The sequence below is a fragment of the Solanum stenotomum genome, chromosome 7, assembly GCF_019186545.1.
Source record: "Solanum stenotomum isolate F172 chromosome 7, ASM1918654v1, whole genome shotgun sequence".
NCBI classification, from domain to species: domain Eukaryota; kingdom Viridiplantae; phylum Streptophyta; class Magnoliopsida; order Solanales; family Solanaceae; genus Solanum; species Solanum stenotomum.
The window spans coordinates 44,752,478-44,813,665 of record NC_064288.1 but is presented as its reverse complement, the minus strand read 5'-3'; the positions used below and the strand labels follow the sequence as shown (position 1 = coordinate 44,813,665).

Here is a 61,188-nt window from a genome sequence, read left to right as displayed (position 1 = left end):
TCGGGTGTCACATTCTGACACATATATTGGACCAGGTGTCATGTTCCGACATATGCATATTGGATCGGGTGTCACGCTCCGACACACTAACACTTTGGATGTGGGTCCCATGAGAGAACCACTTCTGATTGTTACATTTGTATTTACCTGTCATGGTTATTGGGAAATTGTACGTTGCTCCTAAAATGATGATTGAATTGTGCATTATGTATATGTGTGCTTACTGTGTTGTTTTTTTCTGTATATTGTGCTTATAAGAGTAGCCGCGTGATCCTATCAATACACCGTGGTTTCGTGTACTGATACTGCACTTGCTCTACTTTGTTAAGTACAGGGCATCTTCAAGCAGTTACTGACAGACCTCAGTTAGAAGATTATTGATCATGACCAGATTCAAGGGTGAACCAGTTATTTCAAGCTTTCGTGGATCCTTCTTTTGTGTAGTCCACTCTTTTCAGACTTAGGTTGTTATGCTTAGTTTTCGGGGTTAATGCACCCTTTTTCTTAGACTTGTTAGTTAAACAGAGTTTTGGTACAATGACTATTAGTTCTAGAGGTTGAATTTCTGCAATAGTTGTTTTGTTAGACTAAACTCCGTATTTTATTTAGTTATTTAAACCTACTTCTGTATCTTTAAATGTTTAGTTTTCGTTAAATTGCTTAGTTGGGTTATAGTAATGGTTCTCCCACCGGACGGTTAGTGTGGGTACCAATCACAACGGTCTGGATCGTGACAAAGTTGGCGTAACTAGAAATTTAATGAAGGGGGTCCAAAAATCCTATTGGTAATAAAAATAATTAAACAAATAAGTGCACGAAAATTTTGTAAATCAAACTTCGTAACATTAATGATAAATTTTTTTAATTAAAAAATATACTAAAAAATTTAAAATCAAACTACATAATATCTAGCTTTAATGTGCATGTTTATTTAATAGGTAGTGAATGGAAAAAGAAAAAAAAAAGGGAGAAAATTCAGTTTAGAATGAAATCACTTTTATGCTTCAAGATTGCATGAACCTCTGATAACTAACAACGACACGTGAAAAATAAAGAGTAAAATCAAACGAATTATATTAAAAAATATTTGAATGGAGCCTTTTCACTTTTAATAGCTTTATAGAAAAAAAAAGGATTTTTATTAACTTTAAATTAAATGATTACTTTTATATTTTATATAATTTTTTAATAAAAAAAAAGTGATTAAAAATTCAATTGGCTTCTGGGATTTTTATCCCCCTAAATCTTTAAGTTAATTTTTTTGAATTATTTTTGAAAATAATATATTTATTAACTACAATTAAGAAATTAATTAGGAACTCTTTTGAAAATGTTAAACAAAAAAAGGCAGCCAAAGGGAATCGAATCATAGCGCAACATGTAGCGCATTGACTTCAAGTTAATGCTTGAAACCACTAGGCTAAGAAAATTTATTGTTTCAAGGGTGTCCACAACTTTTGATTTAAGCATTTAACGTATTATTTACTTATGTATACGGTGTAATTTTCCGACGAAGTGGACACCCTCAACCTAGCGTGGCTACGCCCCTTAGAGAAACCCCTCTAGTTTCAAAATCTGGTTGGTTCTGGCCTTATTCTACGTAGATCTGGTGCTCATGTATATATGCCCATAAAGTGGAGTGAGCATGATGACTTGGTTTTAGTATACAATCTATTCTCTAGTAAATAATGTAGTGAGGAATTGCGAGATCTTTTCTTGTGTGGGTTTTTTTCCATCTGGTACTGCAATAGTTTCAGATTATTTTCTAGATTTTCTAATGCTAACAACGGCATTGAATTTTTTTAGGAAAATAAAAGGATAATAACTTTAGTTGTAGTAGATCGCTAATAACTATTTGTTTTCGAGTAGTGATGAAGATTTTGGATTCATGATTTGTTAGTGAAGGTGAAAATACCAATATTCAAATCAACATTTTCTATATTTTGAATATTAAATTAAAAATACTATTTATGAAGTTATTTTTTCTGCATTTTTCAAATATGAAGTCCTTCCAACATTTTATAATCTAGAGAATATAATTTTCTAAATATTATTTTGAGCTATATATATTAATTATAACTTTCCATGCTACATTTTTTCTTTACATTTTCTTTTGTCTTATATTTTACTTCACATCCTCATCAAAAAAAGTTCTAAATTTCTAACTATAATGGTACTTTCTTGAATAGATAGAAATTTACATTTGACTTAATCTTAATATCTAGAAGATATTTCAGAATTAGGTAACTTTGATTTTCTGACCAAGAGAACGCAAGTAAACAAGGAGAAAAAAATTAGTGATGAAGATTTTGATTCATGATTTTTTGGTGAAGGTGCAAATACCAATATTTAAATCACCATTTTCTAGTTTTTGAATATTAAATTAGAAATACTATTTATGAAATTACTTTTTTCCTCCTTTTTAAAATATGAAGTCCTTCCAACATTTTATGATTTGGAGAAAATAATTTTAAAAATATTATTTTGGGCTATATTCATTAATTATAACTTTCCTTGCTAAAATTTTTCTTTATATTTTCTTTTGTCTTGTATTTTAAATCACATCATGATCGAGAAAAGTTTAAATTTATAACTTTAATGGTACTTTCTTGAATAGATGGGAATTTACATTTGACATGGTCTTAATATCTACCATATATTTTAGATTTAGTTAACTTTGATTTTCTGACCAAAATAAGAAAAAAAAAATTAGTGATGAAGATTTTGATTCATGATTTTTTGGTGAAGGTGCAAATACCAATATTTAAATCAACATTTTCTATTTTTTTGAATATTAAATTAAAAATATTATTCATGAAGTTATTTTTTTCCTCCTTTTTTAAAATATGAAGTCCTTATTTTTTATTTACCTTATCTTTTTCAATTAACATACCAGACAAAGAAGTTATAAGTAATAAGTGGATGATTAAGTGTAATGACATATTCCCGTCGTTTTGGAAAGCCAATGGAGAAAGAATTTGTGCTAGAAAACTTCTGATTAGTAACATGGAAATCTCTAGCCTACGCACGTAGACGAAATATGAGTCATGTGAGGTTTAGAGAAATTTGGTAATGAATGGGAGATTTAATTGTGAATTTGATCATATGAGTGTATAGCCAAGACATTAAGGAGCATGTACGACTTTACGGAATCGAATTCGGGCCAGTAGAACTCCCAAAACTGATCTTGGCATGAAAGGGTAGTTTTAGAACGTCCCGGTTTGAAGGTGTGTTGTGAATGGGAGCTTGGAACTCAAATTTCGAGGTTCTGTTTTCGTGCAAGCCGCTAGGGCCGGATTAATTCCGCCAGGGTGGGGCCACTATGGAAGGATGGGGTCCGCCGTGGCGGGCCAGTCGGGAGTTAAGTTTGGGAAAAACCCCAATGTCATTATTTTTTGTAAAACTTCGTTCTTAAGAGCTAAGGGACGACCCAGGGTGATTCTTGACAGTTTTCCACAATTTCTAGCGCTAAAGGTAAGATAATTACTCCCCCAATCCGTATTTCGATNGTTTTCGTGCAAGCCTCTAGGGCCGGATTAATTCCGCCAGGGTGGGGCCACTATGGAAGGATGGGGTCCGCCGTGGCGGGCCAGTCGCGAGTTAAGTTTGGGAAAAACCCCAATTTCGTTATTTTTTGTAAAACTTCGTTCTTAAGAGCTAAGGGACGACCCAGGGCTATTCTTGACAGTTTTCCACAATTTCTAGCGCTAAAGGTAAGATAATTACTCCCCCAATCCGTATTTCGATTCCCAGAACTTATAATCTTGGGTAATTATCGTTGGGGGACGGTTTTGGCCTGAAGTTGATGGTGGGAAAAGCCCTAGTTGAGTATTAGGATATTGGGTTTGGCCTTAGATTGATAGTTTGATTATTATCCGGGTAAATGAGGCCTTCTTTATTAATCTTTGTGTTAATTACTTGTTTATAGACCAAGAAAAAGCTAAAGGACATTAGAAAGGGAAGACTCAAGTGTCTTAGGAGTAATCAAGCTTGGTTTCGACGTAGATGATGTTTTGATTTCCCGATGTGTGATATATGCTAGTTAGTTGCTTCATTGTATGTGTGCATATATGTGAATAGGGAAATGTGAATCAAATCTAATGAAATGATTCTGTGTGGACAATACATGCCATGAACCTATTACTTGATTGTATGGCTATGATATTGTTCATTATGGGTGTGATTGTGACTGTGGTTGTGCTGACCGGATCGGGTGTCACGTTCCGACACATATATTAGATCGGGTGTCACGTTCTGGCACATATATTGGACCAGGTGTCATGTTCCAACACATGTATATTGGATCGGGTGTCACGCTTCGACACACTACCCCTTTGGATGTGGGTTCCATGAGAGAACCACTTGTGATTGTTACATTTGTATTTATCAGTCATGGTTATTAGGAAATTGTACTTTGCTCCTAAAATGATGATTGAATTGTGCATTATGTGTATGTGTTCTTTTTGTGTTGCAATTTCTTATGTATATTGTGCTTACAGGAGTAGCTGCGTGATCCTATTAGTACAACTTGGTTTCGTGTACTGATATTGCACTTGCTCTACTTTTTTAAATACAGGGCATCTTTAGGTGGTTACTGACAGGCCTCAGTTAGAAGATTATTGATCGTGACCGGATTCAAGGGTGAGCCAGTTCTTTCAGGCCGTCGTGGATCCTTCTTTGGTGTAGTCCACTATTTTCAGACTTAGGCTGTTATGCTTAGTTTTCGTGGTTGCACCCCTTTTTCTTAGACTTGTTGGTTAAATAGAGTTTTGGTACAATGACTTTCAGTTCTAGGGGTTGAATTTTCGCAATAGTTATTTTGTTAGACTAAACTCTGTATTTTATGTAGTTATTTAAACCTACTTCCATATATTTAAATGATTAGTTTTTGTTAAATTGCTTAGTTGGGTTGTAGTAATGGTTCTCCCACCGGACGGTTAGCGTGGGTACCAATCACGACGGTCTGAATCGTGACAAAGTTGGTATCAGAGCCCTNTTGTTAGACTAAACTTCATATTTTATTTAGTTATTTAAACCTACTTTCGTACATTTAAATGATTAGTTTTTGTTAAATTGCTTAGTTGGGTTGTAGTAATGGTTCTCCCACCGGACGGTTAGCGTGGGTACCAATCACGACGGTCTGAATCGTGACAAAGTTGGTATCAGAGCCCTAGGTTCGTTGATCTCATTGTTCCAAAACGAATCTTGTAGAGTCTTGTGGAACAGTACAAAGACGTCTATATTTTTCTTCGAGAGGCTACATTTCTTTGGGAAATCTCTCTGTCTTTTTATCCTTTCGTGTTATTACTTGATTTCAATTGGTATCTGGTGATTCAAATTGGTATATTTCCTCCTTCACTCTATGGTTAGAACTAGAGCAACAAAAATGGTAACACCAACCCTAGCAAGAAAGGATGTGTCCTTCCAAATAAACATGTTTCCCCTATTCAATGTGGGCATGTAAAGACTAGTGACCAACATGATCTTTTTATTAAGTTCTTAAAGTTGAGATCCCCATTATTCGTGGGTACTGAATCAGAAAATGCTTATGATTTTCGTGTTGATTGTCATGATTTATTTCATAAGATGGATATGGTAGAGCGATTTGGTGTTGAATTTATGATATACCAGTTCAAGGGAGATACCAAAATGTGGTGGTTATCTCATGTTGAGTGCCGACTAGTAAATGCACTACTCATGACTTGGGAAATATTTTATAGTTTCTTTATGGAAAAGTATATACCCTGAACTTTGAGAGATAGGAAGAGAGATGAGTTCCTGAATATAGAGCAATGGTACCCCACTTTGCTTTAGTCTTAAAGAGCAAATTCGTCGCTTTGTGAAAGGATTAAGGTCAGATTTGCAAATTCAAGCTTATAGGTGGTTCCTTCAACAACATCTTTTCAGGAAGTAGTTGATTTTGTGATGGAGGTAGAAGGGGGTGAAGTCAGAAGACTTTTCCAAGGTGACAACATTCAAGAAGTTTTGTACCCCACTTTGCTTTAGTCTAAAAGAGCAAATATGTCGCTTTGTGAAGGGATTAAGGTCAGATTTGCAGATTCAAGCTTATAGGTGGTTGCTTCAGCAAAATCTTTTTAGGAAGTGGTTGATTTTGTGATAGAGGTAGAAGGGGGTGAAGTCAGAAGACTTTTCCAAGGTGACAACATTCAAGAAGTTTTGTAAGGGATGACTAGATAACGAACATCATTACTTTGAAAAAAAGCATTTAGTATTGTTTTCATAACATGTATGGGTTGCTTAGTAAATGATGAAATTATGTTGTGACAATTGAGGTTAGAATCTCTACTACGATTTCCTAGATTGAGTGTATATCAAAGAGGATCATGATACGACTACTACAATAGTAGCGATGCTTACTTGGTTAAGTTATTAAGTGTGTTACAATTGTGGAGAACCTAGGAATATGAGGAGAGATTGTCCACATCCACGCATATCTAACCCCGTACAACAGCAGACTAGAGCAGTGGTACCAGCGGACAACGGTAGTAATGGTAGAGGACGTCCACAAGGTGGGCGAGGAGGAAATCAGCAAGGTCGTGAAGGCCGGGGAAATGGTACTACAGGTAGAGGAGCAGTGAAGCCAGACAATGAGGTCGCCTGTCAAGATGATAGGGCTCAGTCTTACACCTTTTCGGGCAAGACTGAGGCTGAGGTGTCTGATGCAGTGAACACAGGTACTATTCTTGTCTGTGACCGGATGACAATTGTTTTGTTTGATCCGGGCTCTACTTATTCATATGTTTCAGTTCAGTTTGCCTTGGGATTTGATATGGTTTGTGATGTACTTGATGCCCCCATCCAAGTTTCTACCCAAGTTGAAGAGTTTGTCATAGTCACCCATGTGTATCGTGCTTGTCCTGTTTTGTTTATGGGTTTTCAGACTTGGGCTGACTTGATGATTCTAGATATGACTGACTTTGATATAATCTTAGGCATGGCTTGGTTGTCCCCCTATTATGTTGGGCTTAACTGTAATGCTAAGTCTGTGACTTTAGAGACCCCGAGTAAGGAAAAGTTAGAGTGGGAAGGGGTGTACACGTCTAAGTCAGCTAAGGTCATATCTTTCGTTCGGGAAAGGAAACTGGTGGGGCAGGGGTGTTTAGCATATTTGGGTCATATTCGGGATATTGATGATGAGTCTCCATCTATTGAGTCTATTCCCGTAGTGTCTGAGTTCAAAGAACTGTTTCCTACCTATTTGCCTGGTATGCCTCCTGATAGAGATATAGATTTCTGCATTGACTTGAAATTGGGCAGTCACCCCATCTCCATTCCTCTTTATCACATGGCTCCGGCAGAATTAAGGGAGATCAAAGCTTAAATCCAGGAGCTTCTTGAAAAAGGTTTCATCTGTCCTAGTGCTTCCCTGTGGGGAGATGGTACTATGAAGATGTGAATAGACTACCGGTAGTTGAATAGGGTCTCCATTCGAAATAAATATCTGTTACCTAAGATAGATGATCTTTTTGACCAATTTTAGGGTGCGTCAGTTTTCTCTAAGATTGATCTAAGGTCTGGTTACCATCAGTTAAAGATTAGGCTTGAGGATGTACCCAAAACAACATACAGGACCCGCTATGGGAACTATGAGTTCTTAGTAATGTCATTTGGGTTGACCAATACGCCTACAACCTTCGTGAGTTTGATGAATGGCGTGTTCAAACCGTTCCTGGATTCTTTTGGTATTGTCTTAATTGATGACATTTTGGTTTATTCGAAGAGTAAGGAAGAGCATGCCGAAAATCTTCGTATTGTTTTGGGTGTCCTTGGAAAACAAAAGTTGTATGCAAAAATTTTCAAGTGTGAGTTCTGGTTGGCTTCAGTTTCCTTTTTGGGGCATGTGGTTTCAAAATAAGGGGTAATGGTAGATCCCCAAAAGATCGAAATATTCAAGAACTGGGTCAGGCCTAGCTCTGTGACTGAAGTTAGGAGTTCCGTGGGGATCGCCAGCTACTATCATAGGTTTGTGAAAAACTTTGCTTCTATCGCCACACATTTGACAAGGCTGACTAAGAAGGAGGTGCCTTTCGAGTGGGCTTACAAGTGTGAAGAGAGCTTCCAAAAGCTTAAGACCCTTCTGACAACAACACTTATTCTTGCACTGCCAGTGGAAGGTAAATATTTCATTGTTTATTGTGATGTTTCACATTCGGGTTTGGGTGTTGTGTTGATGTAGGATAAGAATGTTATAGCTTATGCATCGTGGCAGCTGAAAGTGCATGATAGGAGTTACCCGACACATGACTTGGAGTTAGCAGCGGTAGTGTTTACCCTCAAGATCTAGTGACATTACCTTTATGGTGTCAAGTGTGAGATGTTTACTGACTATCGTAGTCTACAACATGTATTCACTTAGAAGGACCTGAATTTGAGACAGCGAAGATGGGTGGAGTTACTCAAGGATTATGATGTTACCATCTAGTATCATCCGGGTAAGGCTAACGTGGTGGCAGACGCATTAAGCCGGAAGGCGGTGAGTATGGGTAGTCTAGCTTGCTTGGGTGTGTCCAAGCGACCTTTGGTCAAGGAGATTCAAACCTTGGAGTCTAAGTTCTTGCAGTTGGGCATCTCAGAAAAAGGTGGGATGTTAGCCAGCATTGAGGTTAGACCTACTTTCATTGAGGAGATCAACGCCAAACAATTTAAGGATGAGGGTTTAAATGAGCTCAGAAAGAAACAATGTCTGGAAAGGCACAAGATGTGACTCTTGATGCGGGTGGTGTTACCAGTTTTAAGGGAAGAATTTGTGTTCCCCGAGTGGATGACTTGATTCAGAAAATGTTGACCAAATCTCATGGTTCACGATATTCCATTCATCCAGGTGTGACCAAGATGTACCGAGATTTGAAATGTCTTTATTGGTGGCCTGGCATGAAGAAAGAGATAGCTGATTTTGTGGCTAAATGACAAAGATGTCAACAGGTAAAGTATGAGCACCAAAGTCCTGCAGGGTTGCTTCAGCGAATGCCAATTCCGGAATGGAAATGAGAAATGATGTCTATGGATTTCGTGGTTGGTCTTTCCAAGACCTTGGGAAAGTTTGACTCCATTTGAGTGGTGGTTGAAAGACTGAGCCCACTTCATTCCAGTCAAAGTAGACTATAATGCTCAGCAGTTGTCTAAGGTTTATGTGAAAGAGATAGTGAGGCTGCATGGGGTTCCCCTTTATATCATCTCGGAACGTGGTACGCAATTCACATCCAAGTTTTAGGGAAAATTACACGAGGAGTTGGGTACTAAACTCACTTTTAGCACAACTTTCCATCCACAGACGGACGGGTAGTTAGAAAGGACTATTCAAGTGTTAGAGGACATGTTGAGGGCATGTGTGATTGACTTTGGAATGCATTGGGATAAGTTCTTACCTTTGTGTGAGTTTTCCTATAATAGCAGTTACCACTCCAGCATTGACATGGCACCGTTCGAGGAACTTTATGGGAGGGGATGTAGATCACCCATAGGGTAGTTTGAGGCTAGAGATGTGAAACCTTTGGGGGTTAATTTGGTGAAGGATGCTCAGGATAAAGTAAGAAGCATTCAAACTAAGCTTCTAACAGCTCAAAGTCGACAGAAAAAGTATGCAGACCGTAAGGTAAGGGACATGACATTTCAGGCTGGTGAGCAAGTTCTTCTAAAAGTTTCACCGATAAAAGGGGTGATGAGATTCGACAAGAAGGGCAAGCTTAGTCCTCGATACATCAGGTCATTTGAGATTCTTGACTGTGTAAGGCCAGTGGCTTATAGGTTGGATTTACCGCCTAGCCTATCTGGACTTCATCCAGTGTTTCATGTGTCAATGAAGAAGTATCAAGGGGATGTAGATTACATCATAAAGTGGGACTTAGATTTGATAGACAAAGACCTTCAGTATGAGGAAGAACCATTTCCAATTCTTGATCGTGATATCCAGAAGCTAAGGACCAGGGAGATAAAGTCCGTAAAAGTTTAGTGGAAGCATCGTCCGGTTGAGGAAGCTACCTAGGAAACCAAGAAGTACATGTGAGACAAGTAACCCCAATTATTCGACGATTTAGGTACTACTCTACTCTTGCCTTAGCCCTTTTTCTCCAAGTTTGTCACTCAGAAATGAGTGACGGGTAAATTGGTATCTATTGTAACGACCTATTCCCGTCGTTATGGAAAAGCCAATGGGGAAAGAATTTGGGCCAAAAAACTTATGAGTAGTAACTTGGAAATTTCTAGCATAGGCCAGACTTAGATGAAATCTGAGTCAAGTGAGGTCTAGAGAAATCTGGTAATGAATAGGAGATTTAATTGTGAATTTGATCACATGAGTGGATATCCAAGACGTTAATGAGCCTGTAAGTTTTTACAGAATCGAATTCGGGCGAGTAGAATTCCCGAAGCTGATCTTGGCGTGAAAGGGTAGTTTTAGAACGTTTTGGTTTGAAGGGGTGTTGTGAAATGGGAGCTTGGAACTCAAATTACGAGGTTCATTCTCCATGCAAGCCGCTGGGGTAAGATTAGTTCTGTCAGGGCGGGACCGCTGTGGTGGGATGGGGTCTTCCATGGCGGGTAAGTCGCGAGTTAAGTCGGGGAAAAACTACAATTTCGTTATTTTCTACAAAACTTCGTTCTTAAGAGCTAAGGGACAACCCAGGCCGATTCTTGACAGTTTTCCACAATTTCTAGCGCCAAAGGTAAGTTAATTACTCCCCCAATCCGTATTTCAATTCCTAGAACTTAAAATCTTGGGTAATTCTCATTAGAGAAGGGTTTTCGCCTAAAGTAGATGGTGAGAAAAGCCCTAGTTGAGTATTGGGATCTTGGGTTTGGCCTTGAATTGATATTTTGATTATTATCCGAGGAAATTAGGCCTTGTTTATTGATCCTTGCATTAATTAATTATTTATAGACCAAGAACAAGCTAAAGGACTTTCGAAAGGGAAGACTCAAGTGTCTTAGAAGTAATCAAGCTTGATTTCGAGGTAGGTGATGGTTTGATTTCCTGTTGTGTGATATATGCTGGTTAATTGCTTCATTATATGTGTGCATGTATGTGAACAGGGAAATGTGAATCAAATCTAATGAAATGATTATGTGTACACAATACATGTCATGAACCTATTACTTGATTGTATGACTATGAGTATTGTTCATTATGAGTGTGATTGTGAATGTGGTTGTGTTGACAAGATCGGGTGTCACGTTCCGACACATTTATTGGATCGGGTGTCACGTTCCGATACATATATTGGATCGGGTGTGACATTCTGACACATGTATATTGGTTCGTGTGTCACGTTCCGACACACTAACCGTTTGGATGTCGGTTCCATGAGAGAACCACTTGTGATTGTTACATTTGTATTTACCTGTCATGATTATTGGGAAATTGTACGTTGCTCCTAAAATGATGATTAAATTGTGCATTATGTATATGTGTGCTTATTGTGTTGTAGTTTCTTGTGTATATTGTGCTTACGGGAGTAGCCACGTGATCCTACTAGTACACCGTGGTTTCATGTACTAATATTACACTTGCTCTTCTTTGTTTAGTACATGGCATCTTCAGGCAGCTACTGACAGACCTCAGTTAGAAGATTATTGATCGCGATCGAATTCAAGGGTGAGTCAGTTCTTTCAGGCTGTCGCGGATCCTTTTTTTGTTTAGTCCACTCTTTTCGGACTCGGACTATCTGTTTAGGCTGTTATGTTTAGTTTTCGGGGTTGCACCCCCTTTTCTTAGACTTGTTGGTTAAACAGAGTTTTGGTACAACGACTTTCAGTTCTAGGGGTTGAATTTCCGCAAGAGTTGTTTTGTTAGACCCTCGGAGTTTATGGGAACTCCGTATTTTATTTAGTCATTTAAACCTGCTTCTGTATCTTTAAATGCTTAGTTTTCGTGAAATTGCTTAGTTGGGTTGTAATAATGGTTCTCCCACCGGAGAGTTAGTGTGCGTTCCAATCACGGCGGTCGGAATTGTGATATTAAGAGTCTGGAATAAAGTTTATTCACATGTATGTTTTAGCCATATTTTGATACTGAACAGATAGTTGGGTTATATATATTCACTATAGTTTTCCTTTCTAATTTTTCTTCCTTATATTTTCTTGGATCTTTTAAATCAAATTCTGAAAAAAATTAGAATTTGTGTCTATGAAATTGTACTTCCTNGTAATAATGATTCTCCCACCGGAGAGTTAGTGTGGGTTCCAATCACGGCAGTCGGAATCGTGATATTAAGAGTCTGGAATAAAGTTTATTCACGTGTATGTTTTAGCCATATTTTGATACTGAACAGATAGTTGGGTTATATATATTCACTATAGTTTTCCTTTCTAATTTTTCTTCCTTATATTTTCTTGGATCTTTTAAATCAAATTCTGAAAAAAATTAGAATTTATGTCTACGAAATTGTACTTCCTTGAATATATATGAATTCACATTTAGCTTCACTATAATATCTAAACATATTTCAGATTAAGTTAACATTGACTTTCTTACTGAAGAAAAAAAAAGTAATTAAGGAAGAAAAATTAGTGTTGAAGATTTTGATTCATGATTTTTGGGTGTAGATGCAAATACCAATATTCAGATCATGAACTACTAACCTCCTTTTTTATTATTTTAATTTCAAATTGAAACTACTATTTGTGAGGTTTTTTGTTTTTCTCATACTTTGAGAATGAAATTTTTTTAGTTTTCATTTACCTTAACTTTTTCAACTAACATTGTGACAATGAAGTTAGCACTGATTTAATGATAAAGAATCATGTATAAAGTTTTAATGATGGATATGTGATTTTAATCATAGTTTGTGATACAAGGGTGGTTTTTCACTCAAACACCACCGCATGAAAGTTTACCACGCTTGCAAACTTCAGCCTATCAAATACTCTCAAATTTGTCTGACCCTTAGACTGTTCCTTTCAGTGGCGGATCCAGGATTTAAAGGTTGTGGGTGCTCACTTACTTTAACATAAACTTGTTAACAATCACATAGTGTAAACGTATACTAACTCAAACTCCTTAATAAAAAAAAAGTAAAAAGATTAAAACAACGATTAATATTATCATCAACAAAAATAACCTTTAGTTATAAGTCACAATGACCTACTAGTAATATTATCATTACAAAAAGAGACTTCTAGTCTTAAAGTCATAATTGTGCTCGACGACTTTTCATATGTTGAAAACAATAAATAATAGCATCATTGCTTATATTTGAAAATATCTTACTCTCTACATAGCAAACTAAACAACCATTCAAAAATTCATCACCAATACTATTACGAAGTTCATTTTTAATGTACTTCATGGATAAGAAAGCTCGTTCCACAGAAACAATAGCAACGGAAAGAATGAGAGTCAACTTGATAAGCAAATAAACAAGTGGTCAAGTTTGATGCAGATCTGACTTGACCAATACTTTAGCAAGATCACTAATTTTCTTCAAGTTGAAGAACCTCTTGTCATAACCACAAGCATAAACTATAAAGCTATCAAGCTGAAAACTAAGATACCGAAGCTTGTTGCTGTCAAACTCATTCATATAATATTCAGTCAACCTCATTATCTTGCCCTTATCAAAACTACCAAATGAATTAACTGGATTCAAACTAGCCATATCGAGAAGTAAGTCAGTACTCACAACATCAAAACGATTATTAAGCTCTTGAAGATGCAAATCAATAACAATATAAAATATTTCAACACGCAAATGATGAGAATATGTAACATCAAGAGCTTTACATTTTGACTTCCTAGGAAAGTAGCTAGCATCCATCTCCGGAATGACTATATCATGTTTATCACAAGAAGAAGAGACATCATCCATTAATGATTCGAATTCATTATCCCTCATATTTTGTAATCTTTGCTTTGTAAGAGCAAGAAATCTCATAGCATTGACAATATCTTGATCCATCCTTTGTAATGAGGAGCTCAATTCATTTGTCATTATAAGAACTTTCTATATCAAGTGCAGCATAAAGGCAAAATCAAATTTCTTAATCGTATCCACAAGAGTTTTAGCAAGAAGTCTATCAGTATAGTTTGGACACTCGCATCTAGTAAATTCAAGCACATGAAAAACTGATGGAAATAGAACAATAAGATTATCTAATGTTCTATAATAAGAACCCCAACGAGTATCACCTGGTCGCTGAAGCCCACGTTCTTGATTTAATCGTCGCCCAGTATGCACTTCCCCTGATATGAGCAACTCCTCTAACTGTTCAGCTTGGTGTTTCCGAAGTAAATCCCTGCGCTTAAAAGATGCTCCAACAATATTTAACACATTAGTAACTAAGCAAAAAAAATCATCTACATTTGAATCCTTCTTTGCAAAAGCCACTACTAGTGTTAACTTCAATTGATGGGCAAAACAATGAATGCAATATGCTGATGGAGTCTTATTCAAAATCAAAGTTTTAAGACCATTTAGATGTCCTTTCATATTGCTAGCTCCATCATAAACTTTTCCACGTATTTGGGATGGACTTAATGAGTGATCTGAAAGAAAATAGTAAATTGCTTCATTTAATGAACAAGCAGATGTATCACTAACATGAATAATACCAACAAATCGCTCTATCACTTCTCCTTCTTTGTTAACATATCTCAAAACAAGTGTCATTTGCTCCTTGTGTGATACATCCTTTGATTCATCGACTAGTATCCCAAAATAATCCCCATCTAAATCTTCAAGAATAGATTTGATTGTTTCCTTAGCACAAGAATCAACAATATCCTTTTGAATACTTGGAGAACACATCATTTCATTTTTTGGAGCTTTTTCTAAAATAATGCTTCCAACATCTTCATTAATATTTCCATACCATTGCAAAAGTTCAAGAAAAATACCTCTATTTGAAGAAGATCGACTCTCATCATGTCCACAGAATGATAATCCTAATTTCAAGAGAAATCTTGTCACATCAACTAAAGCACTCAAGCGACGCCGAGACTCACTTTTTTCTTTCTCGGACTTATTATCAAAGGAAGTGCGTATTGACTGTGATTAATTCATCAAATCAAGCATCTTGTTGAAACACTTGTTGTGGATGCTATTTATATCTCCAACATGGGCTCTAAATCTTTCAGTAGCTTTGTTCCAAGCTCTAAAGACGGTCTTTGTGAAAGCAGCATCAACCACATCTCCACGACTTCCACATTCATTTTTAAACAAGTAGCAACACAAACAAAACGCTACATATTTTGTTATGCTATATTCCAACCACTTACGATCATTAAACCAATCAGGAAAAAGCTGGCACATTTCCTTCCCAATCTTAGTTTTAGGAAATTTATTATCCTTAGGTTGGCAAGGCTTTTAAGAATATAATATCTCCTAATATCATCACGTATATTAGGATTATATTCTGCAATGACCTTTCTAATTCCCGTATCAGCTTCAAGAGATTCTAAATCAACATCTGAAATAAATGTTTTCCTTTGAATTTTCGTAGCTATGGTTGAAGCGGTAGATGGATGAGTAGAGCTAGAACTTGGATGCCCAATTTTTGATCTTGTGACATACTTATCCATCTCAATTTACAAAGATAAATACCTGCAAAAAAATCAATTTTATCATAGAAGTAATTCACATAATTCAATTAATTTTTATTGAAATCTAATAAAATTATGTGAATTAATTCTATGATAAAATTGATTTTTTTGCAAGAATTTATCTTTGTAAATTGAGATGGATAAGTATGTCACAAGATCAAAAATTAGGCATCCAAGTTTTAGCTCTACTCATCCATCTACCGCTTCAACCATAGCTACGAAAATTCAAAGGAAAACATTTATTTCAGATGTTGATTTAGAATCTCTTGAAGCTGATACGGGAATTAGAAAGGTCATTGCAGAATATAATCCTAATATACGTGATGATATTAGGAGATATTATATTCTTAAAAGCCTTGCCAACCTAAGGATAATAAATTTCCTAAAACTAAGATTGGGAAGGAAATGTGCCAGCTTTTTCCTGATTGGTTTAATGATCGTAAGTGGTTGGAATATAGCATAACAAAATATGTAGCGTTTTGTTTGTGTTGCTACTTGTTTAAAAATGAATGTGGAAGTCGTGGAGATGTGGTTGATGCTGCTTTCACAAAGACCGTCTTTAGAGCTTGGAACAAAGCTACTGAAAGATTTAGAGCCCATGTTGGAGATATAAATAGCATCCACAACAAGTGTTTCAACAAGATGCTTGATTTGATGAATTAATCACAGTCAATACGCACTTCCTTTGATAATAAGTCCGAGAAAGAAAAAAGTGAGTCTCGGCGTCGCTTGAGTGCTTTAGTTGATGTGACAAGATTTCTCTTGAAATTAGGATTATCATTCTGTGGACATAATGAGAGTCGATCTTCTTCAAATAGAGGTATTTTTCTTGAACTTTTGCAATGGTATGGAAATATTAATGAAGATGTTGGAAGAATTATTTTAGAAAAAGCTCCAAAAAATGAAATGATGTGTTCTCCAAGTATTCAAAAGGATATTGTTGATTCTTGTGCTAAGAAAACAATCAAATCTATTCTTGAAGATTTAGATGGGGATTATTTTGGGATACTAGTCGATGAATCAAAGGATGTATCACACAAGGAGCAAATGGCACTTGTTTTGAGATATGTTAACAAAGAAGGAGAAGTGATAGAGCGATTTGTTGGTATCATTCATGTTAGTGATACATCTGTTTGTTCATTAAATGAAGCAATCTACTAATTTCTTTCAGATCACTCATTAAGTCCATCCCAAATACGTGGAAAAGTTTATGATGGAGCTAGCATTATGAAAGGACATCTAAATGGTCTTAAAACTTTGATTTTGAATAAGACTCCATCGGCATATTGCATTCATTGTTTTGCCCATCAATTGAAGTTAACACTAGTAGTGGCTTTTGCAAAGAAGGATTCAAATGTAGATGATTTTTTTTGCTTAGTTACTAATGTGTTAAATATTGTTGGAGCATCTTTTAAGCGCAGGGATTTACTTCGGAAACACCAAGCTGAACAGTTAGAGGAGTTGCTCATATCAGGGGAAGTGCATACTGGGCGACGATTAAATCAAGAACGTGGGCTTCAGCGACCAGGTGATACTCGTTGGGGTTCTCATTATAGAACATTAGATAATCTTATTGTTCTATTTCCATCAGTTATTCATGTGCTTGAATTTACTAGATGCGAGTGTCCAAACTATACTGATAGACTTCTTGCTAAAACTCTTGTGGATACGATTAAGAAATTTGATTTTGCCTTTATGCTGCACTTGATATAGAAAGTTCTTATGATGACAAATGAATTGAGCTCCTCATTACAAAGGATGGATCAAGATATTGTCAATGCTATGAGATTTCTTGCTCTTACAAAGCAAAGATTACAAAATATGAGGGATAATGAATTCGAATCATTAATGGATGATGTCTCTTCTTCTTGTGATAAACATGATATAGTCATTCCGGAGATGGATGCTAGTTACTTTCCTGGGAAGTCAAAATGTAAAGCTCTTGATGTTACATATTCTCATCATTTGCGTGTTGAAATATTTTATATTGTTATTGATTTGCATCTTCAAGAGCTTAATAATCGTTTTGATGTTGTGAGTACTGACTTACTTCTCGATATGGCTAGTTTGAATCCAGTTAATTCATTTGGTAGTTTTGATAAGGGCAAGATAATGAGGTTGACTGAATATTATATGAATGAGTTTGACAGCAACAAGCTTCGGTATCTTAGTTTTCAGCTTGATAGCTTTATAGTTTATGCTTGTGGTTATGACAAGAGGTTCTTCAACTTGAAGAAAATTAGTGATCTTGCTAAAGTATTGGTCAAGTCAGATCTGCATCAAACTTGACCACTTGTTTATTTGCTTATCAAGTTGACTCTCATTCTTTCCGTTGCTATTGTTTCTGTGGAACGAGCTTTCTTATCCATGAAGTACATTAAAAATGAACTTCGTAATAGTATTGGTGATGAATTTTGAATGGTTGTTTAGTTTGCTATGTAGAGAGTAAGATATTTGCAAATATAAGCAATGATGCTATTATTTATCGTTTTCAACATATGAAAAGTCGTCGAGCACAATTATGACTTTAAGACTAGAAGTCTCTTTTTGTAATGATAATATTACTAGTAGGTCATTGTGACTTATAACTAAAGGTTGTTTTTGATGATGATAATATTAATCGTTGTTTTAATCTTTCTACTTTTTTTTTATTAAAGAGTTTGAGTTAGTATACGTTTACTTTTTTATTAAAGAGTTTGAGTTAGTATACGTTTACACTATGTGATTGCTAACAAGTTTATGTTAAAGGAAGTGAGCACCCACAACCTTTAAATCCTGGATCCGCCACTGCACATGCCTTATTAGAAATTTAATCTAAAACAAACTAATTTACGACAGTCATATTCTAAAAGTCATATACAATTTCGAATTCAAATGCCCAGCCCATGTTCCCCGCACATGCCAATCATTTGCCTTAGCCGAAATTGCCCTTGCCAATACTAAGATATTTTTTGCCTATTGCCAGCCTTAGCTTTGTTTCCTCATTTCAGCCAACTCGTGCCCACACTGATCTGACCTTGTCTTGCCATAGTCAAGTCTATACATCCTTGCCTTGTCAAGCTCGTACGCTGCCTTGTATTGCCTTAGTCTAGTCCCCATAGACTTTCCTTGTCAATCCAACACGCTGGCTTGCCTAGTCGATGCCACTATTTGCCTGTATGCCCCAAATGTGCCATACTCATGTCGATTTCATTGTGCTCAAGTCTGCCTTGCCAACACTCCAGCATCATTGCTCCTAAGTCTGCCTTTCAAACACTCCAGAATCCTTAGTCATTGTACATATATCCAAGCTTCTTAGCCAACACTCCAGCATCTTGAACACATTGTTGCACACCAACACTTGCCGCACAGTTGCATTGTTTCCACATACACATGCCAAGTCCAATGCACAAGTGCTTGACATGCTAGCACTGATGTCGCTTAGCTAGTCTACGGGTCTAATAGTTTGCTACTACTGAACAGAAAGTCGGGCAATATACATTAATTGTATTTTCTTGGCTAAAATTTTCTTTCTTATATTTTTTCGGTCTTTTAAATCACATCTTGAGAATTTTTTTGAATTTCAGACTATAATCATACTTCCTTGAATAGATAGAAAATTATATTTGACTTCATCATAATACATAAATATATTTCAGATTTAGTAAACTTTTACTCTCTTACTAAAAGAACACAAGTAAATAAGAAAAAAAAATTAGTGTTCAACATTTTGATTCTTTGTTTTTTAGTAAAGGTGCAAATACTAATATTTCGAACTCCATATATTAATTTTCTTTTCTATTTTTTGAATATCAAATTAAAAATACTATTTATGCAATTTTTCTTTCTCCTCCTTTTTTTCAAAATTAAAGTCCTTAGTTTACATTCATCGTAACCCTTTCAATCGACCTATTAACAAAGAACCTAGAACTGAGTTGATGATTAAGAATTTGGTGTAAAATTTTAATGACTGATATATGATTAACACATGTTGTTGCTACTGTGGAACAAAGTGTTGTATTCTTGTCACGACCCGATTCTTTGAGTCATGATGACAGTTACTATAACACACCAATAGGTAAGCTAACTCGTAACTCAGAATGATAAGTTATGAGTGTAGGGGTAGAAGTAAACAAGAACAATACGATAGCAACAAAACAAGATAGAAGCAGAAGCAAACCAAAACAATATACAAAGGATCCCTCACAGAACCTAGAAGTTACAAGTACAGAGTTGTTTAGAATGAGAGTACAAGTCCCAAAAGTGGACCAAAAGAAAAGTTGTCTCAAAAAGCAAAAGATTGGCTTCACGATGTATTGAAGGAGACCAGCAAGTCCAGGACGCCATGTGCTCACCCTCTTCATTGATCCCTGCTCCCAAAAAGTTGTAGATGACATGAGCAATCATTGTTGGTAGTTGGTACTAGGACCTGCATCATGAAACAGATGCAGAGTGTAGCATGAGTACCCAAATAAAGGTACTCAATAGGCATCATAGGCCAATTGAGTAAGAAAGGTAAAGACAATCTGAAAAATAGAATCTAGATACAAACGGAGGTCAAAGTGGATATGAAAAAGAGCACACTACCAAAAGTAAATCTAAGTACAATTAAACTAAACCTAACTAGACCCCATAAGCCCAGAAGGTACACTCGTCCCCAAGTTTACATAATACTTGAACAGACCCGATAAGCATGACAAGTACACACAATAGCTTGGTCTAAAAGAGGGAAGAGTATCAAGATCCGAACTTGAGAAGTGAAAGCCAGGTTCCCAGCCCAAGTTATCGCAAATACCAAATAATCCAGTCAACTCCCAACCCAGCTAGCAAGAGTGACAAATCAATCTAGGCCGCCCAGCCATCCAGTCAACTCCCATCCTAGCTAGCAAGAGTGACCCAGGGGCATATCGACTCTAAAGAGGATCTTAAATATCAAGGTCGCCCGGCCAGCCAATCCACTCCTAGGGGAATACACCGCCCAGCTAATAAGAGTGACCCGAGGGGATGTCGAATCTGAAAAGGATCTCAACAATCAATACCAATCCACCTTGGAACGACGTCCACTCAAAAGAAATCACAAGAAGGCTTCAAGCCTAAATCACCTCAATCCCAAGTTGCTCGAGAAAGCAAAAGACTTCCACTAACGCATCGGAGCCACATAAGTAAAGAGAGAAAACAGAGGATCAGTAAAGCTGTGAAAATGCCTAAACTAAGGCTCATGCTATCAGACTCAAGTCTACTACTCTGGTCTACATAGATCTAATTTGTTTGAAATTACATTAGAGAAGAGATACGGCTAACAGGCCACAATGATAGCAAGTCTAAGGAAACACTCGTCTAACTAGACTAAGGTCGAACATGCTCAACTATAACAAGTACAACAATAAAATCAAGTCACAACAACATGGAACAATACACACAATCCCCAACNAGCTAATAAGAGTGACCCGGGGGGATGTCGAATCTGAAAAGGATCTCAACAATCAATACCAATCCACTTTGGAACGGCGTCCACTCAAAAGGAATCACAAGAAGGCTTCAAGCCTAAATCACCTCAATCCCAAGTCGCTCGAGAAAGCAAAAGACTTCTACTAACGCATCGGAGCCACATAAGTAAAGAGAGATAACAGAGGATCAGTAAAGCTGTGAAAATGCTTAAACTAAGGCTCATGCTATCAGACTCAAGTCTGCTACTCTGGTCTACATAGATCTAATTTGTTTGAAATTACATTAGAGAAGAGATACAGCTAACAGGCCACAATGATAGCAAGTCTAAGGAAACACTCGTCTAACTAGACTAAGGTCGAACATGCTCAACTATAACAAGTACAACAATAAAATCAAGTCACAACAACATGGAACAATACACACAATCCCCAACTATCATGGTACTACACCCAAAAATTGAGCCAATCAAGCCTAAGCATGGTATCTAAGAAAAGGAAAATAATAACAACTAGGCACCCTCCCCCAATTCATTCCAATCAACATACATTTACGCATTCAAGCTCAATCTAATAGAAAGGAAAGTTGTACCCAACCTATAGGCCGACCGCGCGCGCTCCAAATCACAATGTTGGAGCTTTCCACTTTCGAATGGCCTCGAAATGCTACCACGCTATCAAAAATAGGATCACAACGTTAATGTGGTCATTTTGACACCAAAAATACATAAAATGGAAATGGACCAATTTTAGAGTCAAACTGGAATTATGGGACCCACATCGAAATTTTCAGAATTGACTCTATCAAAAGATCCTAACAAGTACCCCGAACTTGTGTTAAAAATGGAACACAATTCGGGGCTCGAAATAGACAACAACAACTATCATGCAAAATTCATGAAAAGATTTGAATTAAAGAATTACAACAGTCCCAAAAACATGGAATTTACCACAAACGAGAGTTTCCCAACACCTTCTAATCACCCACGCACGTAGCCTCACAGGATGCGCTGGACTTCAAATCACTCAATTTCATGCCACAGTGAGGGAACAATCACTTTTGAAAGTTTCATACCAAGGCTGAAATGAGATTGGTCTTTAAATAAAGACTAGTTTGTTCCTTTTTTCACGAACGTGGTGGCGCCCCGTGAACGCTGCAAAGGCCTCGCGATCACGTCCAAGAGGGAGTTAGAACCCTATGAATGCGGTAGGGGACCTCGAAAATATGTGCACGGTGAATGCGGCTGGCCCACACGAATGCGGCCACTAGGATGCCTGGGCTCCACGAACGCGTCCCAAGGTCTGTGAACGTGAAGGCCATTTTTTCCTGCACTAGCTGATGCATATCATCTGGTTTTTGGTAAGTCCAAATCTCCGATGAGGTATTTCGAATTCATTAAGAATCTTATGCATGCAACGGAAATATGCTACCCTACCAAATATTCTGGACTCAATGGAGCAGTAGAAATTCCTATACAAGGTCATCTCAACAAAAAGTGAGTCCCACACCTGAACTCTATTTTAAGTCAAAATCCATTAAGGGACTCAGAATTAGCTCGAAAGCCTCGGATCTGAACGAAGGGTCGTTTCAGACCAAACTCAACATTCTGGAGCTAACCATACTGACGGAATTCTCATTTAAGCTGTTTACCCAGAATATTGACTAAAGTCAAACTTAGCCCTTAACTTGAAAGTTAAAATGCCTAATCGCACAAAATCGCATTGAAAGCCTCAAGAGTCGTGTTGACCATTCTACTAGCCTAAAATGACCCTTCTAAAGCTGATGTCATCATCCTAATATAATTCTACAGTCATCTTCCTGAACTTTTGATTTCAAATGACCGTTCAAGGTTCGAAAGCTCCAAAATATAGAAACTCGAATAAAAACCAAGCGAACGACCACGTGACCGAACTGTCTGTCCTAGCAAGTCATAAATGACTTGGGGTTGCTATAGGAATGCTCTAAATGACTAATAAAAGGCATAGACACAGAAATGACTTTGAGGGTCATTACAATTACTCAATGCTGCTGCACCAAATATTAAATATCTAAGCCTTCAATTCTGCCGAAAACAACATGAACTCTAATTTGTGTAACTGATTAACGTAAGATGGAAGGAACATAGTTTTGTATTAGAGTGAAAATCACTTCACTTTTTCACTCTGATATTATCCAAAATATGGAAGTTGGACTCAAAACTATAAGTTACAACTTGTTGTTTTAATCTGATCCTTTCTCATGTGTGTGATCACATGACTAACAAAATATTGTCTTTTGCAAAACCTCCTACGCTACTTAATGTTAAAGCTACTATCTCCTTTCATTCACTAAGAAATGAAACAAGCATACAAGACTTGTAAGAAAGAGAAGTAAGAAACGATTTCTCCTTTTCTTTAAGATTTTAATGATGTATCACAAATGGTGGTCATGAAATATGATCAAGAACTACATAGATGATTGTAGAGATAGAAAATGGGTGGTTTGTGTCAAATTCGGACATATCAAACGGGTCAAAGTAATTATTGGCTCAAGAGTCAATCCGCCCCAAGTTTGTTTGGGTCAAACAATGGGTCATAACTCAATTTTGTCCTCTTTTTAAACATACTCCCTCTGTTTAAAAAAGAATGAACTCCTTTCCTTTTTAGTCTGTTTAAAAAAGAATGATCTCTTTCTTTTTTTTTGTAACATTTTAATTTCAGTTTTCCACGTGGCATGTTTAAAACCACAAGATTGAAGGGCAATTTAGTACATTTGACATAATTTGACATAACTTTAATTTAGAACCACAAGATTCAAAAGTTTTCTTTATTTTCTAAAATTTCGTGCCAAGTCAAACCAGGTCACTCTTTTTGAAACGTAAGGAGTATCATAATTATAAAAATGGGAAAACTCATTAATATTTTGCGTTTATGAAACTGGTAAAATGAATTAGAGTGCATCAATATATTATGGTTTGGTTAGCTTCAAGACATCGAGGCTTCCAGACTCATTTAGACCTAACCTTCTGAATTTTAGTTAAAATAGAGCTTGGTATAAGACCCACTTTTCATTGAGAAAACCTCCATTGAAAGTTTTGACAGTTTCACTGAGTCTACAATGTCATTTCTAGTTGGGTAGAATTTTTGGTTTACGTTGCTGGGACTCCAAAATAATTCTGAAGGTCCAATTAACACTTAGATTTTAATCCTACGAGTTGAAGCACTAGTTGCTGGTGTAGTTTCTCCTGTAGAGAAAGGCTTACTCCGGTGGAGCCACTCTTGTAGGAGTTGGCCGCTCCTATAGAGCTGGCCACCTTAGCTTACCTCGCTCCTGGAGGACTTGGTCACTTTGGTGACCTCGAGCCTACAAATTTGGATTTTCTCATGCAAAGTCGGTCAACCATGTAGACCTCCGGACCGATAGAGTTTTTTCCACTCCATCGATGTTCGTTGCTCCTATGAAATCGGGTCCACCAAAGCGGCATTAGTAGTGATTAAAATTCCAGCACCCTTCGTCATTTTTCATTTTCAAGAGAGGAGTGTTGAGAGCAATTTCTTGGGTTGTTCTTGTGGGAAATCCTTGAATTTAGCTGGGAGTTTCTTAGGGACATCGTAGGGTTGACAGTCTCATTCCTAAACTTGTAAGTCTGCATTTACTTCTTCATTTTTTGCTTGTGTTGGGTCTTGTGAAGAGTACTTCTTGATGGATTGTTTTGAGGCATTTGGAGCTCGAATTATGCCCATTTTTGGAACACAAGTTCTTTGAGCTAGTAGAGATCTATTGATGGAGTCAAATTTTATAATTCCTCGCATGGGTCCCACATTGCCATTTTGACCAATTTTTTATCCAAACTGGATTGTTGCAACTTTGGTGTCAAAATGATTGTATTGACGTTGGAATCACTATTTTGATAGTGTAGCATTATTTGAGGGCTTCTCAGAAAGGAAAAAGTCAGTATTGAGATTAGGAGTGTGTGTGTTCGGCTACGACTTACTACTTTTAGACCTTTCTTGTTGATCATTTCTAACATAATGATTTTCTAAGTGTTGGGCTGGTATTTAGCATGATTCTTTGTTGTTATTATTATTGAATTGATTTTTCCTTATATCGGTTATTTCGGGTAAGGTTCAGATTGAACATGATTACTGCAGTGTTATGTTTGTTCCCTTGGGTTGTGAATAGGCTAGGATGGCTTTAGTTTTGAGGTTGTTGAGCCTTAGCCTCGGATTGACTAGTATTTTCCTTAGATATTGGCTTTTGTGGCCTGTGGAGCCGTATTTTGGAATGAAATTGGGTTTAGATACAAACCTTCAGGCTAGTTGTGACCTTTGAGTAGCCCTATAATTATGTGTGATTGGTTGGCGGTAGCGAGATGATTATCTAGACTCGTTCAGGACTCTACTCTCAGGGATATAGCTGACCCAAGGTGAGATTCCGGAAGAGGCTAGATAGTGGTATTTCTATTTCAATGTAATATTTTAGGATATGCCTCAATTCTCTGCAAAACTATCCGCTAATTGAACTCAAATTTCCTATGGATAGGTTGTTGGACAGATTGTGAGTTCATTCTCTGACAGATTTGCGAGTTAAAAGGAGTCTAAGTGACATGTGATGCAACTACATCGTGAACCTGATCAGTAATATATTTTTCAGCGCGCACTACAATTCCTTGTTGCCTTCCCATATTGCTCATTTGTATCACCTCTGTTTTGAGTTGTTTGTTGCCCCAATTTGACATTTGACGCGTCAATCAAAGTAGTTGCATTACTATGAACTTCAACTGTAGCATTTTATACCTCCACGTTCTTTTACATTCTCAGTAATTTACCTAGGAATAAGAAGTAGACAGTGCATGTAGGGTACATTCACCCTACATTATTTAGATTAAGTATTTGCACTAAGAAGGGGGGTGGGTTACATAGGTCCTAATATTATTATCCGCAATCGGAGTCCAGGAAAGTGTGAAGATAACATAACTTTGAGTCATATGAAAGATTAAGATTTTTTGTTATTGAATGTTTCTTGCTTGTAATTATTCAGATTAGTCACACTACTTGCAATGTTTTTATACGTTACATTATTTCATGTCACACAAACTGAAGGTTGCAAATTTCACATGTGAGAGATTCCAATATAAAGAAGAGTTGTGAATATTATTAGAAGACAATATTCGATAGGATTAGTCATATTAGTACGAACAATATAAGTTTATTTATAAAGTTGTCACATTTATATTTTGGATTAGTACTTTCTTTTATATATTTATCTAGGTTTCGTGAGATATATTCTGCTTTTTTCAATTAATAGTAATATACTTTTAGCATTTGTCGAACTTTGTCGTTACCGTGGAGCTCTCTTTTGCCAACAAGTTTATTGGTTTTCTATCTATATATTCTTTCGATGAATGTAGTAGTTATTATTAATGGTAACTAAACAATTGTTGTTAAAGGTTATTATATTTAGCATCAATTGAATTAAATTTATCGGCAATAAAATGGTTGCTAAGAGGGACAGTAAGAAGTTTTCATGAGGAATATTGTAGCCTTTAGTATTGCCTTCAAAATTGTCATTAAAGATGTCAACTTTTACCGGCAATTTAATTGAATTTACCTACCATAAAAATGGACGCTAAAAAGGCAAACTAAGATATTTTTTTGAAAGGAAATTATTGCCATTAATTGCCACAAGAGGGGGTGAGCAATTCACTATATAAATATGAGAGTACACAATATCGATAGAAGCAACCTCACACAATTCATTCGGAATAAAAAGAGGTTCACAAAAGTGATAATGTATCACTTGTGTCTCACTGTTTCTCCCCCCTACACAGAACTCTCAAAGCCCCTAGGACTATATTGTGAATACTACTATGTAAGAAGGAATGAATCTTTAGTCATAAACTTTTTCCTACAAGAAAAGGACTAGCCAAATATAGAATTACATGTTTTCCTTTTCCTAAAATAAAAAAAAACTACCTATGGTAAGAAACACATAGCAAATACCCAACAAATCTTCCCCTTGACCTGAATTTCTGAAAAATAAATTTGCTCCACCTTTTTCACATAATCTTCAACAACTTGCATCTCCTCTTCATAATCTCCCCTGCAAAATATGTCTTGATACACAGAACCTCTCTGAAGAAATTTCTCCAACAAAAGTCTTCATTATTGTCAAATAGGTTGTGGCTAGAGCTGAACCCACCAAGATGAACACTTGTTTCTAACCTGGCTCGGTCATTGGACCATTGAACCTGACTCTGATACCACTTGTTTGAGGCGAAAATAATTAGGTATCATGTGGAAGCTAACAAAGTAAACCTCGAAAAACCATGAGTAAGAACACAAATGAGAAATATACCAATAGACACAAAAAGTTAATGTGGTTCGATTTATCGATCTACGTCCACGAGAGGAAATGAGCAATTCGCTATATAAATATGAGAGTACACAATATCGAGAGAAGTAACTTTACACAATTCACTCGGAATAAAAAGAGGTTCACATAAGTGATAACGTATCACTTGTGTCTCACCATTTCTCCCCCTACACAAAATTCTCAATACCCCTAGGACTACATTGTGAATGTTATTATGTTAAAGGGAATGAACCTCTATTTATAGAGTCATAAACATTTGCCTACAAGAAAAGGACTAGCCAAATATGGAGATTACATGTTTTCCTTTTCCAAAAAGGAAAACCCAATTATGGTAAGAAACTCAAGGCAAATACTCAACACACCTAAACATATTTTACCTATTTAGATGAATGCCACTCTAAATACCTTTTGGTCGTTGAGTGTTTGAATCTTAACTCTTACCTTGATAACCTCAAATATCCGTTGTTAATCTCCTTTCATATTCTATAACTCTTTTATCAAGCAAGTTTTAAATTAAGGCTAGTTCTGATGTTTGCAACCATTACAAAGCAATTAATACAAAAAGAGAAAATAATACATGCATGAACATCATTAAAGAATCGTTTTTTAGTTAACTAATTACTTCATTAATTCATGATAGTTTCCACAACCATAGTTATGGAATTTAGCTACTCATGTTTGCAAAAACAGAACTAAAATTTATGATTGACAATATAATTATGAACTTACAAGATGAACAATTAAAATCTGGAATCTTAAATTATTAAAATATAATCAATAATCAAGAATCAAAGTGATGTATTGCTCAAAAACCAACAAGAGTATGTTTACAAGAAATAACTAAAAATGTATATATTCTGTCTCAAAAGTGCGTAGATTGTAAGAAAAAAACTAGGAAAAATATTTATAGACAACACGAATCGCCTATCCTAATCGAACTAGGGGAAAGCAAGCACATCAGCAACGTACGATTCGTGGTCAGTAAAGTGTTCTCGTAGTCTGCCGCAGTCAACACTTCTCCTTCAGTTCCTATGCCTAATCATATGGTCCATATTCAGTGACTACGACTCGTAGTATGAGTCATGGTCTTGAGATTTAATTTTACACTAGAAGATCACCCTATAGCTCATACATTGAAAGTACTACTCATGCCTTGACTCGTCCTGTCTGAGTTCAGTTAGCCAGTCTCTGAATCTAACCATGGCTCAGAGTATGACTCGTACTATGTTGTCATTAGTCGTAAGTAGAGCTCTAATTTGCATAGTCTCTGAAGTTTTTCACGACCCTCAATACGACTCATACATTGAGCCTACAAGTAGTACCCAGGGCTTTCCAAGGGATACTTGGCTCTTTTCCGACGAATTTCACTCATTTGCTTCTGAATCCTGTTTTTCAATACAAAAACACATCATATCTACAGAAACATACTCAGGAACATACAAATTTTCTATGTTTTAAGCGTTGAAAGTGTTGTGAAATCCCAGTACATAAAGTATCTTGTAAGATCTATATAGACTTAAAATATAAGGCAGGCAAATAATAAAACTTGAGTTGGTTTAGGATTATGACTTCACTCTCTTTTATATTTAAGGTACAGTAGTGGATGCCTTGAGTAAAATATCGTCTAGTATGGTAGCTTGGCGCCTGCATTTCAGTTAAGAAGCGTCTTTTTGCATAGAGAATCATGATTTGGCTAATTGTTTATGGTTATTATGGATACTTTTGATCTGGACAAGGTACTTTCTTATGCAGTTGCAAAATCTTCCTCATTTGAGTAAAAAGATTAAGGCTTAGTATTACCAGAATCCACATTTGGATGCCCTTAAAGACATAGCAAAACAAGGTGATGCTTCTAAGGTTTTCATTGGAGATGCTGGAGTTCTGTAATTAGATAGTCAAATTTGTGTGCCTAATGTGGGTGATATGAGGATGATACTTGAGGATATGCACATATTTTGGTATTCTATCCATTTTGGGGATGCAAAGATGTACCAAGATTTGAATCAATACTATTAGTGAACGAATATGAAGAAAGACATAGTTGGACATGCTTGATGGTGCCTAAATTGTCAATATGTCAAGTATGAACATCAAAAGTTGAATGGTTTGATGAAAAATGTGGTTATACTGGTCTGAAAATGAGAAAGAATCACTATGGATTTTGTGATTAGCGCGCTTAATAAGTGCATTGAGGTAGTTTGAAGCAACTGGGGTCATTGTGGATAGGTTGACTAAGTCCGTGCATGTTCTACCAGTTCAAAAGACCTACAATTCTGAAAAGCTTGCACAGAATTACATTGGGGAGATAGTTTAATTACATGGGATATTTATTTCTATAATTTCAAATCGAGAAACATAGTTCATGGCTCACTTATCGCAGTTTGTGGCTTTGTGCAGTGGGGTTTGAGTACTCATGTATATCTTAGCGCAACTTTTCACCCACAGACTAACATTTTGTTCAAGTAGACTTTTCAAATCGTGGAGTATATAGGGGAGCATGTGTTATTAACTTGGTCAATGGGACGAGTACTTTCCTTTAGTGGTGTTTCCTTACAAACAACTACTAGTCTAGTATCCAGATGACCCTATGTGAAGCTTTACATGCTAGCTAGGCTGTGTCAATCTCTAGTAGGCTAGTTTGATTTTGATTATAAGAAGCTATTTGGTCTAGATTTGGTACAACAAGCCTTGGAAAAGGTCAAGGTGATGCACAATATATCGACTTAGGATGACCCAAAGTAGGTAAAAGAGTTTAGCGGCACTCAATGCGTTTAAAAATGAGGCATCCGCCTTAGGCGTCAAATTTGAACTACCCAATTTTTTTTAGTAATAATAAAATCATTATAAGTTTTTTGTAACAAAAAAATTGTACTATATCTTTTAATTTATTTATTTTTAGTTTGTTTCGAAACATTAAACAACATTTCTTTCTTTTTTGTCAATTTTTAAACTCCACATGATATGTTTAATACCACGAGATTAAAAAATATTTTGATATATATATATAGAGAGAGACAGAGAGACCGAAAGTTTAAGACCATAGAAAAAAAAATTATTAAAAAGAAAGCAATAATTTTTCATTTCAGAAATAAAAAATAAAATAATAATTAAAAGTTAGGTCTTCAATTTGTTTTTGGCTTTACGCCACTTATTAGCTTGAGTCGTCGCTGAAAGAATTATGCAGACTAAAAAGTTCTTGATTTGAAGTTTAGGATAGATGAGAAACACATTATATATGAGACTAGGAAAGTAGGGAAAGTTGATTGTGAGGTTTATCACCCCATTTAAGGTTTTGAAAAGACTCGAGAGAGTGCTTATAAATTTGCCTAGCCTAGAAATGGTGATACACCATGTACTCCATGTATCCAGGTTATGAAACGGTAGGAGGCTAGGAGAAGTGGTAGGGGGCTGGGAGTTGGACACTAACCATGCCTAGAAGTATTTGTCGTTTTTTATAGCTTAAAAAATGTACTAAATGTCTACGAGTATCTGTCACTTTTTATTGCTTAAAAAATATTATCTAAAAATTTTGAGATATACAAATTAGAATTCAAAATATACAAATCTTTCCTATTAACCCCTGTTCCATAATCCTCAAGTCCTGGAATATTGATGTAGGACTTATTGAGCTTGGATTCAATCTCCTTATTTACAAATCTATCTGAATGAACTGCACCATTTGTTTGAGAGTTCAGTAGATTCATTTGTTGGTTGTAGTTGTAATGATCAGACTGCTCCTCATTCTTCAACTTGTTTACATCAGATATTTCATTTAAGAAAGACTGAAACATGTAACTTTCATCGATATTCTCATTGAAATAAAATGTATCCAATATATTTGTTGTTCCATATGTGTTGTTGTCTTCCATTAAAAACTGATCCACGAATTCTAGATAACTACACACATCTGCACTCAGATTTCCAGATGACCTGAAATATGATGGTTGTTCTCGCAATGTATTTGCTGAGCAATCGTAGTCCTGTGGCATAATGGCAGGACAAGGCAGCAATACTTGATCAACAAAGTCATATTTCTCATTCGGTCTCAAAACATCCTTGTGAAACATGTTGTCATTTGACTTCACTTCTGTTTTCTCTTGGTGTAATATGCACAAACTATTTGACCCTTCATTCGTGTCATCTAGGCGTTTCAATCCTTTATGTTGCATGACTTCATTCTCTGAGGGCGTGTCACAACTTTAACATAAGAACCATGTTGCTTGACTTCATTCTCCGAGGATGTCTCAACTTTAACATAAGAACTATGTTGCATGACTTCATTCTCCGATGGTGTCTCAACTTTAACATAAGGCTCGAGAATTGGCTTTGAATCAATTGTCGTGCTGCAATTAAAACCTCTTATATTATCGTCTATAGAATTGGGGCATTCATGATGTGCCTTTGAATCTTCATCAGCATTCAGCTCTAACAAAACATAAATTCCTTTTGCCAAGATATCGATCCTCCACAAAACTCTTTTCATCTTTTTGTAAATCAGGTTCAATTATTGCATCTTCAACAGATGACTCACTCCATTCCAATGAAGTAGTTCGCCTCAACGAGCCATTAGTCAATCGAGCATTCTGTACACAATAATCAGGAAAGTTAAGTATAGCATCGCGGCCATACATAGCTTTAACAGCCTCGTCATAGGCACGAGCAGCTTCAGCATCTGTAGAAAAAGTACCAAGCCAAAGTTTCTTGCCATTACTTAGATGTCCATAACAGGTTCTTTAATTTCAGCTTTGCCTAACACCTTTGTATTTACAATTTAAATTGTCAGGTCCGCCTTTACCTTTCATACAACCTCTATTATACCCTTTGGCGGGAACTCTCTTTTTTCTTTTCCTCAATACACCATCTAGAGTTGCATTACGCTCGTGCTTATGATTCATTTCTTCTACATCGACAAAATGTCCTTTACAGAAGCTGATCCATTGCGCCTTCTTCTTATTTTCTTGTTTCCACAGGAAGTCGTTGTCATTATATATACATAAAACAAGTAAAAGATTACAAAAAGGTTCTTCCTTCTTTGCATCTATAAGTTACTACCACAAGAACCATCCTACATTGTATGGCTTTTATAATATGTTATGACCTTGTATCATCCAAAATTGGACGAGGGAACCAATTCCTAATTGAAAAGAGTTACCAAAAGCTAATGGCTTTTGTAGTAGTTTCTTACATGGTTTCCTATAAAGATTTGAACTTTAGGCCAAATTGGATTCCTAATAAAACTTTGACAACATGAAGATCAATAAGCTTTAAAGAAAATTCACCTTTGAAAATTGTGACAAGACATTACGTGTCAAAGCCAATTGATAAAAGTTTGGGTTTTGCATTGTCGTTCAGAAAGTTCATCTTCTTTTATTATTATATATATTTGATCTTCTAGTTATAAAATAGCGATATTAAATCAAGGCAAACTCTAAATATCTCTAACAATCAATATGACTTCAAGATAATATATATTCTTATCCATTTTCGGTATAATATTAAAGCGGTAATTTTGTTTGGTTGATGAAGTAGATAATTACGTGGCACAGTTCCGATTCTGTGACAATAGAGGTTCTCAAATTTCTAACCTATTTATTTTTTCTTTTTTCCCCTCTAAAATGCTTGTTCAACTAGTTTAATGTTCTTTTTTCTAGGCAAGAAAGTAAATAAAGCCATCGTCAAGCAATTAATCACACAGAATCGTTCCTTTGTTCGAAATATGATGGATAATAAGACCTGCACTTATATGCTTCTTCACTTCACTTAAATACCAGGCTTTCCTTTGCAACAAAATTCGAACTTGACAGTATGTCTAACCATATGATCATTTTTTCAACACCAGAATCTCCATCAGGAACCAACATTCCCTTGCTATTTCTGATTGCTCTAGGAGCCATAAAGGCAAAAACAATGCTCTTAATAGAACAAGTACAAATGTATATAAACCAAGTCCAAGACATTTGTCTTGGAGATCCAATCCAAAACTAAGCGGAAATTTTAACTGATTGGAGAATATGAACAACGATTGGCTGTCTTTTCATAGAGACAAGGCTAAACTTACATAGCTAGAAATACATTGGGAATGGCATAAAAAGTAGCGAAGATCTTCAACTCAGTTCATCAAAAATGCACACCTACAAGCACCAATTCTGTTATTTAAAGGCTTCATCAGTACCCACCCTAACCAGCAGCTGATCTGCGATTAAGACAAAAAAAAAAGAGTATCTCAGATAAAAGATAAACAGGGTTCTTCCTTCCCTTCAAACAGGCCATGAAAGCAAGGAAACATTATGCTTCTCATAATTCATTAACCTAAATATATGTAGGTTCACATGCAGAGTGCATAGCTATTAGGGTACTCTAGACTTCATAATGCGACTAGAGAAATGGACAACATGCATTTCTCCGCAAGAAAAGATGGCAAACCTTTCAATTTTATACCCTACATATCTTTTTCTTCCTGATTTGAGGTCCCCAACACTCTATTTGGTCGATTGGCTTATTAAGGTATTTCCTCCTTTTTGGTCCTCATCATTAACAAATTACAGAGTTCATTCACATCTTTAGTACGGGGATCATCCATTTCTACTAGTTCAAGGAAGCCCGTAGTGGACATCTGTCTGCAACATCTTGTACCCTAGAGTATAAAGAACTATGCTCCAGTTCCCTATTTAGGCATCACAAAGTTAATGCCTTAATGGGGGCACCAAATAGACAACTATGACAATGAGCAGAGGCAAAGAGGATGACAGAATGTCCATTGCAATTTATCAAGACAGCAATAACTGCATAGCATATAATACTGAATGTTCCACTACAACAAAAAGCTTCGAACACATAGTTACAGACGTGCCCATTTCCTTAGAGAAGAGAATGCAATGAGTTACACTATGATGAGTCCATGAGAAACCTGTTTCCTTTTAAACGTTAAATGAGTCTTTGAGAAGCTTTATGAGAGACAATTAATGGAGTAACCAGAGAATGTTTTCTTAATAGTTCTTTACATTCATTGCAAGTCTTCTGTTGGATGTATTCCTTTCCAGCATTTTCTTAGTGCTCTTTACATTTATAAAATCCTAACGTTACTGATATAAAAAATAAAAATAAATAAAAAAGTAATCAAAGAAGGGGAATTTCATTAATTTTTTTTTGTTTTGAGGGTTGAGTGGATGGGTGGTAAGTGATTTCTTTTTATTCTATGCTATTTGCTACCTATGAACACTGTTTTGTGCTGGAGCTCGTCTTGTTTATGCACTGCTGATGTTTACTCCCTAGCAATTATCCAACCAATGAAGCAATACTACTTGGATGAAAAACTTGACATCATGATATATCAAAGATAAAATGAGCCTCTCATTTCCTTCATCACTCCACTGAGCTAGTGATAACTCTCGACCCATGATGATGCAAAGATAACTCTCAACCCATGAAGATGCAAAGAACGGGTTATGAATTTAACTAAACCCCAAGAACACTAAGAAGATCGAATGAAAAACATGTAAAGGGATATGTGGAATAGGGATAAGGGTTAGAAGTATCGAGCACAACAAGCCCAGTGTAATCCACAAGTGCTCGGAAGCACCAAGCACATAACTATGAAGTAAGTTGGACAACTTGATAATACAACAATAATCACTACCCAAGATAGCTAGCGAAGAAGGGACAAATCAAGTAATTAGAATGCAATCAATTCACATCAATAACATTTAAAAGATAACTAAGCACCAACTAGATTAACATTCAAATTAAGAAACAATCCAAGAAAAGAAAATAGAACTCATACAAGAATTACCTAACTATGATGATAATTCAATGAGGTTGCAGAAGAGAACCAAGCTAACCCTAATCTAAGCTAACAAGAGCGTGCAACACTCAAATGGACATCAGTCATCAAAGCCTAAACCTTCGGAAGGAAGAAACATGGATATTTATACTAGGTCTATGAAATCATAAACAAGGTCCAAAATAGCCTCAAAGGGTCCCTAAAACACAATTAGACCGAAATAGTGAACACCTAAATATGTGCCCTTGATTAGCAATCATGGTACTTCTACTTTGGTCATGTTTACTATTTTTGTTGTTAGTACTTCTCTTTCGTCAATATTTTAGGCATAGCTTTTTCTTTTTAAAAGAATAAAGTTTTCTTGAGTAGAGGTCTATCGAAAACAGCCTCTCTACCCCCACAAAGGTAGGGTAAGGTCTGCGTACACCCACCACCCTCCCCAGACTCCCTAGTGGGACCAGGGTAGGTATGTTGTTGTTAATTAGCAATCGTGGAGCCCTTTGTCCACTTAGCTGCAACCAACTAATATTCTTCTACGACGGGAGATGGATTGGAATCCTTAAGATTTAAGGAATGCTTAATTTATAAGGAAGAGTATTTGAAAGACACCAGCTTAAAAAAATTTCTATAAAAGATAGAGAGAGTTTGGGTATGACGGAGAAGACAAAGGGGGGTGGGTTTGATTCTGCTGGAGAAGACGGTCGGGGACGAGGGGTTGGGGTGGGTATTCTGCAAAATAGATTTTTTAAAAGTGGTTAAATCCCCTTTTTGTAATTATTTGGGAAAATATGCTACTCGTCACCGAATCATTGGCTACTTTTTATTTTACTCAATATTCATTGTTCAAGAATTATTTTGGGGATAAATGACAAATGTCCTCATTTAAATTTTAATTCGACGTTTTACACATCATTCGCGAGTGTAACACATACATTATATATTGTTGCTGATTGTAGAAAAATGTCAAAATGGCATAGCGGGACCCTACTTGAGGTGTTTAAAATGAACAACACCTACTTGAGATGTTTAAGTGAAAGTTGGTGTCAACTTCAAGAACTATCGATGGGTTCCATCTACATAATTTGCAAATATAGTGTTAGGTAACCCAAATCCTTATATTGAATTACTGACGGAAACCACTAAAAGCTGACCGTGTGGACAGGTAAGATTGCAACTGCAGGCTAAGGGATCAACCATCACTACCAAAGGCATAAGAAAACACAATGAAACAAAGAATATCGCAATGCATAAATGCTCTGCGCACAAGACAAGGGAATTTGCGCACATGGGACCATCACAATATTTATTAACATGGCAAAATCATATATGTGCGTGAGGAGGACAGATCTTTACCTTACAAAAGGAGAAATTCCGCCTGAATTATCAAAATTCATTCCAAGCCTGCAATTTTGTACCTTAATTTCATGTTATGTTTTTCCTGCCAGAATTTCAAATCAGTATGAATATATAGTTCAGCCCATCAATATCCAACTATGCTACCCAAGCTAGTTGTAGTCCACAAAATCTATACAACAACATACCCAGAGTAATCCTACACAGTCTGGGATGGTTCACAAAATCTATAGAGAACAACAGATTGAAATGTAAATACTCCTGCCTTATCGAATCATACCTGTTCAAGAACCTTAGCAGAGCTCGTTTCCACCGATCTAGCCAAACTGTCAAGCTTAAGAAGCATTTTATCATATAAATGCTCCAATTCAGCAGTATAATTTGATGAATCTGAGCCCATCAACTTGCTCAATCTCCCAATTTCAAAACCCTCAGCACATAAATCCAATTCCTTCTGATCCTTCAAACCCCTCTTAATACCCACCAAGGTTTCGGCCTTTTCATCCTCTGCCATTGCATTAGGTCCCCTCAAGTCACATGTCATTGAAGGAAATGGTGAAATAGGACTGAAAGAACCATAATGGGATCGAAACGAAGGACCAATATTGATAACATCTAAGCTTTTGGGGTCAAATGAATCAGTCGAAATACGGTATTGGAAAGCTTTGTACTCATGGGTATGAATCAGTTGTTCCTGAAACGGCGTCGATAACAGAAGGAACAAAGATGGCGGCAGCGAAAGTGGATACGGAGAATTTTGAGGGGTAAAAGAGTGAGAAGCAGAGGAAGAGATAGAAATGGTAGTAGTAGAATCCTTCAAAGAGGGTCTCAAAGGGGTTTTCCGGCGACCGGAAAACCACCCTAGAAGGACGGAGGAAGGTTCCTCACGGTGCTTATGCTGTAAGGGGAGGGGAAAGTGAGAAGGGATGGAGAGGAAATCGGTGATGGTGGCGGTAAGAGTTGGTCCATCAGCGCCGGAAGATGAGGTGGAGTTCATGGCGGTTACTGAGGAGAAATTGGACGTGGGGTCATCGGAGAGAGAGATGGTGGTGGAAAATGACACGTGGCCGAAGAGTAAACCGTGGATGTCACCGGTAGATGAGAAGAAACGGTGGAGAACAGAGGCTAGAGTAGTACCGGAGATTTGAATCTTGTGTATAGGGTGATCGTCCATGATTTCCGATGATACCGAGGATTGGTTATCTGAGGATCGCCAGCGCCGGCGTACTTGCTAATTGCGGCGGTACCAAATCCAAATTGAAACCCTTTAATTGCAAAGAAAAATTATATCCGGTTTTGAGACGGAAAATGCTTTTTTATCGATACGCAACCTATAATATGTATGTTGTCGGATTTCATCCGTCCCATTTATATACTCGCTCTGTTCTATTTATATAAAACTTACTTTCCTTTTTACTCCTTCCGTCTCATTTTATATGTCATCTATTTTTATAAATAGTTGATCCATAATATTTGTCATTTCATGAAATCAATGCATAAATTATCATATTGTTTCTTTTTTACCCTTGTGAGTTATAGCGTTGAAAATATAATTTGACTAATTTAGAAAAACTAAGTAAATAATTCATGTTCATAGGCTAAATTAATTAATCAAAATAAATTAATTCATATTCATTGATTGAAAATTTGAGTTCCAAAAAAATTAAATAAGGGTAAAAGGGTAAAGTTACATCATTTCTTAATGCAAGTGCAAAGTAAAAATGTGACATATAAACTGAAACTGAGGGAGTAATATTTAGTGTCGGAAAAAAAATGACATGTTTTTATATTTAGTAACAATTTAATTTTAAATTATTTATTTTGTTTTGGTGAAATAATTTATAATCACACAATTATCTATAACTTATTTTAAGACCACAAATTTCAAAAATCTTTCTTTTTTTCTTAAATTTTATGTCAAATCAAACTAACTCATATAGATTGAGATGCAAGAGAGTAATATAGTTTGATTTAGCATGAAGTTTAAAAAAGAAAGATTTTTAAAAATTTATGAGTGATAAATATTTTTGTTAGTATACATTATTTCATAAAGATTAAATATATACTTTAAAATTAAATTACTACTACTAAATATAGACTTATGTTATTCTTTTTTGAATGGAAGGAAAGTGAATCACATAAATAAATTTTTCTTTTGTATAGGAGAGTGTTTGGATTGACTTATTTTAGTAACTTTTGGCTTTTAAGCATTTTATTTATTTTTGAAAAAGATAAAAAGTATCACAAATCCATTTGATTGTGTAGATGTTTCTTTTGATCTATACCTGACGTAATGTACCTATTTAATGTATCTCTTAAAGATGTGCTAACGTATTTGGTTAAAGATTGTAAACGGATGATTTCTACATCCTATAAAAGGGTATTATTTACCCTTGTGAAAGATACACTTGAAGAGATTAAATAAACTCTCTACTCTATATATTCCATTACCATTTGTCTTTCTTTCTTGTTTAGTATTATTGTATTTTCCTCTCATTTTACAACACAATATCAGCACGAGTGTCTAACCAATTGAGACCTACTTAATTGGGGATCATCTTTTTTTTTAAAAGTTAATCAATTTTTTTCTGAGTCAAGTATACATTTATATGTTCATAACACCTCTAATAAGACTTTCATAAGTTATTGATCTGCAATTTAATTACTACATACATGACTTACTTTAGGTATTAATATGATGATACTTTATTAGGCATAATAATCAATACACTTCAGATATATATATATATATATATATATATATATGCTACTAACTTATAACTCTCAATTAAATACTAGGCAGTATGATAGCATGCTAGTTAGAATACTAGTAAGCATTTTCTTGTCATACATTTACTATAAGTATTTGTGTCACAAAGAAGAATAGTATGTATTAAATATTTGATGTTAATATCTACTGAAACTAGTAATAAATATTATAGAATAATTGGAAAATATACTAAATTTGTTGTTTCAATACTTCATGAGTTTATATGCTTTTGTCATATTCCATGTTCATGCATATAATATAGTTTATACACATTCTTAATTATTTAGAACATTAATTTATCTTTTATATAATGAAATAAACATCATATTATTAACTCAACTATTTTATGACAGTTTCATCATGTCAAAGTTGTTAAAGCTTGAATTTGTAGCATTTGACATTTCTGAAAAGAACTATTTGTCATGAATACTTGATGTTGAAATTCACCTTGCCGCTAAGGGGACCTCAGTGATACTATAATCGAAGGAAATGAAGCATCGAATCAGGATACAACGAAGGGTATGATTTTCCTTCGTCATCATCTTGATGAAAGCCTGAAGGTTGAGTACAGTAAAAGATCCACTTGAATTGTGGATAGATTTGAAAAGGAGGTATGACCACCTCAAAACAATAGTATTGTCAAGGGCTCGTATGAGTGGATGCACTTACGATTTCAAGATTATAAAATCGTAATTGAATATAACTCTATTGTATTTAGAATCACTTCTCAATTAAAATTATGTGGGGAAATTATAAAAAATGAGGACATGTTAGAAAAAACACTAACTACTTTTCATGATTCTAATATGATATTATAGCAGTAATACCGTGAAAAGGATTTTTAGAAATACTCTGAATTGATCTCATGCCTTCTGGTGGTTGAGCAATATAATTCTCTTTTAATGAGAAATCATGAAGCTCGTCCCACTAGAACTTCTCCATTACCAAAAGCACACGGAGTAGAAGCACATGACCAGTTTGAAATAAGATAAAATAATCGAAGTCATGCTAATGTTCACGAGCGTGGCAAGGACAAAAGACGATATAATAATCGTCGAGGTGGTTGGTGAGAACAATATGGGTTCTCAAAATAATCCTTCAAAAGGCAAGGGAGATCACTGTCATCGTTATGGTCTTAAAAGTCACTGAAAAAATGAATGTCGGACACATGAGCATTTTGTCAAGCTGTATCAAAATTCCTTCAAAAGGAAAGGAAATTAAGGTGGTACCTCCTTTTCTAGTGCCCAGGTGAAGTCACATCTCAAGCGGTGTCTTCTCAGAAATATGATGAGAATGTTGAGGTAAATTTAGCTGTCACGATTCGAGCCTACACCCTGGACGTGACTGGCACTCGAGAACCATTACTGGTCCCCAAGTAACCCTCATCCTGGCTGACTACAAGAAGAAGACTAACTTAAGCATGCAAAAGCTTAAAAACTAAATAAAATTCATGAAACGCAAATACAAAGCTTTAACTCAAATAATTTACTCTGAATATAAATGGAATATTCAACTAACCAACAATAGGCAACTTAAGTCTTTAAAACATTTAATAAGATAAATAAAACACACTTCTCAAACTCTACTTTCTATCTATTGTAACGACTCGAAAAATGATAGAGTGAAACTAGAGCCTCACATGTGAGTTTGGAGTCGAGAACTTAATGAAATGATTNGTAACCCTCATCCTGGCTGACTACAAGAAAAAGACTAACTTAAGCATGCAAAAGCTTAAAAACTGAATAAAATTCATGAAACTCAAATACAAAGCTTTAACTCAAATAATTTACTCTGAATATAAATGGAATATTCAACTAGCCAACAATAGGCAACTTAAGTCTTTAAAACATTTAATAAGATAAATGAAACACATTTCTCAAACTCTACTTTCTATCTATGAAGCCTCTAACTGACAAAGATGAAAGTCGGGACAAGACCCACGATATCCTAACAACTAATATAACTGAAAGTATAAGTGGAACCCTTCGGAAGCAAGGAGGCTCACCATAGTTAACTCGAACTGCATGTGGTATCAATGAAACGCATTTTGATGACCCTGAATACCTGTATTTGCATCATGAAACGATGCAGGGCTAAATGACTCAGTACGTGGAATGTACGAGCATGTAAGGGGAATTCTAAAACATAACGCTTGAACTTGATAAAAAGGAAACATACTTACCTCTTCTCAACTAACTCAACTCAGGAATAAGATACTCAACTCAACAATAAGATATTCAATTCAGTGAAATAAGACTCAACTCAATAATAAGACACTCGACTCTTGGTACTCAAACTCTAGATACTCAACTCTGGATACTCAACTCAATCTATATAAAGCAACAATAGGAGATGCAATATATAGAAAGATCTTAAAACAATAGAAAACAACTCAACATTATTGAAAAAAATACAACAACAATTCAGTTTGTATATAAAAATACAATATAACTCTGTGTATATAAGAAAATAAAATAACTTTATGGGAGTTTCTTTAACCGACAACCATCATTCTGAGTTATGTGATGATACAGTGTCTCGCCCACATTGCGAGAACTGTCCTATACTTTGTCAGGGTATAAGACCTACTCACTAAGTGGATCCACTAATCTGTGCTAAAAAACATTAAGGAATCATCTAAAAAGTATGACCCTTTCTACCCACGTCGGCTACATAGTTTATGGAGACTTGAGTTATCTGAAATCGTCCCCATATCGGTGCTCAATACTACTCCCAAAATATACTCATCTCATATGTTTTAAAAACATAACTCTTTCAGTGATTTGAGATAATTACTCAAAAATCTATCTCTTAATAGAGATGATACTCAAACTGCTCAAAACTCTTTTGAAAATCTTAGTTTCCTCTCATCTTAAATGTGTAAACATTTACTCTTGGGATATTTAGTTCCCATATATTATTTTAAACAAAATGAACTTAACTCTGCTCTTTTTTTAAAAAAAAAAATTTCAAAATCATACTATAATATAATCATTGATGACTCGGAAAGTCATACGGCATAAACATTATTGATGATATATCTAGATACCATACTGCTCATACATTGATGGCATACTCGGTTGTCATACTAATCATGTTTTAGAAAACTCTTTTCTCAAAACTCATCTTTATTTTCTCAAAACTTAGTTTAAGAACTCAAGTGTTGGCTTTACCAAAAAACTTTTTAAAATTTATTACTCAAATCACAGGGTTCATGTAGAATTATGAGCATGAACGACTCAACTTAAGGATCTTAATAGAAATAAAGAACCTCAGTACTCAGAACTTATAGCTCAAGACTCAATGATACTACTCATCTCTAGACTGCTCAACTCACAAGGTTCATGCGGAATTATGAGCATGAACAACTCAACTCAAGGACTTCATGGGTAACATACAATAGTCTCATGACTAGGAATATAATCTCAAAGGGATTTGAAAATCAATACTCAATACTTAGAACTTGAAGATACTACTCCTCTCAAAGATACTCAACTTATGGAGTTCATGCGGAATTTATGGACATAAACGACTCGACTCGAGGGTCTCCATAAAAATATGGAACTCATGTATACGACTCTTCTCATTCTCATACTAACTTCCTCAAAACTTAGCTCAAATCGACAGTTGATCTCAAAGAATTCACAATTGAACTCAAAGACTTTCTTGAACACTACTCTTAACTCTTTCTTGAATTTGAATTATGAATTCAAGAGTTATGATTCATGATATGAAGGATCTCAATAAAAATATAGCAATTGGATAATTAGGAATAGAACTTTTAAAAGAAACATGAACTCAAGAACTCAAAATCAACTTATCTCAAGAATACTCAAATCTAGGGAAAGTATCCTAGATTACTCTTTTACTGATCTGAAAGTAGATGTAGAGTGTGACGACGAACTAGTCCAACACTATGATAGCCTTACATACCTGGAAGAACAAGGTTCTTGGAGAATCTTGAAAGGATCTAGAAGAAGAACTTGATTAGGAGCCTTGAAACCCTAGCTTGAAGGTAAACGATCAAGAAAACCTTTCTTGAGATTCTTGCATTAGTTTCTTGAAATCTATATGGCCAAGAATTACGATTTTCATTAGTGATTCATAATTGTATGGAGGAATTTGAGTTGAAAAAAATAGAATTCTTGGAAAAAGACTTACCTTGAAGAAGAATCTTGAAAAAGATTGAAAGAATCTTGAATGAAGTCTTCTACTTTGATTTTTCCTTAGGGTTTTGCCCTAGGGTTTGAGAGAGAAGAGAATGATGGATTAAAAGATGAAAATTTGATTTTTTTTTAGCCTTTTATTAGTCAAGAATTTTGTTTAGGGTTTTCTTAAAGGTAAAAAAAACCAAAAACAACCCTTTTTAATGTTTTCCCGTCGGCTAAATTCGTAACAGCACTGTATAGGTTACTAAAATAGTCATAACTTTTTACTCAAAAATTGGATTGACGCAAAATTGGTGGTGTTGGAAAGTAGATTCAAATACCTTTAATTTCATAGGTTATGGCTCACATAACTCTTCATATTCTAAAAGATTGGTCGTTTGAAGTTGACCCAAGTAGAATCTTACATGAAAACTTAATCAATAAGGAAACTTCAAGAACACTTATCAAGAACTCATCAAGAAATTAAATTTCTCAATATTTATGGATAGATTCGCAAAAGAAACTCATGATTGGCGCGTGGTGAACGAACCCAACACTATGGAAACTTACATACCTCAAAGAACTAGGTTCTTGGCGAAATCTTGAATTTCTTGAACGAACGCTTGAAACTTTGAACTTTTTTTCCTCTTGAATCTTCTCTCTAAAATCCTAAATGCTTTTGGAGATGAATTAAATTAATTCTAATCAGTTTAGACTCCTAAAACCTTACTAAAATGAATTAAATTAATTGGGTAGTGAAAAGACCGTAATACCTTTCGAATGGACATATCTCCCTCATACGAACTCAAAACTGAGCAAACTCGGTGAAGTTGAAAAGATAATTCAAAGATCATTCGTACGGTATCTGGTAGCACACCTAACTCATCGTGAGCTAGGAGTTATAGTCGTTTGAAGTCGACCCAAAACTCATACCTAGCTTAACTTTGTCAAACTTTCCAAATTTGATTATTTCCAAAAATGATTTCTTTCCAATTCTAAGTCTTTCTAGTTCTTTCAAAAAGCGAGGTGTTACATAAGCATTGAAAGATGATGCATTTGATGGACTCAATGATATTACTCATCTAGAAGCTGATGATTTCTTTGGGGATCGCAATTGAAGGTGGATCATTAAATTGAAAAGGAATAATGTTGTTATGTGTTTTTTATGACTTACTTAAAGTTGAAGTACTTAAATTTTCTTTTGTTAGTTTATTTCGCACTTCTTATTATGTAATTTTATTTTATGAAGATAAATAAAACTTTTCATACTTCAGTTGAATCCAAGATAAGTGATGAAAATATGTGTCTTCTGGACAGTGTCACAATCCATATGATACTAAGAGAAAAGAAATATTTTTCTCATTCGGTTATGAAAAAGACATATGTTAATATAATACATGGTAGTACAAAATTAATTGAGGGCTCTGGAAGAGCGGCCTTGTTACTATCTAGATGAGCATATTGGTAATTGATAATGCATTACATTGCAATAAGTCTCAAAGAAACTTGTTAAATTTTAAGGTTATTTACTAAAATGACTATTATATTAAGACTGCAACGAAACCCTTTAATTGTGCCAGCGTACTTTAAATTATTGGTAATTGGTAATGCATTGTTTTGGACTTTGAAATTTATAATCTAAAATAAGTAATAGATAATTTATGAGTATAAATTATTTCATTAAATATAAACTAGATACTTTGAAATTAAATTATTACTAAATATAGACTTGTCTCATTCTTTTTTGGAATGGACTAAAAAAGAATGTGAATCATATAAATAGATTTTTCTTCATTTTAAAAGGTGTTTAGATTAACTTATTTTAGTAACTTTTACTTTTAAGCATTTTATTTATTTTTGTATAAGACAAAAGGTATTTGTAAACACTTTATTTTAGCTAGTATTTGGTCCCAAATTTTTAAATATTATTGGCAAATTATTTTTGGGCGAAGTTCACCATGGGTTTGGCTATAAATTTTGGGAGAAATTGTAACACCTTGAATTGTCTAGAAAGGGCTCAAGTGGGAAACACACAAGCCAAGACTGGACCATGGGACCCTCCACGAAGCCTCTGACGGGCCGTGAAGGGGACCACAGTCCATGAGGTGGCTCATGGCAAGTTCCCCATGACCAGTTGAGTAGGTGTTCCTCCCACGAAGGCTCAGACGGCCGTGGAGGGGTTGACGGGCCGTCAGTCAATTGGGTTGTTTGGGTTGTTAAATGGTCGTCAGTAGGGAGCTTTTTCCCCTTGCCACTGGTCAAGGACCACGACAGTCGTAACTGCCCGTTGTGCCTTTGACTAGCCGTCAAGGCTGTTTTGGCAGTGGCACTGTGAAGCCCTAAGTCAAAGGCCTCCTCACGACTCAAGTCCATGGGCCATGGGGTCTACCGTGAAGCATGTTGCGTTAGTTTTAAGTCAAGGTCTTTTAGGTTTTTTCCAGATTAATCTATCCTAATACTATGTCATTTTACCCTTCATCTAAAGTCCTATATAAATGTTTTCACCCCAAATTTCCCCAATTGAAATCATTCTCTCAAATTCCTAAAAGAAGAACAAGTCTTTCTCTCCAAAATATTTCTCTCTCTAGAAAGCTTGAAGAAGAAGGAGTCAACCTAGGATTTCAAGTCAAGTATCCAATCCCACCATTGAAGGCAAGCTTTTGCCATTGAGGTATGATAGTCTTCATCCATGGATCCCTTCCTCTATGGAGTTCCTAAATTCTCCAATTTATAAAGTTAGAAATTTCCAATTGAGTTAGTGTTTTCTTCTATGTCATGGGTTCCTTTCAATATTGATATAATTGATTGTGTTATGAAGTATTATGCATGAATTGATAAAATGCCATGATTTTATGATGAATCCCCATAAACCCATGCTTATCCCATATTTTCTAGATTATGATGACAAAAATTGGGTTTTGAACTATGAAAGATGCTTTTATGAATATATGTATGTTCTTATGAAATTAATAAAAATATTTTAAGGAAGCTTTGAGAGTGAAGTATCAATATGATTATTGTTGTGTTGTGAAATGATTTCTCGTATACAAATGAAAGTATGAATGTGAAAGGTTTTCTCACATAAAGGATTCTAAAGTTGAAATATCTTCTCCCTAAAATGAATCAAAGATAAGGAGCTATTCTAATAATGAGGCAAGCGGCAATTACCCATGACCTCCAATGCTAAGACAATTGGCTATTACTCATGTCTTGTGATTGTTATGAAAAGTTAAGAATAAATGAATATTTCGTGGGAGTTATGCTTAGCACCGACTGGACAAGTGGCGATTACCCATGTCCCATAAACTATGTGCCAAAAAAAGATTTGTCTAGATAGACATTAGCTAGTGGATCCACGTAAGCTAGAAGTTCATGGTCTTGCCTTGGAAAGTAGGACACCTCTTTTCGGTGTGGGATAGACACCAAATTCCATGTTGATAGCTCATAGACTTACATGTTGGTTAAAGGTAATTCTCCCACATCAACGAATCAAGGTTACTTCATAATTATCTCACATGTGAATTAGGATGATGTCTACTGCATTGACCTAGTTTTATGACTTAAGTTCTCTAACTCTTTTATATCATGTCTTAGCTTGGTCATTGCATATCACGAAAATGTCCCTTTATCATGATTTTTACACTTCATGCATCACTATCGTAATTGGTACATATTTGTGCTAATGCATACTCTTTCCTACATTTCTTATAAAAATGTAGGGTCCGACGCTCCAGACTCGCACTTCCATGGCTAGGGATCTATAGTTGAAGTTGGAGGATTGGTGAGTCCTCATACTTCGAGGACCGAGCCCTTATTTCATTTTGTCATTTCATTTCAGTTTTGAACTTGATGTACGGGTTACGTCTCAATTTCTTCTTATGTACTAGATGGCTTGAGACTTTGTTAGTTTCCGCTTCGTTTTATAAAACTCTATGTTTGAAATGATCTTTTAAATCGTTTAAATTTCTATTATCTTGCCTATGAATGCTAAGTGGCTTGCATAGGGCCTCTCGGGGTCTTATACGCCATGTTATACCTAGGGTCTACCTTAGGTTGTGACAAAAATATTTGACTATGTTAAAAAATATGATTTATACTCATAAGTTCTACAAATTATTAAAAATACTTTTAAGTTTATATTGTCATTTTATAATGAACATGTTCCATTAAAAAATAACTTTATAACATAATTTTATTGGATCAAATTCATACTAAATTTGAATCGAATCCATATTTATTTGGGTTGAATAATTAATTTGAGCGGTACAAATAACTAAGTGTATTTTATTAAATTCAAGTTCAAGGTCCATTTCACCTTAAAGCTCAAATTCATGGCACATGTCACGATGACTAGGCATCCATGACAAAAAAAATGACGTCACACGTCCAAATGATGTGATAGTCCCAGTCAAATTGAAGAACCAATCATAATCCACCAAGTATCAAAATGACATATTTTGGCCAATCATATGCAACCTTGTTCACCCCCTACAACTATAAATAGGGAAAAGACATGGCATTCAAGGAAAGGCTAAAAAAAAGACTCCAACAAACATTGGAGAAAGCTACAACATCAACTACATAGCTCTTCGAATGAGTGGTCAACAGGGTTCATCTTGGAAACTTGAAACGATGAAGTGCTTCCCGAAGTTTCCAAAGATCAAACACATTTTAAGGAGGTCTACATCGTCCTAGATTCGATAAATACGCTACTTACAACCCTCGAATCACAGAGAAACATTAGGAGAGAAGAATCAAGAGAGTAACAGAATTATACTCACAAATTCATCAATAAAAATCACATTTTCTTTTATTTATTTTGCTGTCAGTTAATTTTCAACGCTACGAAATTTGTTGCGAACAATAACAATTATCAACAACAAAACAACATGTACAACATCAATACATTAATCGTATATTCAAACTTGTCACTAATTCAAGGTGATATAACCCATTAAAAACAAATTATTCTTTTTTAGTCACATTTTGTATAGATAGCGGAGAGGAATAGTTATCAATTAATAATGAAGTAATTTGCTAGATAAATATTAGTTGGAATTAATAAATGATTGGTGTTTTTTATAAAATATAAAAAATTGGGGTAGTTTTTTAATTTTTTAAAATTTTCAAATATTAAAACTTGACTCAAATACTAAAAAAACTTGGGATATTTAATAAATTATGACAAGTTGTATGGCCAAACATCACTTCCCAAGTTTTTCCAAATATATTTGGGATTAAACGAATCCTTAGACAAGGTACAAATATAAGTGACTAACTTGCTACTTTTAGCTTATAAACTACTTTTAAAAAATGTCAATCCAAACACCAATATCAAATGAATATATGCTGTTGGTAAAAAAATACCTTCAAATACTATTTATTTATAAATTGTTATTTAAGTTCAATAATATTATAAATAGAATATTTTTTTATGAATTTATCATAAAATCTAATAGTATTTTTTTATGATATTACATGTATCAAGTATATATATGTATAATCCATATGTGTTTATATTTTATTTTACTTTTTTCTTATTCTTATTCGCACAATTATTAAATTTATGAATCAAAATACAAAAATATGTTTATTTAAAAACAAACTTAAATTTTTGACACTAATGTCGTCTTTATAAATATATAGTTTTAAGGAAGTATAACGATCAGACTATTTGTTTCTTAATGATAACATTAGCGTTTTTAGTAACCAATAACGACCCCATTTTTCCTTTATTGTTATTGACTTATAGTGATCAAATTTGATCTTTTTACAACCAAAGAAACTCATATGTTTTCTTTCATAAATGTCACGTTTCAGAAATACTTCCTCTCTCCAATAATAATTATTTACTATTTATTGGCTTGTCACAAAGGTTAAGAAATAATATATGATAGGAATAATTTTATCAAATCGCCTTTATTAAATATAAGTTATTTAAACATTGAAAATGATAAAATGATAAATGTTCATTGGTTTTATAAACTAGACAAATATTGTTGACATCTTAAAATAATACAGTGAATAAGTAAAAATGAACAGAGGGAGTAAAAGAAGTTAGCATAGATAATTGCTTTCATAATTAAAGCTATCATATGTCTTTCTTGGGGGTTTGCAAAAACCTTACCCTAAAAGACATATATGAATAGGCATGTTATAAATCCATTAAGTAGTGGATTGTCCATTTGATTTCTTCAAGAATTAATTGAATTCATGTATGTATAATATTTCAACACTATAAATAGAGATATCATTCACCGTTTGGAGGACACTTAAATAGAAGTAAAGTCTTTCTCCTTCATCTACTTATATTGTCTTCTTCTCTTTATATTATATTATTTTGAGCTTAATTTTATAACAAGTCACATTTAAAACAACAAAAGTAATCAATTTTATCACTTATCTCATGAAAATAAATAACATGCGTTTATTTTATTGAAAGAATTGAATAAAATGTTTTTCTTCATCAGTAAAACCTATGCAGCAATCATAATCTCCTATATACAATCTCCTATATATAACATGCGTTTATTTTATTGAAAGAATTGAATAAAATGTTTTTCTTCATCAGTAAAACCTATGCAGCAATCACAATCTCCTATATACAGTTTACTAGTAGATCTTAGTATGAAACAGCATTTCCACTACTAACTGTAAAAAAAAAATGAAAGAATAAACAAATAGATATCAAGTAAAAAGCTCAAAAATTTCCAATCAGCCTTGTGAGTTTATTATTCATCACTCTTTTCTTGAATTGTTGTGCCATCATCTCCAGAACTAGTGGCTGCTAACACCACCTCTGGTTTTATCTCCTCCAATTTCTGTAATACTTGCGGAGCTTCAGGTCGAGCAGTTGGTGTGGGATCAACACAATGCAAAGCTAGTTTCAATGTGTTAAGCAACTCATCACCAATATTAGGTGCATCCCTCATAAGTTCCACATCAAACACTTCATTAGTCCACTCCTCTTTCACAATAGAAGCTACCCACTGAGGCAAATCGAGACCATCCGTTGCCTCGCTAGGGGATTTTCCAGTTAAGAGCTCCAAAATGATCACTCCAAGACTATAGACATCAGTCTTGGTGCTTACATTCTTGATTTTAGAAAGCTCTGGTGCACGATAACCTAGCGTGCCTGCAGTGGCAATCACGTTGGTGTTTCCAGCAGTGGTCATAAGCTTGGAGAGTCCAACATCTGCAATCTTTGGATTGTTTTGCTCATCAAGTAAAATGTTGCTTGATGTAAGATTCCCATGAATTATGTTTTCTTTGGTATGCAGAAAGCAGATTCCTTTTGTTATACCGATAGCAATCCTCATCCTTGTTGGCCAGTCTATCGTTGTCTCGGGACCTCTAGCTGCATATAGAGAACACAAGTATGATGTTAGGATTGTCGACGTGATAAGGAACACCAAAAGGAATATACAAACAAACAGTGAGTGAGTGTAGACAATTTTACCATGAAGAAAGGATGAGAGACTTCCATTAGACATATAATCATACACAAGAAGCTTTTCTCCTTTTGGTCCCAAGTAATAAGCTCTAAGCGCCAAAATATTTGGGTGTCGAATCTTTCCTAATTCAGCAACCTCAGCTTCAAATTCTTTCTGCCCTTTCGTGATCTTCTCGCGTAGCCTCTTCACTGCAACTTGATTACCATCCTCCAATGTTGCCTTATATGCTGTCCCGTAAGTGCTCTTCCCCATGATCTCTGCAGTGGCACACAACAAGTCGTCTGCTGCAAACACGAAAGGTCCATCAAAATGGACTAGCTTTCCACCAGCTTCACCTGATTCAACTTCAGCCCCTCCTACAGCTGGAACTGACTTTGCACCTCTCCCTGTAGTGGTAGCTAGGCCACCGGCTTTGCTACCATTTTTCGCTCTCGAATTTGCCTTTTTCCTAATCAAGCAGCAAAGTAACATGCAGCACAAAAGAAGCAGAACAACTAGAAGAGCACCTGATGCTATGAGAATGATATCTTTGGTACTAAGTTTACGATGGCGGTGAGGCTTGACAACCCCACTAACAGGAGAAGGAAGAGTTTGAGGGGGTGGTGAAGCACATGGAGTTGATGGACTATATCCACAAAGCTCTAAATTTCCAACAAAAGCACTTGAATTGAACTTTCTAGAAAGAAGAGATGGGACAATCCCAGAAAGATTGTTATAAGACACATCCAAAGAAGTCAGATTTGGCAAAGAAACAAGAGAGTTTGGAATTTCACCAGTGAAATTGTTTCCAGATAAATCAAGTGAGGTGAGCCTAGAAATATTTCCAATAGTAGCTGGAATTTGACCAATGAATTTGTTGTTACTCAAATCCAGCACTGCAAGGTTTTTCATTCTATACATGGTATCTGGGATTTGGCTATCCAGAAGATTACTCTTTAAATCCAAAGTAGAAAGAGCTGAAAGGTTTGAGAAACTAGCAGGAATAGTTCCATTTATGGTATTATTAGATAAATCAAGAACAGTAAGCCTTAAGAGACTACCTAATTCATCAGGAATAGTCCCATTAATAAGGTTATGACTAAGATTAATCTCCTCAAGCATGCTTAACTTACTAATTGAAACTGGAATCTTCCCAGATAAAAGATTGTGATCAAGTGTAAGATACTGAAGTTGATAAGACTTGTTCACAACCACACTGCCCCAAGTGTCAGGAATTAATCCAGAAAGATTGTTATGTTCAAGTGCAAGAAAAGTAAGAGAAGGAGATTGAGTGAAACTTACTGGGATTGACCCTGAAAGTGCATTGTAGCTCAAGTTGAGTCTGTACAACCTGGTGGAGTTTGCAAGACTAGGAGAGATAGTACCACTGAGCTGATTGTTGCTAAGATCAAGAGTCTGAAGAAGAGGGCTTCTTCCAATTGATGGTGGAATTGAACCCGAAAGCCGATTATTGAAAAGATAAACACCTCTGAGATTTGGTAGGAAGCTAAGAGAAGTTGGAACAGGACCAGCAATAACATTGTCATGAAGACTAAGCTTTCTAAGAGCTTGTAATTGCCCAATTTTTTCAGATATTCTTCCACCTAGTCCCTTCCAAGGCAACTGTATAGCTATAACCTCCCCATTAACACACTTAATTCCTATCCAACCACCAGCACAAGCTCCAAGACCAGTGTCATTCCAGCTCTTCAATATTCCCCTAAAATCAATCAGTTCATGCTTAATAGCTCTTAAAGCTTGAAAATCAGATTGAGTCACAATAACCCCATCTGAATTCCCCCCAGCTGATATAATAGGAAAAACAGAAAACACAATCACAACAAACAAGAACAGATTATTATGCCAAGAAGAAGAAAGCTTCCATTTTTCCTCCTTCTTGTCATGAACCCAGCTAGACCCATCTTTAATTTCTGAATATAAATTCAAGAATCGAAAAGGGTAGTTGTAAAATCCACTCAGTGAAGTATCCCACCTATCCATAAACTTAAAACAAGTTCAGAATCTTCAATCAGAAGAAGAACTTAAACAAAGAAATGCTAAACTCTTCTTTTTCTTCCTCCCCTCAACTTTTTTCAAGTTTAAATGAAGAGAAAAGGGAAAAGAAAGAGATAAATACTAGTAGAAGAAAGAGTAGTGAAACAGAGCATGTGAGGATGTGTAAATGGAGAGAATCTTTAAGAGCAACGGTTAAGGTTGAAGACAAAGTGAACAGAAGAATATTATGGTCCTTAACGGCTAGTTTTCTTGATAATTCATGTAGATATATTTTGCTTTATTTGTTTGTTTATATGCAGAGTTTCAGTTCAGCTGGTCCACATTAATGGGGAAACCAAAGGCCCCCGTGTTTGACGCGGATGACCTACAACGGCTACATTGACAGTGCAGGCAAAGAGGGAATACTCAAGAAAATTATTACTCCATTATAAACTATACCTTATTTCATCTTCCTAATTGGAACGTTATAATTACTTTGACTTAGTCTTCCCCACCTTTTCCTCTTTACTTTTACTAATTATTGTAATTTATTACTCATTCTGTTTAAAAAAGAATGACCTTCTTTTCTTTTTTTAGTCTGTTTCAATAAGAATGATCTATTTCTTTTTTTGGTAACATTTTAATTTCAACTTTTCACGTGACATGTTTATAGCCACAAGATTAAAGGGCAATTTAGTACATTTGACATAACTTTAATTTTAAGACCACAAAATTCAAAACTCTTCTTTATTTTCTAAAACTTCATGTCAAGTCAAATCATGTCACTTTTTTTGAAACGAAGGGAATATATCCTATTGGAAAAGATTTTAATATGGATAATATAAAGAATTTGTGTTGGTGTCAATTTAATTTATTAGTTATTACGAATAATTACTTGCAAATTAAGGTTTCTTTAAAATAATTTGACGGGGTAAAATAAATATACGATAATGTATAGAAGTTAAAACTCATAAAATATACACTTTTTGTCCTAATTTATGTGACACTTTTTGGATTTCGAGATTCAAACGAGTCTATCTTTAACGACAATAAATCTTTTCATATATTTTTTAAATATTTTGAATTGTCAATTATCACTTTTTACGTAGTTTATAAATATATAAATTTCATTTCAAATTTTTTAAAGATTGCATACGCAAATTCCGGTCAAACTTAAACTGTTTGATTTTCGAAAAATGAAAGTGTCACATAAATTGAGACAGATGGAATAATTCTTTTGTCATGTAAATGAGAAAAAAAAATGTGTAAAAAATACTGATATAGATTGTGTTTGATGAGAAAAATATTTCGAGAAAATATTTTTAAATTTTTATCATGTTTGATTGATCAATGTGTTTTGAAATATATTTCTCTAGCAAGTACTTCAAAAATAAGAAAAATGAATACCCTAATAAAATTATCAAAAATAAGTTTTATAAGGGACATCTTAACTTCATTATTTTGTTTGACTATCCCACTCCCTACCAATGTCTAACTCTCACTCCTCATCCTATCCATCCTTTAGTATTTTGCTAGAATACACAATTAAATGCAGTTGAGATAATACTATTTTGCTTGCTTTGTAAACATTATACATTAAATAAAAAGTTATCCACTGATTTTCCAAAACACAATTTTCTATAAAAATTATTTTTAATAAAAAAAAAATTCCTTCGCACCAAAATAACGTAATCAATACACTGTAATACTAAGGTCTATCGAGGATATATGGTTCCACAAAGTCCACTTTGGAGTAGCATCCTCAAAAAAAGTCAAGGTTAGAGATCATGTTCATGGTGATGTGGGAAAAAAGGACAAAAGGCAATTGAAATAGCAGAGGGGTCAAATGCCCAAATAACCTCGCACATATATGAACAGTGCATAAATATTAGTTGGTGCCACCAACAATTTTAACACATGTTAGCATTCAAACTTTAGGACTCTAGTAGAACCTTCTTATTGGTTGAGATTCCCTTGTTGTAACCTATAAATAGTCGATCGCCCTCATTAGTAAAAAAATACTATAATTTCAAGTAATACAATGACAATTATAATATTGTTTTAAGCACAAAGCATATCTTTATTTTGTCTTAGTCCTTGTCTACATCCTTAGACGAAGTTACTCTTGATGCCAAGGGCAAAACTCTCCTGCTTGTTTTTTCCTTTTTTTTCTTCAAAAACTGATTTGACTAATGACATCTGATTACATACGAAGGAGGACGGTAGGCCTAACCTTCTATAGAAAATGTATACATACGACAAAAATAAAAAAAGTTATCCCAAAACAGTGACAAAGGAAAAGTTTCAAGAAGGCTCATATTGGAGCATTTTCGATTTTCTCATCTTGACTCTAAGAGGTGGAAATTGTCACTTATCAATAATTAGTAAAGCTCTGCTGGTTGTTGGTAAGTCTCTATAATGTGTATATACCTTAATTACATCAGTGTTATGACTCGTAAAAGCTAATTTCTTCGCTATTTTGTATTTTCTCTAAAACAGTGTCTAATAATCACTTCATGATCTATTACTAATTTCTTGATCTGATGCACGTTCTACTATATCCTCAAAGGTACCTTCAAGCTCAAAAAGGAAGAAAGAGACTTCAGCCAAGTTGCTGGTGCCTTGGCCCAATGGGAGAATGAAGGCCTTGATGAATCTTGCCCAATGAGTCCCTAATTACTCCTCCAAGCTCTTGTGCTCATCAGCAAGCACTTTGGAAACATCTAAATTTGACTCATTTACTCTTAAGTTGCACTATTTTTTTTTATATTTACTTTGTCTTATCTAACAATCAATTATTTTCTCTTCAAAAATTAATCAAACACTTTACTTTTTAAAAATAATTTTAAATAAAATAAATAAATTTAACCAAACAAACTTATAAATATATTATTTATGGATTATATTATAGCCAATTATAATTTGAATACTTGATTGAAAGAGATAAAGATACCAAATTGGGGTATTGTTTGAATTATGTTTTCACTCGAGTTATACTGTTTAATTCTTTATGTACCATAATTTCTTTTGAAATTTCGAAAATAAAAACATTTAAAAAATTGAACCACCCTTGAAAATAATTGAATTTAATTTGGTGCACATTTTTCTATAACCAAAAGATTAAAAATCGATTATGAAAAAACCAAAGCAAAGAACCAAATAACCATATGTACAGTTCAAGATATGACTTTCAACTCTGATCCAGGACCTGATCCCAACTGTGGACACAACTCTCAACCTCGACGATCAATCCAGAATCCAACACTCCTAACCCAGGACCTGATCCTAACTCTTGACTCGGGACCGAACATTCGAATTGAGAACTAACCCCGACACTCAAATTAGGACACAACCCCAAGAACCGACCCAAGACCTGACCCCAACTCCTAACTTAGGACTCGACATTTGAACTGAGACCAGCCTCGACCCTGACACCCTAAATTGGACATGACCTTGATGACCAATCCAGGATCTGACCACAACACTCGATCCAAAACCTGACCCCAACTCCTAAATCGACATTAAAACTAGAACTAACCCTAACCCCAACATCAACACCCGACCCCGATAACTAATTCGAGAACAGACTTGCAAACCAAGACTTCAACCATGACACCCGATGCAAAACTAAACTTCCAAACCAAAATCCAACCCCAACCCAACACCCAACACCCAATCCAAGACCCGACTTTTGAATTAGGATCAAATTCGACTCCCAATTACAGACTTGATTGCAACACCCAAACCCGACACCTAACAATGAACTCAAACTCGACTCTCAACCCAAAACCCAACTCCATCACCCAATTCCGCACCCCGAACCTCGACACTCAACTCAAATCCTAATACGAGACCCAACACCAAAACCAAGATGCGATCCTAATCCAACCCAACACCCAGGAGTCAAATCCTAGATTAGATATCTAAAACTAGAATTATGTGGAAAGTTGAGGTTAAAAAATGTTCAAAGAATATTTTCTTTACTTTTTACTTTTCGGAGGCAAGTCATTTTCCTTAAATTTGAAGAAAATAAGTTGATTTTAAAATTATTTTTCAAAATATTTAAACCAATCAAACATGAGAAAACTAAAAACCGTATAAAATCAAGAATACGAACAAGTATTCGGAGGTTACAAAACATTCAAATAATGACTAAAAAGAGTTGTCGGCAGGAATGACTTATGATAGAATCCGCCTTGTTTATTTTGCCGAAATGGGCAGAATAACTATTCCAATGCCAAAAATGTTCCCGATGTTCAATAGCTTTTCGATGGCTTCCCTTGCATTACCAGGTATGAGTTGTTTATTGCCGAATTGATAGTATTTTTTGGAATAATTTCCATCTTACTGCTACAATCGTTAAACATAGACCATCACGACAGGAAAAACATCATTTTCTTCCTGCTAGAGTATCGTCTCCACGGTAGTGTAGGGAATTATACGTCCTTTTTCCAAGTAGACCTTCTGAATATCCTCCAGTAAATAAAATACCATACTCAGCTCTAACACACATGTGTCATCGTATACTTGGAGCAAAGATGGACTTACATCACTAGCAGACCTAACTTCAAACTCATCAAAACAGGCCATACACATCAATCAGAAAAGATCAATTTGGAACTTCCAAAAAATGGTTTACTGGCACCAGTACTTGTAAACAGCCATCGACATTAAACCAATTGATTGCTACAATTTTCTTCTCTATGACTCAATATTAAAGAAGTCGGAAACAGACCCCAGCAAGGTTTCCAGGCGTACCAAGAATGAGGAAATGATCAAAATGGTCCTTCATGTATATGTGTTGATTTATTTTGGTCCTTAATATATCACTTGATAGAAATAATCCTTAATGTATGCAAATTGAGTATCATTTTGATCCTAAACCCTAAATTTAACTTTTCTCTCTTAAAAACTAACGTCTCATTCCTAACTCATTTCTCTCTTCTCCTTGGCTGCTCTGCATTCCTGTCTTCTCTCTAAAACTGCATCAGCTTCTTAAAATAGATTTTAAAAAACTCAACTCTTGTCAACTCCTCATCTTCTTTTAGAAAAATTCAGTACTCATTATGATTTGAACAGCTTGTTCCATTTTTCATAAATAATATGAATGACTTTATTTTTAGACGCATTGACTGAATCAACAAAAATATTTAAACTGGTAATATAATGAATTAAGAAGTAGCATATCTATGCTTTTGGATGACATAGACACACACAAAAATTCTCCATTATTTTATTACTGTTTAGTTTATAATCTCTTTCGATTGACTAAGCTGATTTTTGGATTGGATGAGCTAATTGGTTAATTCAATGAAACATGAAAATTGAAATCAATAGGTGAGTCTTATTTTGCCCTTCCATTGAATCCAATAAATTTTCAGCTGACCCAGAAGCAAGAAATTACTTGAAAGAAAAAACATTTTTTTAGGTTGCAGAAGATATGGGTGAGTTTGAATAAGCAATATATGGGTGTACTAGTATCCTATATTGAGGAAGAACAAGTACTGAAGAACCAGAGAAGGGGGACCTTGGGAGGAGACATTAGTTTTTAACAGTGAAAAGTTAAATTTAGGATTTAGGACCAAAATGATACCCATTTTACATACATTAAGGACTATTTCTATCAAGTGATAGATATTAAGGACCAAAATAAATCAACCCATATACATGAAGGACCATTTTGATCATTTCCTCTACCAAGAATATACAGCAACAAATTTTCTGCATTCAATTATCATATTCTGGATAAAGGGCACAATTGACCACCAATAAAAAAAATGCATACTTTAAGAGGAGAGGCATAACATTGTCTTTATAGCATTCTCATCAGCAATTCAGATATCAACTTTTTCCATCAACATTGGATAATCAACAACAAACCAACAAATAGAAATAGCCTTTATAGCATTCTCATCAGCAATTCAAAGATTCTCAAAAAGAAATAGCCTGACTGATTCTAATCCACCAAGAAATAGTTGTCTCAACACAAATTGTGCTGGTCGATCAATCAAAACATATGATGAGATATTTCTCAATGTAAATGAAAAATAAACGAGTTCCTTAGGTAGGCGCACATCCGCATGTGTGGTGTTCTGTTGTGGTTATCATCTAATGTTGATCAGCAATTCGAAAATTCTCAACAAACAGAAACAGCCCACTCATTCTATTCGAGTAAAGTAAAACCCAATACACCAAAAAAATGGTAGTCTCAACTCTCAACACACATTGCAAAGCAACAATCAAAACATATGATGAATGTAAATAAAAAGCACATCATTCTTTAGGTAGGCACACTTCCCCTGTGTGCTAAGGAGAATGTATGGACTCCTAAACAATGAATACATCATGCAACACTCATGAGTGAGAACAACAAAATTAACTGTGATGACGAAACGACCTTTAACAAAAGCACATCATAACTTTCATCAATAACAAGCCAAATATGAAGGCAACCGATACAAGTTTAGCAATAACCAAACGACTGTAAAGGTTGAATTAACCTATGATACATATGTTACATGGAACTGGATATGAAAAAATATCAAACACAAATGAGGTCAATCACAAATCAATGAATTTTAAGTGTATCTTGAAGAACTTACATAAAATATCCATATTCCTGTCTCATCTATGCTAGATGGATAAGAATGTGACTATTTTCATACCGAAATCATCCAGATCTGATCAATACCAACCAAATCCAATTCTTTAAAATAACAGGTGTTATCAATAATAGAGGTCAATCAGAAATCAACGAATCAATCTCAAGAGTCTCAACCATTGAGATCATACTCAATAAAAGGTTGTTCTTTCAATCAGACTTGATCAACTCAGATCTCAGGTGCAAATTACTCATTTTCAAGAATCAATTACAGTAACTAAACTTCCAAGTTGGTTGGATCCAAATTACAATTTTCAAGTTCTGAATCTTCAAGAAACGGAAAAAGTCTTATACATACATCATTATTCTGGTCTCCTTTCCATCAATTCTTTATGAGTTAATCTACTAAAGACAGTAAATCATTCAAAAAACTATATGAATCGAGCTTGCATACCCCATATACGCTCAAACCCTAGCAGCAACCGCAGGGGCAACAGCATTGGCGGCACCGCTGCTCAAGAAAGAGAGAAACCCAGTAGCAGGAGACTCTTGATCATCAAGGAAAAGATCCTCAGGGGATCTAAAAGCAGCATGTATACACACAATCCCAAGACCAACCATCAAAGCAGAAACAAGCACTGCTCCAACAGAGGTAAGAAAAATTACAACCACAGTAGAGACAAAAAGCAAACCCAGCGTCTCCCTTTCAGAAAACTGTCGACCAAATAGAACCAAAGGCGGATCGGAAGGACGGAAAAGGTAAAGAAAGAGCCAAGCGGCGAGAAGGCCAGAAAGAGTAAGAAGGGAAAATGGGTTTGTGAGGAGGGAAAAGGCGAGAACAACAGCAAGGAGAGAAAGGTAATTGATACGGAAATAGGTGTAGTTTTTGCGGATACGGAGAGTGGCGTCGGAGATAGATTCCGGTTTAGAGAAAGCGGACCGGTCAAGGAGCTCGGACCATGGCCGGCGATTGGCAAAACCGGTTTGGACGGTGGTGGAGATGTGGTTGATGAATGATCGAAATGCCGGAGTTGGTCCGATCTGGGTGGTGTCAGAGGCGGTGGGTTGTGAAGTGATTGGGAGGATTGCTGGTGAAGCCATTTTTGGTTGTGAGAGAAATATCAGAAAAACTAAGGGTTGATTTTTATAGAAAGGTTGGGATTTTTCTTAATTGTTACGGCTCTGACTGAGAGAGAAATAGTATTTCTTTATGGGTTTTGCATACGATTTTCCTTTCTTTATTCCTCGAAATTTGAATACGAAATCACGCGGTTTTTAACTTCATTATTAAGCTAAAGTAGATCTTGATTTATCTATAAACTAGTCAATCAGCTTGCGCTTCTAACTCCAACTAGGACAATAGAAAATTATACAATAAAAAAGATCATCTAAAGAGCTTTATCTCAATCATAATTGCTAAAATTATTCCTAGTCTAGAAATATCCAAATTTTGATGCCCAATATTCCATAGATAGTTCGAATGGTATGAGAGCAATAATCAATTGTAGCTCAAATCGCTTCGCGCGATTGTTAAAAAATTCTTATTTATTAAAATAACATAATTATAACTTTTAAAATCAAAATGAGTTGTTAATTTATTTTTGAAATATAATCTAAACACAAATTTTTAATTTTAATTCATAAGCAATTTGCAAAACTTCTAAATTTTTAAAAGTGAAACTAAAATGAATAAAGAATTGCAAAAAACGAAGTAAAATGTCCAAAAAAAATGTGTAACATTTATTACGTTGATGGAATGCTCCTAAAAAAATTA

General features: G+C 35.2%; 5 protein-coding genes across 5 annotated transcripts; 1 reads left to right on the top strand and 4 right to left on the bottom strand.

Annotated features, from left to right (window-relative positions):
- Positions 1-13,958: 13,958 nt before the first annotated feature.
- LOC125869938 (uncharacterized) lies at positions 13,959-15,535 on the bottom strand. The gene is made up of 2 exons (XM_049550330.1): positions 15,380-15,535; positions 13,959-15,002 (listed from the first exon to the last, which is right to left on the bottom strand). The coding sequence occupies exons 1-2, from the start codon at positions 15,533-15,535 to the stop codon at positions 13,959-13,961; spliced, it is 1,200 nt and encodes a 399-aa protein (XP_049406287.1).
- A 930-nt stretch (positions 15,536-16,465) lies between these two features.
- LOC125869937 (uncharacterized) lies at positions 16,466-17,269 on the top strand. The gene is made up of 2 exons (XM_049550329.1): positions 16,466-16,661; positions 16,728-17,269. Exons 1-2 carry the CDS (start codon positions 16,466-16,468, stop codon positions 17,267-17,269), a joined length of 738 nt encoding a protein of 245 aa, XP_049406286.1.
- Positions 17,270-33,234: 15,965 nt separating this feature from the next.
- On the bottom strand, positions 33,235-37,817 carry LOC125871167 (uncharacterized). Its single transcript, XM_049551763.1, has 3 exons — positions 36,748-37,817; positions 36,468-36,552; positions 33,235-33,527 (listed from the first exon to the last, which is right to left on the bottom strand). Exons 1-2 carry the CDS (start codon positions 37,639-37,641, stop codon positions 36,505-36,507), a joined length of 942 nt encoding a protein of 313 aa, XP_049407720.1. The 5' UTR covers positions 37,642-37,817; the 3' UTR covers positions 33,235-33,527; positions 36,468-36,504.
- A 12,100-nt stretch (positions 37,818-49,917) lies between these two features.
- LOC125871163 (probably inactive leucine-rich repeat receptor-like protein kinase IMK2) lies at positions 49,918-53,101 on the bottom strand. The gene is made up of 2 exons (XM_049551757.1): positions 50,845-53,101; positions 49,918-50,742 (listed from the first exon to the last, which is right to left on the bottom strand). Exons 1-2 carry the CDS (start codon positions 52,817-52,819, stop codon positions 50,117-50,119), a joined length of 2,601 nt encoding a protein of 866 aa, XP_049407714.1. The 5' UTR covers positions 52,820-53,101; the 3' UTR covers positions 49,918-50,116.
- Positions 53,102-59,643: 6,542 nt separating this feature from the next.
- Positions 59,644-60,578, bottom strand: LOC125871172 (PRA1 family protein B4-like). The gene has a single exon (XM_049551767.1). It carries the CDS (start codon positions 60,513-60,515, stop codon positions 59,880-59,882), a length of 636 nt encoding a protein of 211 aa, XP_049407724.1. The 5' UTR covers positions 60,516-60,578; the 3' UTR covers positions 59,644-59,879.
- Between the last annotated feature and the right edge of the window lie 610 nt (positions 60,579-61,188).

What these genes read in the sequence shown, in the direction of transcription:
- LOC125871172 (XM_049551767.1), bottom strand. Translation starts at nt 60,515, where the DNA reads ATGGCTTCACCAGCAATCCTCCCAATCACTTCACAACCCACCGCCTCT.
- LOC125871167 (XM_049551763.1), bottom strand. Translation starts at nt 37,641, where the DNA reads ATGGACGATCACCCTATACACAAGATTCAAATCTCCGGTACTACTCTA. An exon ending in CTGCTAAGGTTCTTGAACAG is followed by an intron (nt 36,553 to 36,747) that starts GTATGATTCGAT and finishes AAATTCTGGCAG; the next exon opens with GAAAAACATAACATGAAATT.
- LOC125871163 (XM_049551757.1), bottom strand. Translation starts at nt 52,819, where the DNA reads ATGGATAGGTGGGATACTTCACTGAGTGGATTTTACAACTACCCTTTT. An exon ending in TCTCTCATCCTTTCTTCATG is followed by an intron (nt 50,743 to 50,844) that starts GTAAAATTGTCT and finishes CTCTATATGCAG; the next exon opens with CTAGAGGTCCCGAGACAACG.
- LOC125869937 (XM_049550329.1), top strand. Translation starts at nt 16,466, where the DNA reads ATGTGTTCTCCAAGTATTCAAAAGGATATTGTTGATTCTTGTGCTAAG. An exon ending in AGTGATAGAGCGATTTGTTG is followed by an intron (nt 16,662 to 16,727) that starts GTATCATTCATG and finishes AATTTCTTTCAG; the next exon opens with ATCACTCATTAAGTCCATCC.
- LOC125869938 (XM_049550330.1), bottom strand. Translation starts at nt 15,535, where the DNA reads ATGGATAAGTATGTCACAAGATCAAAAATTGGGCATCCAAGTTCTAGC. An exon ending in CTGATACGGGAATTAGAAAG is followed by an intron (nt 15,003 to 15,379) that starts GTCATTGCAGAA and finishes AATTAATCACAG; the next exon opens with TCAATACGCACTTCCTTTGA.